The sequence below is a fragment of the Amblyomma maculatum genome, chromosome 1 (assembly GCF_055883805.1).
Source record: "Amblyomma maculatum isolate TAMU_Amacu chromosome 1, ASM5588380v1, whole genome shotgun sequence".
NCBI lineage: Eukaryota > Metazoa > Arthropoda > Arachnida > Ixodida > Ixodidae > Amblyomma > Amblyomma maculatum.
The window spans coordinates 274,050,300-274,122,388 of NC_139344.1; the positions used below are offsets into that span (position 1 = coordinate 274,050,300).

Consider the following 72,089-nt stretch of genomic DNA (forward strand, 5'->3'; position numbering starts at 1 on the left):
CACCATGCCATAGCAACCAAGGAAGGCATTGGAAAATTTTTTTCCTGGTATGGAGTGTTCATTTTGGTGGAAAATTGACTGCATAATTGTTAACACTGATAATAATATTCCCCTTCATGGATCACTGCCTTGTCGTGGCGGAGGGGCTTGCGAAACTCGATGAAGTCGTGAGCTCTGCTGTGTAGGGCCACCCAAGATAGACAGGTCACGGCAGAGAGTTCTGACAAAATGTGATTCACTGGAGAAGGTAATGGCAACCCACTCCAGTATTTCCTGCCAAGAAAACCCTATGGCCAGTCACAATACCATTAATGATATGGCGCCGGAAGATGAGCCCCCCAGGTTGGAAGGCGTCCCACATGTTACAGAACTGGGCATGGTCTTACTGATTGGTTTCCGATCGAGAAAGGAGTGAGGCAAGGCTGCATACTGCCACCCTGCCTATTTAACCTATATGCAGAGTGCATCATGAGGAAGGCCGGTCTGGACGAGTGTTCAGCTGGAGTGAAGATTGCTGGAAAACGTATCAACAACCTTAGATATGCGGATGATATCACTTTAATGGCAGAATGTGAAGTGGAACTCAAGAGACTTCTGATGCGCATACAAGAAGAGAGTGAGAAGTTTGGGCTTAAACTGAACATTAAAAAGACAAAGATCATGGCGTCTTGCCCTATCAAGTCCTGGAGCATCAATGGACAAGAAGTGGAAGCTGTGACAGATTTTCTCTTCTTGGGCTCCAAGATTACCTCGGAAGGAGACTGCGGCCATGAAATTAGGAGACGCCTGCTTCTGGGAGAGAGAGCCATGGCTAGCCTTGACCGCCTAGTAAAGAACAGAGACATTAGTCAGCCAACCAAGATCCGTATAACTCGTGCTATGGTCTTTCCAGTTGTGATGTATGGATGCGAGAGTTGGACTGTGAAAAAGGCTGACCGCCGAAGAATTTACGCATTTGAATTGTGGTGCTGGCGGAGACTCTCGAGAGTTCCTTGGACTGCCAGAAGATCAAACCAGTCGATATTGTCGACCAAAAGCCCTGACTGCTCATTGGAGGGTCAAATTCTAAAGTTAAAGCTCAGCTACTTTGGTCATCTGATGAGAAGAGAGGAGTCGCTGGAGAAAGATTTGATGTTGGGAAAGGTTGAGGGTCACCGGAGAAGGGGTAGGCAGCGAACGCGATGGTTAGATGGCATCCTCGAGGCACTGCAGATGAAGTTATGTGATGTTAGGAAGATAGTGAGAGACCGGAAAGCGTGGCGTGACATGGTCCATAGGGTCACGAAGAGTCGGACACGACTGAACGACTGAACTGAACTGAGATAATAATATCACAAACAGGAAGCAAAGACAACCATGCAGTCATGTGTTAGTTTGGGCTGTGTAAAATAAAATGCCCTGCCTGCACCATCTTGCGACACAACAAGCTAGCCATGTAGTCAGTGAGATCTGAATCACACCCTTGGTATGCGACATGTAGTGAGCACAGTTGTGCTATATGAGCGAAGGTCTGTCTTCCCCCATGGCCGTCACCTCTTTGAAAAAGCAACAGAATTATTTGACTCCCGACTCTGTCGAGTTGCAGTTAATTTTTTACACATTACTTGAAATTAACTACAATTCATACAGAGCACTTTTGCTTCCATAAAATGTTCCTTTAAAGGTCTATGGTCACATCAGTTTTGAATGCATGTTTCCTTGTTTAAAATGGTGCATCAGACACTAGCCTACAGGAATCACTCTGCTATATTCACTAACAGCACTAAATTTATAACAGATTTTCTTCCTGGTGATGTAAGAATATGCCTTCCTTCACCAATCGAATGATGGCATGAAAAAATAGCAGCATGTTTAAACATATGTTTGTTGTCACTCCACCACTTGAAGCAGGCTAGCTTAAGTATTGCAGTTTAACACCAACTGCATATCTCAGCCATTGTTCTATTGATAAAACCAAGCTTAAAAAAACCTCTAAGTCTAACAAAATCTATTTTAAATTATTTAGCAGTTGAAGACCAACACAATGCAGTGATCCATGTATTCTAATTTCAAATGCATCATTTGAAAAAAGAAAGCACTCAAATAAAGTAGATGCTTACAGTCTTTCGGGCCTCAACTTTATGACATGGCTTATTTTTATTATAAGGTCCACATATCTTCTTTTGCTACAGCTTTTGTCACCAACCAGATTTGAAGAGTTAAAATGTTAATTTTTTCAGCTATCAATTACACTGGATACTCCTACTGCATTCCAAATCTGAAGCAGGTCATGCACTTTGGTGAAGTGTTCTGCAGTTATCAACAACTAATCCACCTAATTTTGGGAACAAGAGATAAAGATATGTTCTTAAACAATTACTTCCGATAATAAAGAGAGAACCTTGAGCTTTCAGTTGGGACGGTTAGCTTCCTCAAGCATAATAGATGCGTTAGATAATCGTGTTGACAAAACGAGCAGAAATTCTACTCCTTTCGCATGGCAGTAAGCACAAAACATATTTACAGTGATATAAGGTAGTCGACTTTCGAACCTGGCATGTTTTGAAAACATTCAAAACAGCGTATTTTATCATCTTTTTGCACAGCAGGGCGCACAAAGTAAGAAAGTGACGCCTAACACTCTTTAAAGGAGCGTGCCGGCAGAGGTGGCTTTGAGGCGCCCTGTCCTCAAACAGGGACGTTAACATTCAGAAGTGCATGCAAAGCTGAATATGCTCGTAGCAAGGATGATAACCATTATTTCGGTTACAGGCCCTTCCTCCGATAAATAAATACTAATATTTTCATCACCGCAGATTCTTAACAGTACAAAATGACAAAAACAAGAAGAAATAACGGTTAGCTCCACACAACGTAGCCATGTCCATTTTTGCCGCACTTTTCAGGCAGGATTGCTTTTACTTCGCGTAGAATGGTGCCAGTTGTCCAATAAAGTTGCTCAAGGCGAGTGTTTTGAAAACATTCAAAATGGAGTTTTTCATTGCCTTTTTGCACAGCAGGCCGCACAGTTTGCGTTCTCTGCGTACCCATACAGGGACATGGCACCCAGAGGGGTAAATGCCCTTCCCTTTCAGTTATACAAAGTATGCGTCATCCAAGAGCACAACTTGCCAACTCGAATATTTTCAACACGCAGAGTAGTACAAAAGGAATCGCCCTGCAATAACACTGAGGTGAGTTAGCATTGTTATCACAAAACACTGCTAGCATAAATCTGCGTGCAGAGTCACAAGGAAGTCGCACAGGAGCATTAGCTTCAAAAGTTCGGCTAGTTGGTATGTATTAATGGCTAAAGGTAGACAAGAACAAAAAAAACGAAGAGTGCAGGGAAGATAGCACAATACAAGTGCTTGTGCCGTCTTTTCTGCCATCTTCATCTTTCCTGCACTCATCTACCATAAACGTAGAAGCATGCCTGACATCACAGCATGCTCAAGAGGGACAAGGAAATGATGACCCAACAAAATTGAGCATGGTGGTAAGTACATATTTAACAGCCTACTATTGAAAGTCTGTAAATTTGAAGGAGCTACGTATAGGTCACATATCTGACATGCAGCTTATGAGATAAACACACATTGTAGCAGGCTTTACATAACAGTGCGTCTCCTGATGACTATGTAGTTGCATTTTGAGCTTCTATGCTGATGCAGTAACTTGTCACAAAAAGCATTTCATAAGGTGCTGTTTGCAGTGTTCTGGCTCCACTTTGTGTACTTCCTGTTCACAGGTAGATGCAGGGTTAGCAATAAGGCAGATTGCTCACACTTAGCATCATTCCAAGGTACTCACCTGATAACACCTAATCAACATTCGTACAATTTAAGTAGACTTACTGTAATAACTCATGTGCCCAATGATTAAACCATAAGTTGCATAGCTATCTTTTGCACTTGAGTCTGCTTATGGTGTCAAGTGATTTCAAGACTAGCGAAGCTACTCTTGCATTGCCTTGTCCTGGAGACTATTATGTACTTTGAGCACTGCAAGTCCAGCCACTCTTAATATATGAAGGGGCTGTCAGATAAACGAGTAGTTGAAGGACAAGAGACCTCAAAGCAGTTGTAAGACTACAAGAATTGCAACAGTGGCCAGCCTGAAGTCACTGGACATCTCATCAAGCATTTAGCAGGCCTGCGTGATCTGCACCCCAAATACTTCACAGTTTGTGCTTGCATAGCATAAAGCTGGCCCCTATATAAATGCAAAGTTTGCAGGTCTGCCCACAGTCCTTGCTGTAGCAAAGCTTTAGGAGTGGAGCATCCGGATTAAACTGCAAGCTAAATGCTTTGCCCTAAGATGTGCACATACTTGGAATGCATTGCAGCTTTCCCATTTTTGCTTGTAGGATATCATCAATATAACTGAGCATTGGCTACTTTCACATATTGGCGATATTGTTTTGTCACATACACAATACATTGATTCAACACCTTGGAAACAGTGCAAATTGCAGATGGAGTGGGGAAGTGCACAAGTGCTGTACTGTCCTTTCCTGGTGTGTGTTAGCCCTTTGAATTGCTTTCTCAGGTAATGCCACGGTCTATACAGCTAATCAACTTTATGAGAGTTGGGGCACTATTCCACATATAATAAGCATGAAGAGAATTGCCTGATAACAATGCCCTAGGGTGAGGATTTCAACCATTTAGAGTTGTCTTTATGGTGACATCGCAAAGCACTAGGGTATTATCACTTCCAGAGAAAAACGGCTGCCATGGTTAGGGTTTGATCTCCCGGCAGCCAAGCATTATAGGAACTCAACCACCACTTTGATAGATGAGGGAACGTCAGGAATCCCTGTTGCAGTTACCTTGAAATCTCAAGCGGCTCTGGCCTTCTCAAAAGTATGCAGCCCGAGTAAAGATCCAGGGAAATCCTTTGCACATGTTTGAAATATCAGCAAAGACTATAAATCTCTTATGTTCGCAGTGCCATGTTTGCGATGCCAGCACAAATCCCACCACCAATTGTCTCTGTAAACAAATTTTTCAATCTCTTGCTAACCAAGCGGTGTTTGTTTTACGCAGCATATGGATAAAAAAATTATTTCTTCACTACACAGTATTTACTTTCCTTTTGGCCAGCATTTCAAGCATTGAGATGCAGCTAAATGGCCAGCACTAAGTGGATACTGCTGTGATAGGGCAATATGTTGCACACAAGAATCTAACCGCTTACTTTGAAAACGAGCTACATTTTGTAAAAATGCTACCTTGCACGTCGCTTTCCATTCAGCAGCACATAAGTCAATGCTAGTAGCAGGTACTGCGAGTGTTTGAAAAAAAAATTACGGGGGACACTTCAGCTCTGCATTTAAGGGTATGAAGCGATAGTGTAGGCTACCAGCCCACATATAAAGCCCCCTTTAGCCAGGCTGTATGAACATGCCTGCGTGTCCTAGGTAGTTATGAACGTGAACACGGCAGAGCATGACGCGCTGTACAATCAGTGCAGTCTAGCGTGTGCTGGCAGTGACTTCGCGTGCGAAATACCCGCAGCTAAGGCTGTTAGATGAGCGGATGCACTTCCTCCCACCTTCCGCTTGTTGCTTGCAAACACCCAGTAATAAGCAATAACAAAAACCAGGCACAAAATGACATGGCTGTCTGGTCGCTTTCCCATGCATGTGTAAAGTGATAATCTGATGGCGGTTTCCAACTGCTCAGGTAACATGTCTTCCTTTACGGCAAGAGTGCCTGGATCTTGGGCAAGTGCATTTGTAACCGAAGACAAGGGAAAAAAAATGCATACTGTTATTTTGAATCAATCGGCCATTGCATCGCTCGTCAGATATTCTTAACAATGGAGTACGCTGCCATTTATTCCCGGTTGACTTTCCAGAAGTGAAACAGAAATTTATACAATTACATTTTTAAAGTAACTAAAATTATGTGTTTCAATTTCTCAATTTTTCAATCTTGGGCAAGTGCATTTGTAACCGAAGGCAAGGAAAAAAAGAATGCATACTGTTATTTTGAATCAATCGGCCACTGCATCGCTTGTCAGGAGTAAGCTGCCATTTATTCCCGGTTGACTTTCTAGAAGTGAAACAGAAATTTATACAATTACATTTTTATACTAACTAAAATTATGTGTTTCAATTTCTCAAGAAATGCCACTGCTCCCTCTCTAAACATTTTGCAGTATAGCTGTTATCGCCACGTGTTGTAAAGAGCCAACGCAGCAGATTGCCGGGGTAGACGATTGCAGGGAGTGCATCCGCTCATCTAACAGCCTTATGCGCATTTCTCGCACGCGAACTTCCTGCCAGCGCTCGCTACGCTGTGCATTGCACGAGCGGCATTCTTTGCTGTGTTCCGCTCGTAAAATTTTTCTACTCTACAGGCAATGTGAATGCAAAGGTCCTGGAAGGCTGATTCTGATGTCACCCTCCCATATGAAAGGAGAAGCCCCAAGCTGGCAGCTCCTGCCAAATGTAATGCCAGGAAACCCTACGTGCAGTTAGTGATGGGCCATGTATAGGGAGCTTGCACGAAACGCTGAGAGCGCCATTTTCCTGTACAGTGAAGCAGTCGACCGTGGAGCGGGCCGCGCAAATAGTGCCAAAGCGATGGTCTACTGTGTGGTTGTGGGCTGTAATAGCCAAATGCAGACTTAAGTGCAAAAGGCGAAGTCCGAACAAGACAACTGCGAGTTTTTCAAAATACCAAAGGTACGCTTGCACGAATACGACAACAAGACCAGCGATCGGAACGTCGCAGATCACAGGTCTGCGGGGTTGTCGAAGTATCACCAAAATAGTTTAAATAGCTTATTTTGTTGCAGCGGTTGTGAAGACCAGCTGGTTTTTGCACTGAATGTATTTTTCTAGTGCCTTCTTAATCTTCAACCATTTATTTTTAATTTGTTGCCTCTACCGTATCACGATCGTCTGCTACCAACTTGAAGGCCGTGAAAGTGCGACGGGTGCGCGGTTCAGTTAACGATTTCGACGGTATCGATCAGAGTCATACTCCCCAATTTTTCTGTGCTTCATTAAGTATTATTTACGCATTTAAGCTAAGCTAAAGCGATGACCTATGTAGTTCCGTTGAGTGACTTTCTGGTCGTCGTCTAGACGCAGAGCTATCACAGTTTATGTTCTCGGATGCTGTCATTTGTCCCTTTACCTGGCGCGTCCTCATAGCAGAAAAAAAGATGAAGCGCTGTAGGCGCCCTATAGATGACCTCAGTGAGCGGCAGGATAAGAGAAGAGTTCCAGAAAGTATTCAAGAACATGTTTCAGGCATTTTTCCGACCGCCTTGAATTCCATTCAAAGGGGCGGAAATGCTAGCACACAAGCTGAGGACAGTCACCTCGACATCAGAGCACCAAATGTTTCGGATGAGTCAGGATCCATAGAGTCAGTAGAACCTAGCTGCAGCTCCAAGGCTGGAGAAATCAGAGATGACACACTCAGTACAAGTGAAGAACAGCCAAGCAAGGCTGGAGAAATCAGAGATGACACACTCGGTACAATTGAAGAACAGCCAAGCTTGGCCAGCGAACTGGCAGCATGGGCCTGTGATACAAAAGCTTAAAGTATTAAAGAGGCACGGTCACCCTGAACTGCCTGGTGATGCGAGAACCCTCCTGAAAACGCCAAGAACTTGCAATGTGAAAGAGATGGGATCTGGATTGTACCATTACTTTGGAATCAAAACAACCTTGCAACAAATTATGAGCAGTGGTAGCATACTGGAGACACAATTTCACTGCTGGTAAATATCGATGGGCTCCCCATATCAAAGTGTTCAACAAAACTGTTCTGGCCCATTTTAGCATCAGTTGCAGAGAATGACAAGCTACAGCCATTTGTTACAGCTTCGTTTGTAGGCAATGCAAAACCCGACAACGTGCAGGAGTACCTGGACGATTTCATTGCCGAGATGAGTACCCTGCAGACAGAAGGTATAACTGGAGGTGGACAAAAGTGCGCAGTGAAACTGCATGCATTTATTTGTGATGCACTAGCGAGGGCATTATTGAAGTACATCAAGGGCCACGGTGGGTATTACAGTTGCTAGAAATGTACTCAGGAGGGAACCTTTTCTGCAAGCACCAGGAAAGTTATCCTCCCAGAAGTCTGGTGCCTACTAAGAACAAACGAATCATTCTGAAACCAACAGCAAAAAGAACACCATCACCAACATTCTCCACTACCTGCTTTGCAAATTGGCATGGTGAGTGATCTCCCACTCGAGTACATGCACCTTGTCTGTTTAGGTGCAATGAGGAGGCTTTCCACTACTGGGTGCAGGAAGGGCCACGCAAGACAAAGCTGCCGGCATGTCTTCAGATTGCCATTTCAGAAATGCTAATGGAGTTTCAAAAGTATGCACCTCAAGAAATGGCCCACAAGTCCAGAAGCCTCTGCGAATTAGAAAGATGGAAAGCCACGGAGTTCAGAAACTTCCTCTTCTACTTTGGTCCTGCAGTACTGAAAAACAACATTGAGAAGTGCTACTATAATCACTTCACGAAGCTTAGTGTTGCACTGTCCATCCTGGCATGCCCCAGGCTTTGCCAATTAAAATTAAATGTAGCAGAGCACCTCCTCAGAGAATTTGTTATGAATTCTGAGAGCCTGTATGGTGAAGGAATATATGTATATAACATACATTCCCTAGTGCACCTTCCTGCTGATGTGGAGAAATTTGGACATATTGATTCTTTTTCTGCATTTCATTTCGAGAACTTCTTGGGTGAACTGAAGCAAGACCTGAAGTCTGCAAACCGGCCACTCCAACAAATTGTCAAACGCGTTTATCAGCGAAATCAGTTCCTCAGAGCATGTCGTTAGGCAAGCAAGTTTGCATAAGCCACACGATTCAGACCCTACACCACCAATGTTCACTGGCGAACAATTTCACAAGATTGTTCTCGCAGATATGGTTGTTGAAATTATTGCCGCTGATTTGTGCCTTCTCATGGAAGATGGCAATGAGGTTGTTGCAACAAATGTTCTGTCCCACGATGAAGACATTGCAATCTGTTTTACCAAGATACTTTGTTGGGCAAGTTGGTAAACATCCATTGCTAATTTAAACAGCGCGAACAAGACACAGGACAAGATAAAAGGAAGCCACAGTACAAGCGCTGACTCACAACTCAGCCTAAGCCTTTACTCCAAGGCCCAGATAAAAACAAATATGACGAAAACGAAACAATCACGTGAAACAACCCCTGGGTTCACCTGCTGCACAAAAAGTCACTCAAAAAAGACATCTCTTTGCTTGAAAGAGCAAGAGAAGTCTTGCTGACCCACTTATTGTCCCTTGAAATAAAATATAATTTAACTATCTCTCTCGTCTTTTCTTTGTGGCGATACAAAGATGACAAGAGAGATAGTTGAATCATATTTTAGACACAGCAGGTGAGACTTGCACCACATACATTGAGGCAGTACTGAAATTATGCAAGACCGTCGACAGTCGGATGGCCGAGGAAGACAAGGTAGGCCATCTGCTCAAGGGCATTGCGGAAGAGGTCTACCACTTTTTCATTGCCAAAGACAACTTGAGTTCGGTCAACGACGTTATTTGACACTGCCGGACATTCGAGGCCCTCAAGACACGCCACATTAAACGAAAGTTTGGGCGACTGGGAAATGTCACCACCGTGGCCAGCGTCGAAGAATCTCCATCCCCAAGTCTCCTGTGCGCCATTCGTGAAATCGTTAGGGATAAAATTTCACAACGTGAGCTGCTTGCCCAGCCACTCTCTGGCTTCGTGGATGAAGCATACGCTTTTCCAGCCCATGCACGTACGTGCCCACCAACGTCCAGCTATACACCAGCCAATGACACCGACTTCGCCTTCCGTGAAGACCTGGACACCCCGCAACCAAGGCCCAACCAGATTTACCGGCAATTCTCTTATCAGCACAGAGACCCTCGGTCCTACTCCAACCGTACACCGCGCCTACCGCGGAAAAGCTACGTCGACCCGGAACCTACATTTCAATATTCGTTGCGTCCTACCTCGCAAGAGTCCAGTGAAGCGCAGCTGTTTGATCGGCCTATTCCTGTGTGCTACCGGTGTGGTGTCGCGGGTCACATTTCCTGCTGCTTCAATCGGCACGCACAGTTCAAGAATCCTCCGACGGCATCGCACCGACGAGCCGTCCAGCCCTACATCGACAGCTATCGGCCAGAATATCCCTCCTCGAGGGGCCGTTTTCAAAATGAAGGGCTCCGCAGCCATTCTCCAGCGTCTGACCGTAGTATGACACCGCCTCCGTCATTTCGTGTGCGCCGTTCCCCGTCACCACGGCGCCGATCTCCACCACCAACGCAGGAAAACTAGCCAGCATGGCCAATGGAGGCGAGGTCACTGGACAATGTGCGCTGCTACTTATTATTTCTCTGTGTGCGTGTTAAAGAACAAGGTTAATGTGCTTGTTGATGGTTTACCTACAATGGCATTGGTAGACACTGGTGCTACTGTTTCAGTAATGAGTTTAGATTTTAAGAACCTTTCGAAAAACAAAGTTATGTTTATTTGGGACAAAACTGCTAATTTTTATGGAGTAAGTGGAGAGTTATTGTATCCGGTTGGGGTATGCAGCGTTAAAGTTTCTTTAGGGGGCACAGTATTTCCGGCGGAGTTCGCAGTACTGCCCCGATCTACACACAATGTAATCTTGGGAATTGACTTCCTGCGTATGTGCGGTGCTACAGTTGATTGTCGAACGGGAGAGCTAAGTGTTAGTGGTTCTCTTCCTCGTGAACTTTTGGAAGAGACGTCAAATAATGAAGACGTTTTGTGTGTATGTGATGTTTTCGTACCACCACATTCTGCAGTGTGCGTTCAGGTGTCCTGCTCCCGTCCTATTAATGACTCTTTTGAGGTTACTGTGGCGCCTCTTAATTTACAGAAAAATGTATTAGTGCCACATTGTTTGGTTTGCGTGAAAGAAGGCCGTACCGGACTGTGGACTATAAATTTCTCACCGGAACCAGTTGTTTTTCCAGCAGGCTCTAAACCAGCTTCATGTAGCGCAGCTCTCCCGAATTATGTGACTCTCGTTACTTCTTTCCTTGATAACCTCGCTACTAACTCACCTGCTGACGAGAAGCTTCCTCCGATGATCAGCGCACCGTTGAACACCTCACAACGACAGATGTTGAAGAACCTCTTATCCCAGCACATGTCCATCTTTCATTTCGAGCAATCCGACGGCTCTTAACGTTTTCCGCTGTCCCGCACATGCCACAGGATTAACACGGGATCTGCCCATCCGATCCGCCAAAAGCCGTACCGCGTGTCGCCGTCAGAGTGCAAGGTGATCATCGAGCAAGTTAAAGACATGTTGAATAGGGGCGTAATTCAGGAGTCCTTCAGTCCTTGGGCTGCTCCCGCGACATTGGTAAAAAAGAACGGAACATGGCGGTTCTGCATCTGCTATTGTCGTCTCAACTTTATCACTAAAAAGGATGTGTATCCTCTCCCGCGCATCGACGATGCCTTAGATTGCCTTTTCTCTGCATCTTATTTTTCTTCGGTTGATTTGCGTCGGGGTATTGGTAGATTCCGATGGATCCCACTGACAAAGAAAAAACTGCATTTGTTAGGCCGGACGGCCTATGTAATGCGCCGGCCACTTTTGAGAGATTTATGGATACAGTACTGCGTGGCCTCAAGTGGGAAATCTGCATGTGCTATTTAGACGACGTTGTTATTTTTGGCCAGACTTTTACTGAACATAACACGCGACTCGCTATTGTTTTAGATTGCCTGCAGAAGGCTGGCCTCGTCCTGAATTCTAAAAAGTGCCGTTTTGGTGAGCATCAAGCGCTGGTACTTGGACATCTCGTCGACCGCGATGGAGTTCGGCCAGATCCACAGAAGACTGCAGCAGTTTCAGCATTTAAAAGACCCCAGAATCAAAAGGAGCTCCGCAGTTTTCTGGGGCTTTGCTCCTACTTTCGACGATTCATCCCAAGATTTGGCGACGTCGCTTACCCTCTGACGTCCCTTCTACAAAATGACGTCCCTTTCGACTGGACCTCAGATCGTGACGCATCTTTCCACCAGCTAAAGTTTCTGCTTACGTCACATCCCATACTACGGCACTTCAACCCCTCCGCTCCGACGGAAGTTCACACTGATGCAAGTGGGATTGGTGTTGGTGCTGTGCTTGTGCAACGTTTGGCAACCGGCGAGCATGTAATTGCGTATGCAAGCCGCTCCCTCAGCAAAACTGAGTGTAACTACACTGTTACGGAGCAAGAGTGCCTCGCAGTAGTTTTCGCTGTTCAGCGGTTTCGGTGCTACCTACATGGATGCCATTTTACGGTTGTGACGGGCCATCATGCCGTGTTGGCTCGTCAACCTTCGTGATCCATCTAGTCGACTGGCATGCTGGGCCCTTCGTCTGCAGGAATACAACTTCACGGTCTCGTACAAGAGTGGCCGCAAACATGCCGACGCAGACTGCCTATCCCGGTCTCCCCCTTCCTACGACCGAATGTGACTCTGCTGACTTTGATCACTACATCTCCTCTGTTGTTCCCGAGTTTCCTGCCGCCTTGGCTCTGCGGACTGCGCAAGAGACCGACATAAGCCTCGAGCCACTGCTTGCGACGGCGCAGGATTCCACAGCTCCCAGCCCATTCTGTCTCCGTGATGGTCTTCTGTACAAAATGCTTATTCCAGCACAGGCACGAATTTTCTACTTGTGGTTCCCGAGAGTTACCGCTCGTGCATCCTACGTGCCATGCACGACGACCCCATTTCCAGTCACCTGGACTCTGCATGAACCCTCCACCATGCCCGCGACCGATTTTATTGGCCGAAGATGAGCCAGAAGACTGAGCGATATGTGGCGAGCTACACTAAGTGCCAACGGCACAAACGTCCTACGTCCACGCCACAGGGCCTGCTGCATCCTGTGACTCCACCACATGGTGTATTTGAGAAAGTTGGAATTGACCTTATGGGTCCCTTCCCGAAATCTTCCGATGGAAATCGCTGGATCATGGTTTGTGCCGACTATCTCACCCGCTACTGCGAAACGGCCGCTCTTCCTTCAGCCACCGCTCACCACGTGTCCATGTTCTTGCTCCGTTCCGTCATCCTGCGCCATGGACCTCTGCGAGTGATCATCAGTTATCGAGGTCGGCAGTTTACGGCAGATGTTGTGGAAGAGCTTCTCCATTTGTGCTAGTCCCATTTTCGACACTCCACACCATACCAACCTCAAACCAACGGTTTGATGGAGTGCACCAACTGCACACTCAACATGCTCTCTATGTACATTGCATCAGATCACAAGAACTGGGATACAATACTGCCGTTTATAATGTTTGCCTTTAACACTGCAACACATGAGACGACCGGCTACAGCCCGTTTTTTCTTCTTTATGCCCGTGATCCTCGGTATCTACTCCACCTGTGGGAAGCGAGAAGGGGACTGTTAAGAAGATGGAAGAAACAGAGGCACAATCGAAAGCTTAGGATGAAAACCGTGGAGATCACAAAGAAGGCGGCGGAGTACGCTGAACAACTGATGAGAGCCAACTGGGGCAAATTCTGCGACTCTCTGCAGGGGACGCTCAGCACTTCCAAGACATGGCGAATCCTAAAAGCCATCATGGACCCCACCAAGACCAAGCGAGAGGGGCAGAAGTCGCTGGAGCGGTTGCTACACACATTCCCAGGCACGAAGGAAGATGTGATCAAGGCCGTCCACGACAAATGCTACGGAGTAGAGCTAGAGGATCCATATCCATACGCAGAAGATTACAAAGGAGACCCAAATCCGAAAATGGACGAGCCGATCACGGAGGAAGAAGTCCGGATGGCAATAGCAAGTGCCACGAAACACAGCAGCTGGTGATGACAAGATCACTAATGGCATAATTCGGAACATGAGCAACAGCAATATCAAGGCACTGGCGCATTTCATGAACAAGCATTGGGAAGCAGGAATGGTGCCAGCACAGTGGAAACACTCGGTGGTCATCATGATCCAGAAACCCGGGAAAAAATTGGCAATAGAGAATTTGCGGCCCATTTCTTTAACTTCGTGCCTGGGAAAGATTTTCGAGAGGGTTGTCAATAATAGACTGCAAAATTACTTAGAGGATAGAGCTCAGATGCCGGACACCATGTTTGGCTTCAGAGAAAAGCTATCAGCCCAGGACGTTCTCCTGCAGATCAAAGAGGAGGTCTTGACGGGTATCCCACGCTCGACAGAACACGTAGTTTGGCAGTGGACATTAAAGGTGCATTTGATAATGTTAGTCGCAAGGCGATCTTAGATGGTCTGGCAGACACGAATTGTGGGACCAGAGTCTACGAGTACATTAGGAGCTTTCTGAGTAACCGGACGGCCGAAATCAAGATTGGTAATATAGAAACAGAGACCTTCCCCCGCCCAACAAAGGGACACCTCAAGGAGCAGTCATTTCGCCCACGCTGTTCAACGTGGCAATAATTGGCCTGGCCAGGTGCCTCGAGAAGGTGGAAGGCATACAGCACGCTATGTATGCTGATGACGTCACCATCTGGACAACCACAGGATCACTCGGGGAGAAGGAAGCAAAATTGCAAGAAGCCGCATCTGTCATCGAAGAATATCTAAAGCAGAGTGGCTTGGAGTGCTTATCAAGAAAATCAGAACTGATCAGATTCTGGCGAGGGAAGGGCAACCGCTCTGCTCCCACAGATCAAGGCCACAAGTTCGAGATCCGGCTGCAAGGGGAGACAGTACCCGAAAAGACAACCGTGAGGATCCTGAGGATGTGGCTCCAATCGAATCAAAGTTGTCAACACACACTTAATCTGATCAAGACCTCGACCCAGCAGGTCGCCCGAATGATAGCACGGGTGACCAGCAAAAAGATGGGGATGAAGGAGCCCGACACACTCAAACTTGCCCGGAGCCTCATTATTAGCAGAGTAGCGTATGCTCTACCCTACTTCAATATGACCAAAGGAGAGGAAGACAGAGTGGACGCCATCATCAAAATGGCGATCAAGACCGCACTCAAGCTCCTCAAGAACACACCGAACCACAAGCTAGCAGCTCTGGGTCTGCACAATACAATACAAGAATTAGCAGAAGCCAAATCAAGTCACAGCTAAACAGACTTCTACAAACGAGGATGGGAAGACGGGTGTTGGAAAGACTGGGATATAGCACACACCTACAGGCTTATAACAAGACAAGAGAGGTATCGCGGGAAGTCAGAAATTGGTACCGAGTTCGGCCCATACCAAGAAACATGGACCCCCGCCTGCACCCGGGAAGGAGGCAGGCAAGGGCAGAGTATTATGAAAAAACATTCGGCCAACAAGACACGTCAAGGTTCACCGACGCAGCCTTATATGAAACCAACGCAAAGAGGGCGATAGCCACGGTCACAGACTGCAAAGGCCGGGAGGTAGTTAGCGCCTCGATCCAAAACTGTACAGTCACGGAGGCAGAGGAAGTGGCTATCGCACTGGCCATTAGGCAAGGAAGAGAAACAGGAGACAGTCTGACGATACTGTTGGACTCTCAATCCGCGTGCAGAAATTTTCAACGGGGTAAATTATCTAAGGTAGCGCACCAAATCCTTACTTCCACAAGCGAGCCAACAAAACAATACACTCAAACACTAGTGTGGATTCCGGGGCATGCAGGGATCACGGGGAATTTGTACGCAGACAGGGTAGCCCGAGGACATGCAACCTACCGTGCGCCCAACAGTCTCTCGACAGAGGACCTGATTCCGCTTGACCCTGACTACACCACAATACTACAACACTACAGAGGCTTGCGGAAAGTATATCCGGAGCCGCATAAAAAGCTCAGCAACGAGGAGGCCATAGATCTGAGGCGACTACAGACGGGCACCTTCATTAATTTACACATATTACACATGATGCATCCCACGACATTCAGAGACGAGTGGCCGTGGTGCGGGAAGACCCCTACCCTGTACCACATAACATGGGAATGCAGCTCACATCAACTACAAAAAATTGAAAACCCAAATGAAAGACAGTGGGAGGCTTTGCTGGCCAGCTCTGACCCAGAGGCTCAGCTCTACCTGGTCACAAGAGCTCGCAAACTGGCGAAAGCCAGTGGTGCCCTGGACTGGGGGCGCCAACCACTCGTCAACCTCGGTTGAAGAGGCGAAGAAAAAGATCCCCGAGCAGTTAATAAAGTTCACTCACTCACTCACTCAGTATTACCTCGACACCATTCTTCCCTATTTCGTCCATGACGAACCTTGCATCGCCGAAACTCTTTGTCGGGCCGAAGAAGCTCGCCGTCTCGCCCGTTTGCGGATTCTGACTTCGCAAGAGCGTTCCAAAGCTTGGTACGACAGACAGCATCGCCATGTGTCTTACGCACCTGGAGACTTAGTGTGGCTTTGGCGACCTCTCCGGAAACCACGGAAAATGTTGGTGCATTACGCTGGCCCTTAAGTTTTTGTCGACCGCATCAGTGACCTGAATTACGAAATCGCACGCATGACTGCAACTGGTCGTCACTCAGCTACAACCGAACTCGCTCATGTCGCCCGGATGAAGCCGTGCCAATCCCGTGGGAATTATTAACTCCCTCGCCCAGGAGGGCTTCAGCTGTCCTGGGGGGAAATGTAGCAATCCTGAAGAAGAGGAAAACACATAGCAGAAGAAAGGGAAAAGGACGTTGAGAAAGACTAGGAAACTCTCGTGCCCATGCCGGACTCGCAGCCGTTCACCAGCTGAGTTCTCTACCTCCTCGACCTGTGCAGCGCTCTGACGTCAAACACCCGACGTAACAATATGCTCTGTGTGAACATTAATGTCAGACACAAGCAGAACAGACACAACTATTGTCTTCTTTAATGCTTCTCACATGCTGCATTATAGTTTCTAAATGACCAGCTAGGATAACTGCCACATATTGGAGCATCCTCCAAATATACTTCACATCCTCCTGCCTCTTCTGCCATCAAAAGGAAGTAGCCTCAAAGGAAATGGTAAGGAGATTTTCTTGTGTGCAGTGAAGAAAAATCAAAGCAGGTATTCATGCAAACGAGCTCCATGATGGTTTCCAATAGAAGCACCGGCAGCAGGATTTTGGCTGATGGTTCCATTAATACAAAGACAGCTTCCACAAGGGGCCCCATGTGTCTAGCATTCCTTGGACAATATGGACTCAAGACCCATTTTCAATCATATCACCAAAAAAAATTTGCACCGGGCCAGGCAAGTTGTTGCAGATACTGGTAGCTCTTTAGCAGCACTGGGGTTGGACCTCGCACCTCTCGCACACATGATGTATATGACATTGTGCCATGATAATTACTCAGAAGATGACACTCTCTACAGCACAAGTAAATATACTACTTTTCTGAAACCATTCCAAGAATCAATCTAAAAATGTTGATCCTGAAGAGCGCATAAAGAACACATGGACAACTGCAAAAAGATGGACACACGAGCGCTAAAAACACATTGCAAAACACATTGCCACAACCTCTTGGTGACCTTAGGCTATTCAGGAAAAAGCCACAGCCCCTTCTGCATGAAACGCTGCATGTGCTAATGTGGGGACTGCTTCCCGCAAGGAACTGCAGATTTTTTGCTCTCATATTGCAAAATTTGATGCTTATGGCATAGAAGCTCAGAATATTAGGCATCTTAGCCAAACATCATTTCCTCTCCGTGCAGTTAACCCCAGGCACATAAAAACCTTGTAAAATGCCACTGATGATACATGAAAAATAGTTCATTTTTGTAGCTGAAGTACTACACAAGGGGCATAATAACTTGCCATGATCTGCTGCAGTATCCTCGTTAAATGATGCAATGTGACAACCACTAGAGAACACGTTTTTGCAACTGGACTGCATTTATATGTTCAGGCATTGCTTATGTTAGATTCCATACTTTCTTTCGATTCAAATAACATGCAGCTTACACAATCGGTTATATTCCTGTACTTGTGATCTTTTTTTCATTTACTTACATAATATTCACGTTCTCACAGTGAGCCCGTGAGCAAGAAGAGCAATAAACATTGCATCAAAGAAGCATAAAAAATATAACAGTATACTTGAGAGGATAGCAAACACAACTCTTGATATACAAAAAGTTATGATCAAGCTATGAGCAATCCATTACTTCAAAGTAAATGCGCTTCCTTAATTGTGAGGTTCCACTCATCTGTACAGTGGAGGTCACTGACTTAATTAGGTTAAATCTAATGCCCTGTATAGCCTCACTGATTGAGTATGACACTCCAATCTTTCATTCTATACCGTTTTGGACCAAATTTTACTTTTCAGATGTTCTCAGTTGTACACTTCACAGACTAACAACATCGCTGCAATACCATCAGCTTGGGTGCTAAAAAACAAAGCCTTCTGGCCACCTTTCAAGAATTCGGCAAAAGTTAATGCTGCCATCAAGCACCGACGTCAGCATGAGACAGAGTGGCAGCAGTTTGCTTGCAGAGTCCTGTCAAGCACAGGTAAGATATAAAGGCCGCTAAAAGTCATTGATCAAAAATTACCTTTCTGCTATTTGAGAAGGTAACACTACCCAGAACTTTCCAGCTTTAGCTTCTTATTTCACGTGCAGCCTGGCAGTGACCAGTCAGTGACCTGGGAGAGAGAGCAGCCCAAGAGTGGCACCACAAAGGTGCACAGCTATAATTCCATTTGAGATTAGACAAAATGAGTACACAGTGCACTAGCACATATGACAAGGCATTTCAGCTTGTACCTGACATCATCAGGCTAGAGTAACAACAGCTGCATAATACTGCTTCAGAGCACTTATTGAAACTACAAAACATTCTGAATTTGCACAACAGCCTCAGGTGCTGCTAGATCCTTGGTGCATGCACCTGTATGTTTTCTTGTACGCTACTGTGTATTGTGTAGGCAAAGTGCTGTATTGCTGTAACATTTAGTATGGCTAATATTTAACACTTTCTCACTGGAACTATATACAAGAGCCACTACAATAAACAACTTTAATAAAGTATGCTTTTATGCCTACATTTTGTTTTTGCTTTGTTTTTGCATCTTATATGCATATGCACTAGTAATGTCAAACATGGCTATATACTGCTACTGGCTTTCTGTTTGCAGACAGCTATGAAGTCGCACGCAGGGGGGCTTTAAGAGCTGATGATCAATCGAACCTGACATCAGAACCGGAAACAGTAAAAAGGACTCGGCGACCACCAAAGCAACTCGAGGATTTCGCTTCAGACAGTGACAAGTCACAATAAGACAGCAGCCCAAAATCATCCAACGATGGCTGCACACAGTTCCTTACGCAGCCTCCTAAGCCGATTTCTCCCCTTTGCATAAAACGATGTGCAAAGCAGGCTACCAGCCGCTCTTTTATTACCCTTTCCACCAGTAGATACTCCCCTCCGATGTAGCTCGACTTCGCCCACTGAAGTTGATGGAGTATTCACTGTGCATTCTTATTGAAGAAATTGAAAAAGATCAATAAATCTTGAAGCAAAGCTAATGCCGAAATGACAAGACAAGTGTTGGACGTCTTCAGAGATAAGGTTGTGTATAAATCAGAAACAAAGCTGAAGAATACGTACTGCCAGGTTCTTGTTCATATGAAAAAAACATAGAACAGTTCCTATTTAATTCGTCGCCAAGGTGCTAGCATATGACATGAAGGTTAGGCGTCACACGTTCTAGGACACGTGCTGCTAGATGCATTCCTCACATCTATGGCGGTTTTTTGGCAGTATAGTTATAGTGAACTAGAGTAGAGTGTTCGCCTCCTTTTTTCTGCACTTTCTCACCTTGCATGCGTGGCAGCATAAACCCGGTTGTCATTATTATCACAACCCTACCACAACTAAACTTTACCGCAGCTAGCTCTCAAATGAAATCTTTTGGCTAGCCCCACCATGTCGTGGCTCGTATTGCATTAGATTGGATTATTTGCAGCACAAAGGCACAGTTATACTGCAACAATTGCTGCATGGTTCAGCTGAAACATTTATATTAGTTGCACTGTCGTTTATGGAGTACAGTACAGACTGTCTTCTTTTCTTTTTCCTGAGCTACGTCCACTACGTCCACAAAACTGGTTCCAGTTTCAGTTCTGGTTTTCGCGGGAATTTTGATTTGATTTCAGGGTGATAGTGAATTACAATTTGATCAAAGGTTGAAAGCAGAAAACAAACATACTTTCTGTTGCAGGTCTGCACATGAAACAAACTTTTCACAGCAGATACCTGAATGACAAAGTGCCGTTTTTAGTCTAATGTAATTAACGCGAGTTTTTTTTCATGGTTTTTTGCTTTCAATGCGATCCGCTGGGTCCAAACAGTGCTTCCAGTACAGGAGAGAAAGAGTTTTCGAGAACGACGACGACGAATTAACGTTTTTGATGAGACTAAAAGGGCCATCAATTTAGGAAACAACAACAACAAAGGCCATAATTTGTATTGAGGGTACTTTTTTAAGTGCTTATCTCACGTTATATTCGTGGTTTTATTTTTCCTCATCATGCAAAGCCACCCCTCGCATTATATTCGCGGTCGCGTTACATTCGAGTAAATACGGTACCTTAGATATGCATTACTGAAACATAAATGAAGTTCGTTAATAATTTTATAAATGCAGCTAGTATCCTTTACATTTCAAACACGGTTGCAATTAATAAAGGCATTACTTATACTGTACTTGCAGATCATATTTCTCAACTAGCTCAGCCCTCTGGAACTGCTTGTAAATGAGGGAGACCTAGTATGGTCTCTAAAGACGACTGTCATCCATGCGAGACAGGTAAGAAGATGCTTCTTTTCTATTTAAGTAACAAGATACAGTTTCAAAAGCAAGTAGGGACATTTTGTTTTTGTTTTTTCATATAAATTGTACGGTTCTGTTACTCTTACTGAATTTGTTTTCACTCAGAACAACTGGCAGCCTAGTTAGCAGTGAACAAAATCATACGTCATATTTCCATTTTACTAAAACGGTAGCTGTACAGCTATGTTTCTATATAACAGCATGTGCATGATTTCTTGCAATGCTGCAAGTATTCCTAAAGGTCAATTCTGGAAGTATTCCAAGGTCAGTGCTTTGTACTAATACTAAATTATTTATTTTTCTGTACTTAGTGCCTTCATGATAAGCACAGGAAACCATATAATTTTTGTTTTTATTGAGGTCACCAAAAGTAGATTATCATGCAGACAGAACAGTGAAATTATGGAATGTTAATTGCTTACATAAATTAATACTTGCCTAAAAATTGATGTACAGTAGCATTGCTTAGAATGAGAGCATGACAGCAGTAACAAAAAGAAACATTTGTCCTAGTTCATAATTGGTTTATACATATCGTCTCTGTCTATATATGTTACATCTAAATTTGCTTCAAATTTTTCTGAAACTTAGAGATCACAAACTTGCAGTAGTCAGCTTTTCTCTCTATCTATTTTAGCCGTCTCTCATGGCCCTAACCACTTTCTATTTTCTAGCTCTGGTCAAAATTCTCCAGGAGCTCGAGCTAATCAAGGTAGATCAAGCACGACAGGCAACTGTATTTGCAAAAATAGCTGCTAAGGCCATCAGTGAGCCACAGACCGCAGATATGGTTGCGCCGGATGACATGCCTGTTTACCCAGCGAAGACACAGGAAGAGCTTGATATCCTGGAAGCAAGCACAAAAGATACAGCAACCTTTGCTGCATTAGTAAGTCAAATATCCTCTTCATCTTACTCTTATTCAAAAATAATAGAAGGAATTTGACATGTTTGCATTCTTGGTTGCTTACTTACTTTCAGGTGAATGCTCTGGGCCAAATTGATGGAACAGATGTTGCCAGTACAACATTCAGAAAATTAGTTTCTGATGATGTTGCCGTTCAGTACAACTGGACAGGAAGGAAAGGAAAGAAAAGAGCAGAAAAGCTGGCCATCATTCGCATTGTATTCGGTAAGAGTATACCTAGACTTCATTGACATTTTTTTTCTGCATAAACAGCTAGCTGTATACGTGAGAGTGGTGGTCCTGGTCATTGAAAACTTTGCTTCCAGCTGCTGTCTGTGTAACCCGCAGTGCAACAAACAACGAGATGGCACGAGCACTTGCTGACTGGCTGCACTTTAGCAACTCGCGGCTCACTGCAGCCAAGGCAAGTAACAATATCACTTTTGCATGCATGCTAACATGGCAGTATTTAAGAAGCAAACAGTTTAGAATATTCATATATGTGTCATTGTTCTCGGCATTTTCAAGTTCCTGGTGCACAAGTTTTACTTGTCATTTCTTTTTGCAAAACAATTACCTGCATTTGCACTTTTTGTCATTAACAGATGTTACCTAAAACTCACACTTGCTCTTCAGAGAAAGATCACGTTTGCTGACAGCCCACCATGCTTAGATGTTACATGTTCAGCATTACAGGTCAATTGAATGGAATTACAGCAAATAAAAGTTTGGTATCCACTTCTCACTTGCTTGCACCTGCTTCGGTGTCTGCAGTGCGATTTGGCCACTGCCAAATACTGCACGCCTGCTTCTACCTGTATGTTTTGCTGTATGAGGAAATCTCTCTCAATGTTTTTGTCCTCAGTAAAATGATAGCTGTGCCTTTTACAATTCTGACATTTTTTTCACAGCAAGAGACATTTTCATTGCTGATAAGTTCACAGTGATAATTAGCATATTCAGATTCTGACTCACACCTGTTTTCAAATTGCACTTGAATGCTTTTGGTGAGCGTGCAGTTGTTTTTTTTGCACCTGGACTTTTAGATGAAAAGAATATATTGCTGTGCTTCTCCCTATCCTTAAGCATGCATCGATACAAATATACATATATACCCGCCGTCTACCTAACTTGTAAAGCGTTTTGTAACGTGCAGTTTTGATGGATGGCGGTTTCGCTCCGTGTTGTCCGGCCTTTTTTTCTTGGCTAAATGGCTCTGTCGAAAAGAATGCTCGTCATCTCAACTCATGCGTGCTGCTGCTATAAAGACATAAAGTATGCCTAAACTATCATGCTGCAAAGTGTTTTGCAATGATTGTAATTATGTGCAAATGAGAAAAATGGTCTTCAAGAATAGGGCATTGTCAATTTTTGTCATAAAGGAGAAATTAAATAATATAATTAAGAACTGGATTGAATAGCACAGCACCTCGCAACAAAAAAAAATATATATATAGAATAGAGAAAAAGTTCTACCGTCACTTGCATTCTCCCAAATTGCCAGAAATAGCAAATTTATTCTGCTTTAAGCAATCATCAACACTGCCAACAAGCAGAAAACAACTTTATAAGCATTGAAAAGGCTTTGGATATTGCATATTTTAAAATGTAACTAAATTCAGCAAATACTAAATCGAACTTTTGGCGCCTAGTCCTTTAGGGGAAGCCATTAGCACTTCTATAGAATGACAACATGCATTCAGTTATATATTTACTTTTATATCTTACTCTGCATAGTGCAATACATTTTACTTGGGATTCTTTTTAGGAGAATTTCATAAATATTGAAGATTCATGTAGTTTCTTAAATTCGAGGCAAAGTTTTCTATTTGTTTATAATTTGGAATTTTGGCTGATTTCAAAATATTATAGAGAAAGAACAAACAATTCTAGAGCTTCGAATTTTTGCAGAAATAGAGAACTAGCCCTGAAAAATAAGAAAAAGTTTCAGCTGCAACACTTTATTAAGTCATGCCAGATTGTAGGGCTCAATATTGATAATTTTCAAAATCAGCCCTCAGATTTATATACTTATTTTTATAATGTGAAACAATATAATGCAGCACATTTTTATGCCATAATATTTGTGCGGATAATAATGATTCTTAATTGAGAGGGATGTTCATAAAAATTGATGAGGTTTTTTTTTTTAATTGGAATCAAAGTTGCACTTTTTTTGCTGTTTTTGAATCTTGGGCAAATTTGATCCATTGTGGAGAACACACCTAGCAGTCTAGAGCTTCCAATTTTCCTTGAAGTGAAGAAGATTATCTGAACAAAAAAATGGAAAAACATGCCCGTATTCAATGTTAAAAATGGATTGATTTGTAGCGTGTTGCTTCTGGAGCAATGTTTGCGATTTCTTACTGCTTTACTTTACATATAAATCAACTTTGCTTTTGCTTTTTGCTAAATCAATTGCAACAACAAAAGATGTTTTTAATAACTCCCATAAGTAAGTTTCATAGATTTTGTGGGCAAGAAAGAATAGATAACAAAATTTCAGTATGCCAGCAACAGATCTCCAAACTTGGAACCTTTTGAAATGGCACAAACGGCGTTTTCCACCTGTAGTGATATACAAGTTTTTTCTGAAAAACATACGCCATATCCTGCAAAACTAAACCCCATTTCTTTGTGTTGAGACATTTGCCCGCCACATATAAAAATTTAATTGAAAACAAAACATGGTCATGGGACCTCGATTACCGTTCTTATATCTGAATACACCCATATACAGTCGAATCCGGATATATCGAACTTGAAGGGGATCGCGAAATAGTTCGATATATCGATAATTCGATATACAGAAATCGGCTTGGGATAGCACTTACGATGCGAAAAAACGATACCGCATTTGACGCGTAATCAACTCACTCGCATAATGAACCCACCCTCCACTTTTGCACTCGAGAATTTAAAAAAAAAAAAAAAAAAGCGTTAAGGCCAGCTCGCTCACATGCAAGCGTATAAGCGATCTCAGCGAGGAGCCGCAGCGACAGAGCAAAAAATTTCCAACTTGTTGGAACTGCGTCCCTCTGTCGTTCGAGCCACCGCGGCAGCTCAACAAGGTTTCTGTGTCGCCGCGGCAGAAATCGCAAGCGTTTTCGCTTGCATGTCGCACTCCGTTTCGGTCGTCTCATCCACAGCTCATTTCTTGGCAGCGTGCCAAGATGCTGCGCAGCGATAACGTCGTCGCGGCGTGTTTGTCTTTTTATAGCTCCTGCGGCTGCGGGGAGCGAACTTGGCAGACTGCCCGTGATGGCTTGATTGCACAAGCCTGGTTCGATTTATCACGTCGCGCTTGGGGGGCGGGCGTAGCCCACTGCCATAAAATATTGGAAAGCGTGATACAGTAGCTGCAAATGCTGTTTGAAGCGAAAAATGCTAAAAGCCGGTGTCATGATCGCAGTTGACCGCGTGCTTTCGTTAATTCATACATGCGAGAATAAACGACTCCCGCAAAAAAGAAAAAAAGCCGCTTCGTAACGCCATATCTTACGCTACGCCGCGCGTACAGCACATCGATAAAAATAGACGACTCTCGGGGGGGAGGGGGGGGGGGAAGAAAAAAAAAAGAGATCTGCTGCTTGTTAACTTCCGCGGGCGCTATAGCCACGTCAGCCGCTGCGCGCAGAGGGTTCGCAACACACGCTGGGGAAAGCGTCCGACGTTCTGTCTGAAAACGGGCTGAGCCAACGCTGAGCTGGCTTGGCGCATGCGTAGCGCGTGCTACTGCGAACGAAGGCCGGGAAAGAGAAAGGAGAGAGATAGCTCGGCAAAAGAATGGGCACACCCTTGCGCTTCGCTCTGTCGCGTTTTTCCCCACTCGTTCCCACCGGTTCTCTCTGGTTCATTCACGCACATGGCACATTGACGCATTCAGCCGAACTGTCCCCTCTCATTACTTCCACGCGCGGCTTGAAAACGTCACGCGGCAAACGGCCGAGGGTGATGCGATCGTCTTTGGGAAAGGCACACTTTCCAGTGCGTGGTGCGGAGTTCGACATATAGAACGACCGGTGAAATTGAGTTCGATATATGATGCGGCTTTCCTATACTTTTACATGGGATTTTCAAGGGGATATTCCGTGAGTTCGATATAACCGAAATTCGATTAGTCCGGGTTCGACTGTATATATATATATATATATGCAGCGCACTTAAGATTATGTAATAATAATAAGGTGCAGAGATTTTTTGACCCAAATACATACTCTTCCTTGGCCATGACAAATGCATCACAAGCTAATTTTGCTGCTCCAATGCTTTATGCTGGGCTAAGGTGAACTTCAATCTTTCAAACACTGAGAGAACAAAATATTAGCCTGAACCTGCTCAAACCACAAAAAGCCATACTGCTTAGCAGTGTAACTTAGAGCCATGGTTGAATTGATGCACAAGTATGAGAATCAAGATTGCCTCGTTGCTGACATCATTGTTCTGCAGATGAAAATGGTGTGATCCAGAGGTGCACGTCCAGTACCAGAGGGTTTTCTGCCTGCTGACATTCTTCAAAACTGATATATTCTTCCAGTCAGTAAGGCTTGTGTATATATTTTGTATACTATGTCCTTGTTTGTATAACTTACAGAAAATCTATTATATTATTATAGCTTGCAGTGTATCAGTTCACATGTCTATTACTTGTAAGCATTTTTGCACACTTTATTGTTCAGTACATACTGCTCAGTACAGCAGCATGTTGCACCTAGTTTTTCATTTGCAAATGATTCATCAATAAAGGTTTTCACAGTATTCCCTGCAGACTCGGCTGAATATACTTTGTGGAATTCGGGCTTGCTGCGGCTGCCCTTTGCGCGGCCGCCGCCCGCTTCCCAGTTGTTCTCCTCGTTCCCTTTCTCCCGCCTGAGGCTGCGGAGAGAGGCTCGGACGACTTGTCACTGTCGTTCGGGCCACAGCTCCGCCCTGGCGTCCCAGTGGCTGTTCCCATTGGCGCCTTTTGGCGGGAACATGGCACCGCTTCGACGGCCGCGCTCGCGCGACCGTCCGAGCGGGGCCCAAGGAGAGACCCCTCCGAGACATCGCAAGGTGCGTACGCTACTGTTCTTGTCTGCCGGCCTTTGTCCGCGCAGACCAGTGTGTACTCGAGTTCGTCTGCTCCGGGTCGTACCTGAGAGCGAAGCTCGAGCCTGTTGATCGTGATCCAATGATCCGCGACAGGCGTACCTCGCGGTGGTTGCCCACTCTCTTTCAAAGGAACCCTCTGGTCACTGCGAGAGAGAGAGATCACAGCACGCCCTTGCGTGCTTGCGGCGCGCACTCCGTGTCACTGCGTGCGTGCAGGGGAGCCTTGCTCCTCGCGCGCTCCCGGGACACGGTGACTGAGACTATGTGTGTGTATGTGCGTTTGTAATATGTGTATGTGCGTGTGTGTATGTGTGTGTGCCGCTGGAGGATGGCGTTTCAATAAACGTCTCCTTTGTGAACTTGGAGGTTTGTGTCCTTGCAGCGCAGTGCTCTCCTTCCGGTGGAGGTTGAGTGCGCGCTGCGGTGTTTCAGTGTGCGTGTGGTGACGGCTGATCGGGGCTTCGGCTCGCGCGACGCTCGAACCCGCGGTGGTTGGTGGCCTATGTCCACGTAGAAACCACAACTTGAAATAATTGCATGCAGTTTGGTGTGCCTACTAATGTTCTGGTATTGTGAGCAGGGTCTGCTAATGCCTTGATATATGCTGCAAATAGGTATTTAGTATGGAATCCCTCCAATTTTGGTAAGGTACTAGGGATAGTATGCTTACGGTGACCCTGAATGGTTTCCAACTTTTCCCAGTTAAGCGTTTCACTAGCTTTTTCTTAAGTGTTTAGAGAAAATTACATAGAAGTTTCGGATAAGTATAGTGTGACTGTTGTTTGACTGTTTTTTAAATGTTTCACTAACATTTTAAGTGCTTAGACAAAACTTCATTGAGGTTTCGGGTAAGTAGTGCGACTGTTGTTCGAGTGTTTTTTAAGCGTTCATTCATTACATTAGCATAACATATTCCTCACGTTACATATACGCAGTAAAACTGTATTTGAGTTGTTAGGCAGACATTATAGGAATGTTGATTAGTAACGTTATAGAAACGCTACAAAAAAATTTAACGTTATGATAACGTTTCTGTGCTACCGTCAAGCTAAGCTGCCTTCGAAACCAGTTTGCGCATGCGAATATTCTGAAGCTTAAGCTTCGCTTGTGTGGAGAAATGGTTTGGTTTATTCCTGGAGAGTAGTTGAGCACTTTTGGAGCCGATTACTACTGAAATTACCCGGCTAAGAGCTGTATTGGCTTCCTTCACCGCGCAGGTACGGTGGGCGACTGTAGTGACTGATTAAGTTAAATGAAAACGAGAGAGCGCAATGTATCAGAAAAACTGTTCAACTTTCGGGCCTATTGCTAGTGCATGAAAGGAGGACAATGATATCAAGGAGTGGAAGTGTGTTTTTCATACGACGACTCTTTTCGCTGCTCCAAGCACCTTCAAAATTATTGCCAGCAACAGTAGGGAATCAGAAATTATATTTCTAGCCCACTGTACCTGCAATTTAAGTGAGCTAATTTCATTGTATAGTTCTTTTTAACATTCGCCTAGAGCGCAGCTTTTCAATTATTTTATCCTGGTCGATAAAAAAAAAAATGTGTCACATCTGTTTCATCGTATAGACGCGTCAAGGTCATTCAGAGGTTAATATATACATGAAGGCTTTTAAGAATGCTCTCATTTTGTTCTCTTCGCTCTATAGGAGAGGTGCACGAGTGCAAATGCAACGTTCTCCACGATCGCTTGCACCTAAATTTAAGCGATCTGTTGATCTTTTTTTTTAATACATTGAAACCTTCTTATTCAAATGCGCGTCATCTTATACTACTTATTTTGCACCCCTCATAGCCGAGTCCACTTCGGAATATTAAACTCCACGTACCATATATATACCATACTTAAATATCCTGCTCGATCAGAGCTAGGTTGTACGTGGATATTTAATTCGTTCGTAATATTCCTGTTCTTAATATTAAAGAAAATTTAATAATCAGAGTAATAAGGTGCGTTATTTCTCAGATTAATAAATTTTCTTTTGAAACACAGTGCTGCGTGACTTAGCCGGGATCCTAACGATGCTCACTCGCTTTATAGGACCAGTTATGAAGAACCACTCATTGAAACTCACAAAAGTGAAAACAAAGAAAATTGCTACTTCACAAGACCGAATCTGTTTCTACAATATCGCGCTGGAGTGGCCGCGCTCAGGGTAACTGCAGTTACCTTCGCAGCATCTTTTGTGTCCTTTTCTTTAACGCCGCCGGGGTGGCGCAGTGGTTACGGCGCTCGACTACTGTTCCCAAGGACGCGGGATCGAATCCCGGCCTCGGCGGCCACTTTTCGATGGAGGCGAAAAGCAAGGCGCCCGTGTGCTGTGCGATGTCAGTGCACGTTAAAAGAACCCCAGGTGGTCGACATTTCCGGAGTTCTCCACTACGGCGTCTCTCATAGCCTGAGTTGCTTTGGGACGTTAAACCCCACAAACCAAACCTTTTCTGTACGAACAATATATATGGACAGTACTGCAGGTGAATGGGATGTCACAGAGCTGCTTTCGATTAAGATCATACGCACAGGGAATATATCACGTCAAAACTTATTGTGACTTGATAGTATATGCAACAAAACGTGCACAAGCTGCAGGCATTTGCTATTGCGCTCTTCATCACGTAGCCGAAAAGCAAACACGAAAATTAAGAGTTGCAAACTAACTGACCAAGTTCCAATGCAGAAGAGCCACGCACGTTAGCCGCGAATGCAATCCGTTGCCGAAGGGTCTACTTGTCGCGCTCAACGCCACTGCCCTTCGCTCTCATCTTTATCCGACTGCAAGAAACATGTGAAAACAGGTGCCATTTTCTTTTTTGTGCCTCGTGGCGCAACTAACCGCACCAAAACTTGCAGGAATACCAGGGATTATGCTTGAAAACACAGCAAGCGCTGCGCATCCAAAGACGGCTCGGTCTTTAGCCTACACCCCGAAAGTCGCTGCTGTCGCCAGCGCAGCCGCATCTCCATTGACGTCACGGGCGGACGCTAGTCTTGCAGAGCATGGTTTCTTCCACCGTGGTGTAGAGCTGGAACGTGGCGTCGCTCATAAATAAATTTGCTTTCCTCTTTATGATGGGCTTCTTGTGCCCCCTTCCGCCCTCATTTAGCGGCCCCGGACATTATGCTTCTTCTCCATCATCAGGTAGTCATGAGACGTACACTAGACACGAAAGTCATCGTCGGCCTCGATGTTGCCAAGGCATTCGACAACGTCCTCCATGAAGCGATTCTTCAACAACTTCAAGCTCTCGGTGTTGGACATCGCATGTATGCGTACATCCGAAACTTTCTCACCGACCGCACAGTGCAACTTAAAGCCGGCACTGGAGATCCTTCCATCATCTCTCCGGGAAACCGTGGCACGCCGTAAGGCGCCGTACTTTCGCCGATGCTTTTTAACGTCGCACTGATAGGCCTGCCGAAGCTACTGGCCGATATCCCCCACCTGCATCACAGCATTTATGCTGACGACCTCACACTTTGGATCACGCGCGGCTGTGACGGCCAGATTGAAGAGACTTTACAGACCGCGATCGAACGGATTGGAGATTATCTAAGTACAGTTGGCCTCACTTGCTCGGCGACAAAGTCCGAGTATATCATCATCCCTTCCCCGGGACGACGCCCTTCAAATATACTTCCTGACATCAGCCTCCGGGTGCAAGGAAACCCGATTCCTCGAACAGACAACATCAGGATCTTGGGCTTGCATCTACAGGCCAACGGCAGCAACAACATCACGATCCAACGCATCGACCAGTCGGTTGTACAGATCGGACGCCTCCTTAAGCGAATCTCCAACAAGCATCATGGCATGCGAGAGTCCAACCTCTTGCGCCTCGTTCAAGCTTTCATCTTCTCCCGCATCACCTACTCTGGACCATACGTCTCACTCGTGCCGAAAGCGAACGGCTGCGTCACTTCGAAAAGCATACAAGACGGCCCTAGGTCTTCCCATGTCCACAGCTACCCATAAGCTCATGGCTCTCGGAATCTCCAATACCGTGAGCGAACTGATCGAGGCAACCCTCACCGCCCAGTATGAGCGGCTCTCACTCACACACGCTGGCCGAGCGGTACTGCAGCAAGTTGGGATCTCCCCGCCGAGATCGGCCCCAAGTTACGCTGAACTTACACCGGAATATCGCCTAAACCTCCGCATTCCTCCCATTCCCAAACGGATGCACCCGGAACACCACGCCGAGAGACGGGCTGATCGTTATTAATGTAAACAGCGCGAACACGAAGACACGGGACAAGATACAAGAAAGCCACAGTACAAGCGCTGACTATATTCGCGCTGTTTATATTAATAATGAATAAGTACCAACTCGCCCAACAAAGTATCTTGACGAGCTGATCGGGCTCGTAAATTCAGTGGACGTCCGGACGTCACGTATACGGACGCCTCATCCATCGAGGCCAGTGATGGTGCCTCTCGCCCCTCACCGCAGCTGGTACACAGCCTGCAGCATTCGCAATGCAGAAACAGTCACCGCAGCTGAGGAGGTTGCCATTGCGCTAGCCGACTCTAATACCAAAGTCGTCATCAGTGACTCTTAACAGGCTATTCGCAATTACGATGCTGGCCGTATCTCTTGCCAGGCGTTACACATTCTACATTTTACAGCACCCTCTTCCACATCTCGCTTACTTCTTTGGGCTCCAGCCCACGAGTCGCTCAGCGGAAACGCCCAGGCACACACTCTCGCTCGAGATCTCAGCTGCCGAGAGCATGATCAGCCACCCTGCTTCCGCTGACACTAATATATCACGCGCTTCTTTACTCACTACTTACACGGACATACTCCAGCACTACCGACTCCAAAGGTGCACATATCCTCCCGCACACCGCGATCTAACAAGACGCGAGACCGTCCAATGGCGCAAATTACAAACTGGCAGCTTCCCACACCCCCTCTTATACAGCAGGATCTTTCCGGATCAGATAGCCCCCATGTGTAAACACTGCTCAACTCCGGCCACACTCATACACATGGTGTGGACTTGTACACATTACAACACAGACAACTCAAACACCCCAGAGACGTGGGAGTCTCTCCTGTGTACTTCCGAGCCAGCAGACCAACGCTGGCTTATCCAGCGCGCGGTGGAGGCCGCGGCATCCCAAAGGATCCCCGCCGATCTCCTCTAAGTCAGCACAACCGGTCCTTTGACTGGTCCCCTGTTTTTGGGCGCAATAAAAGAGTTCACCACCACCATCTAATTTTTAAGTTCGTGTTTTATCATTTGTAATGATGCCTAGGACATTACTGTACAAAGATTACCACCATTTGACTAACGACTGCTGAATAATTTATGTTCCATTTTTTTTTTCTCACCTGTTCGATTTCGGTCGCCGAGCGATGGCCGAGCGATGGCTGTGACGTCCCAGTGAAGTCTAGGTCACGCGAGGGATGAAAATACAGCGATATAATCATTGCTGTGTCATTTGAATTCACTACAATGATAAAGTAAGCCAGCTTCAAGAACAGGAATCCCTAAAAGTGAAGAACGAGCGATTATATCGCTGTTTTTTCATGCCGCACATCAAGACATGATTGTGACGTCACAGCCATCCCTCGGCTGTCGAAACCGAAACTGATGAGAAAAGAAAATTTAATTATATATTATTTAGCGGTCTTAGGCAAAAACCGCGTGCGGACCGATATACAGGAATGGTCTATGCATGATTAAAAAGAAGAAAAATGCCACCAAACTTTGGTGTCTATAGTCCTTTAACGAACAAATTGTCCTACTAATTTGTACTACCTCTAATAGATCCCGACCGACAACAGTTCATGCAGCGCAGAGAAGTCAGATGAAATGCAGCCTGGGTCCAGTGTGTGACGACTGAGGGAGCTTGTCTGTGTATCACTCCGGCTTACATTACACCTCCATACCTGTATCGTTAGTTGTCCTATTTCAGCAGCTGTTCTGGCAACCTGGGAACAACGCAGCGCCTCAAAGACATGCAAGCGAGAAACGCTGTATAAACATTTGGGTTGTGCCTGCACTCTCGTTATGAGCGGTTGGCTCTAATACACGGTGTGAGAAATGCGGCAAAAAAAGACGGGAGAAGACATGGCGATTCTCTTGGTGACACCCGGATGCCGATCGCAATGTCCTTTATTTACGGAACCGTACACTTCGACTCCTACCTGCTTTTCGAGCAAATGTCGTCTCATTGGATTGCAAGTCAAACAATATACGAGCTGTCCATGAAGAGGTAGAGTGATACACCAATGAATTAGACTGTGTACAATGAATGAATGGATGCAGATCTGAGGAACAAGCTAACTGGTCGATCAATTCCAGCCATGACGGGGCAGTCCATGTGACCCTTAGGGAAGGCATCGGCACAACAGAGCACAGGAATCTTTCCACCAACCTCGGCCCCAAGTGACATATCGTACCCGAAGGATGACCTTATGGGCGATTTCTTATATATTTTTTTTTTATAGTTCAGTTCACATAAAAGTCGGTCAGTGCAACAGCATTGCAGCGATTAGTTCATATATAGTTGGGTTTCCATTGCCAAATATCCAATTAAGGTTGCTTTGTTCTAATTATCACTTACCTGCAACCGCGCAGTTTTAGTAATATTATGATGGCTTACTGGGGAACAGACTGAATAGGCCCTGTGTAAAAGCCTGTGGAAAGTCCACCGTAAACTAAATTCGTGTGAAGGCTCAAAGCTCTTATTTAAAAGAAAAATGCGTAAGTAGAGAATAGTCGTGCATCATTAAGTGAAAGATGTGGAACGTGACGGGGCTTTAACTGGCGTCAGCAGTTGCTGTTTATATCTGAAACTCCAGATCATTGCTGGTAATTTAGCGCCCTGGTGCGCAAGTGACTGCAGACGTACAGCCAACAAAAAGTTGTGACATTCTGAAAAGTTTCGTACAATTTCATATTCTAGAAATAATTTGCTACTGTCCTACTTTTGAATATGTTTTGGTGCAATAATGTCGTTTTGTTTGACAATACGAAAGGGTTCACTCGAATACAAAAGATATTTCTCAACAAAGTAATAACAAACGCAGCCTAAAACCACACATACTGGACGTGTGGTTTTTATTTATTTATTTTATTTGAACATACTGCAGCCCTATTGGGCTATTGCAGGAGTGGGTTTGGAGGGCATAGTGTCGGGAACAAAGAACAGAACATTGCAGAATAATAGAGGCAGCATTAACAATGCAAACCATTAGGAAACAAAGAAATGCAATACGATGCAAAAAAAGAGCTAATGAAAGAGAACGAGTAGCATCAGGCACGAATTCCAGGATTCGATTACTCGAGAAAAGGAGCTTTTTTTAAACGTGTCAGTACGGGCAAAATAGGGCGCGATATGGTGTCGGCAGACACAAAACACTCAAACACAACATATGCACCCACTGTCAGAAACAGTGTACAGCATCATATATGGCAGTACGCATCTTTTTCAAGAGAAAGAAACAAAATTGCGCATATTCCACACGACGACATGCCCATCCTAGCCCATCAGATTCTATCAGGCACCGCAATACAACATTGTCACTTATGGCAGTGAGAGCGGCCTGCTTCGAGTAGTGTGAGAGAGGTCGACTTACAGCGCGCAGATCTGCAGCATGGCAAGCAACGAGAAACAGCTTGAAGAACCGTGAAGAAGCGAGAAGCTTCACTCCCATATCCCTCCTAACTCCCTAATTACCCAAACAGCGGCCGAGAGCCATCCATCCAATCAAATAAAGGCTTCATTCATTCATTCATTCATTCTTCCTGTAGTTGTCTGGGGCATAATTGTCCCATTATAGTTCGTTTTTACTTTTGTCCTTTCATGGGCGCTTCCATGCTCCATTTGTTTTCTGCTTGTTATAAATTATTCCTAACTTCTTGATACTTTTGAGTGATGTTCTGCGGGCACTTGTATCAAGGCATATTTTCATAAGCAACGAGAGGACGTGGAGTCTCCCTGACTGGTCAAATAGCTATTATTCGCGTCCACAACCTGGATGAAAAACCATCAAGGTTCAGTGCTTTCCAAAGTAATGCATTCCGAGTATTTGCGAGCTTTGAGAGTATAAAGACCCAAATAAGTTTTTATATATATATATATATATATATATATATCTTCACCTGGGAATTTCAGATCGACTAAGTACGTTTTCGAAAAAAGCGTTGCTCGCGTCAAGCCGACAAACTCACTACGGCTCTCTGTTGCCGACATTTACGAATATTTTGCCCTGGCATCAAAGTCAAAAAGGGTCCCCATGAACTGAAACGTGAAGTGCCATGTGTGAGGAACATGTTCCGAAAAAGCTCGAGATTCCAGGATGATATATAGGTTAACCAGCATCTGGCGCGAATTGGTTGGCATATTAAAAGCAGTGACTTTGTTAGAAGAATCGAATTTCTTGCCTGTGTAAATGGTAGAATTCACCGTATACTTTGCCCAAAACGCATTTATTTGAGCATTTTCATCAACTTCCTGCGTTTAACCATATATAGAGGCGGTAATGTTCCGGCGCACAACTGGTTCTCCTTTCGTGAAGTTGGCCCCCTTCACCAAATTTAAGGAGTATAATGATCGAACAGATTTATCAGAAAATTATTAGCAAATTATGGTTCCATCGGGACGTAAGACTCTGTGCTTTGGATAAGATTTTAAACAGAACGGTGACCCGAAGCACTCATCTATGCTTGTGAGACACTGGCGGAAAAGGAGAGTTGACCTTACTGAGTAACCAAGCCAGTCTGCTGAAATGTTCCGAATTAAATACATTTTCATAGGCTTCGACCGGGGTCTGAGAGAGAAGAAAAGGCGAACAGAGCCGAGAAAAAGTTTGTCCCGCTCACGCAGCGCAAAAAGCAGTTCCTGACTAAATTGGCTGTGGAATTAAACTGTGACCTAATAAGTTGGTACAGTCGACTGTACACTGTGCAAAATCTTTGTCGCTGCCTTCGCATTTGGCTCATGCTAAAGCTTTAGTGGGGTAATAAAAAAAAAAATGAAGTCGAAAAACTGAAATATTTTAGTTTCCTCACTGTAGGTGTAACGTAGAAACGCGCTCTGCTTTTCTTTATTCGTGCGCTATAAAAGAGAATCTCTGTTCATCGTGATGTCATCGTGCGAAAGAGAAAATGTGCCTTCTCGTTAGTAAGCTCCCACAGTATCATATTGTAGTTTTCTGAGGGACGCAGGAGAAGTTTATGGATAAAAAAAAGAACAGCTCTGCAGACAAAAATCTGACCACGACCATATATAGTCGTTTGTTCGAACCATGTCATACGAGATGACTTCATCAACTTACCTTTTAATCGTCGTGTTGTGATCGCAGGTTCGTTTTGTAGCCGCGCTGGCACTGACGACTGAAGTCGTGGTGGAGCTTTCAGTCGTATCTACAGCTGTTTTTAAGTTGTTTTAATTGATGTTTGCCCTCGATGAGCAAATCATGAGGCTAATATACTTCAATTAACATTACTTCAGCATGACCATGTGTTAAAGCGACGGTGCGCACTGACCTTGGCTGTCGCGAAGAAGGGCAAGGAGACGATGAGCTAATTAGAAGGGCAGCCGTGGATACTGCATGAACCGGTGAAATTTCCAGGGTTTATCTGTCTTGTTCTCCCAACTCGCGAAGAGCGATCTCCTCCCGCATCACCCCTCTTCCCTCACTGCTTGCTTCCCTTTAAATCCAGTCCTGTTTGGAACAAAAAAAAAAAAAAAAAGTTCCAAGCTACCCATGCTATGTTCCAATGCTGCCCGCTCTTCTCGAACCCTTTGGTTCACAGAACAGACAACTTACTATTACTGAACACAGATGGCGAATAAGTACGCTATACGTATAGGCAGACTGGTTTATGTGAATTAGCACGAGCGCAAAACGACTCCTGCTTACTTTCCCATGAATAAAAGCTGTTCGCAGTGTTATACACAGCACTGGCTTTTTCAATGAAAATCTACATGAGGGCCGTTTTTCTATAAATTTCCGTGCGATTCAATGTCAACGCGACTCAGCCTTCGCTAACGACGTCAAAAGGTGGTCTCGGAATGCTAAGCGTGGAAGCGCGAGTGTACGGATCTGCAGATTTGCAGCAACTACAACCAATTGACCACTTCTTATGCTTTTCTAATGAAGTAACTGGAGCGTTTATTTTATAAAGTGGCTGAGAATAGCCTAAAGTGAATTTTGTTCATGTGCTGATCGTGTATACATATATACGACGAAAACCTCGAAGCGACTTGCCTGCAACAGTGGATAAATGCTGCACACAGAAAATGTTCAGATGAGCCAGCTGAGCATTCAACACCGCAGGGTTGGTCTGACTTATTTCCATTTATTTTCATTTTCCCCGATGAATGAAACGCTTCGAGCGCTGTGCAACTCAGCGAAACGAATTCTCGGCTTCAACGGACCATTGTTATGCGTTCTGGCATATATCATATATACGTTAGGACGCTGAGAATAAGCCAAGAGTGGAAAGCGACGAGTGTGAGAAGGAATATGTTTTGTTGCACATGTTTTACAAAATTGTACCCGTCTCCTGTATGCAGGAGGGGCGTCCCGCAGAGGTGATTGATTTCTTTGGCTCGCTTCCCCTGGGTGGCCGCGGCACACTGCTAGCGCGCGGCGCTTGTGGAGCACGTTGTCACTGGTTTACCATCCTGCCGTTGGCTGGCAGGCCCTGCGACACTCGCCAGCGCGCCAGCCGGTTCTCGAACCACACCTGCGAACACCGAAGAATTTCGTTGGGTCATTGGCCTCAGCGGAAAACTGAAGAGGACAATAGTAGGGATCTTGGATCCACATCCTTGGGAGGACGATAGGAGAGAAATATGAGAGACATGTTGCACTCTATTTGGGTTACTGGAGTCAGCAATAAAGCAAAGAGCGGAGTACCTGAAGGCGGCTGTTAACGAAGGTCTCTCCATACTGATACGATACGATAAGGCAACATGAGCGAAATAATAATTTTGCTCTGATATCTGGCAATCAAGGTCACGGCATTGGTGTGTCACAAAACCGATTGGTTTATTATCGTACTGGACTTCCTGTAGCAGGTCCGCCGCGCAGGGTGAAAAACCGGGGTTGCATGGTTCTTAAACGCACTGGTAATTTCGAGTGTAGTTTGGCAGATGTCTTCATGGCTTTTGGTCGGTTGGTTTTCGGAGTTTAACGTCTCAAAGCGACTCAAGCTATGAGAGACGCCGTAGTGGAGGACTCGAAAAATTTGGATCACCTGGGGTTCTTCAGCGTGCACTGACATCGCACGGGCGCCTCCTTTTCGCTTCCATCGAGAAGCACAGCAGTCGAGTGCCCTAACCATTGCACCGCCGCGGCGGCTCTTCGGGGCTTTTGTAAAAGACGTGGCCTCAACAGTGGTAGCAGGCGGGGTCGTTTTCAAAGGCGGATATGAGAAGGCGCACGTCGCCTGGGCTTTGAAAATCGGAGGGACCGAGCCCGCCTTGAATGCCAGCGCGTCTGTGTGGAGGCGAAGGGGTGAAGTCTGTACACATGCTTGTGGGATCATGGAGGTAGAGAGACCAAAGACGACTGCAGTGCCGGACCCTTTTTCAGTAAGCGTTTAGTATAACTACACTCGTTGAGGCTAAAACCATAGCTACTATGGTATACTTCAACCGGAATTCATAGAGGCCGATTCACATGACGGATCCGCGGCTGTGAATCCTGTGTTCCCCTGAACAGAAACCTCATTTGGCCCCTCTTTGAATCGAATTTGGCCGTTCGATCTTCAAGGTTTATTTCCAAGAGTGTTTCTGTTTTCCCCATTATCTAACAAGTGCTGTTTTCGCGTTGCAGCAGTTATCGAACATTCTGATGGCCTTCCGTTGAAACAGCCGGTAAGGACTCAATGGGGCATTCTGGCGCCGACCTGCTCCTTTCTTCTATTGCGCATGAAGCATACAAGGCCCAGAAGAGTCCACGGCCGGACCCGAGCGGCGGCTGGTAATGTAAACTGGCGCACGATAATTCGCTGTCTTTCTCTGGACCGACGACTGCCAAACGCGTTAAAATCGACCGCACCGGCTGCACAACGAGCGACGCGCAGTCGCTGTCGTCAGACGGCTTGCAAAGTCTCGCAAAGAGACTGACTCCAGATGGGTATTCGGAAGGGCTCGCATGCACACTGTCTTTAGCTCACGCGTTCCATGCACGCGCATGGACAGCGGACGCGAGAGGAATACAGATGAGGCTCGGGCGGTCATTTGTCTCCAAGCCGTAATCATTAATCTGCTCCTATGAGTTTTGGTCAGGACAGAAAGCTCCACGGAGTCTGGGGACGCCTGACGCTATGCATTTTGGCAACAGAAATAATTAGGAGGACGCTTAGCTTCTCCTTAGTAGGCGCGATAACGCTTTTTTTTTTTTTTTTTTTTTCACAAAGAGACTGGCACAGAGCTTGGAAAACTATTAAACGTCTTTGGAAGGCGCAGTATTTGTCTCGTTGGACACCTACATTTATAATGAGCGGCATACAAATCGAGGTAGACATGTCGCCGGCTCGAATCCTTATCGCATACTATAGCCTCCAAACTATACTAGCAGATAGTATGACACCACACCCTGAACGCTGCACAAAGAATGGTTGCATCTCATCTTTCACACGGCATTTCGATCTTTTCCACACGTTTTACTCAACCCAGGGCTACGGCGACGTCTTTTCGACCGAATGAGCTGTACGTGTACGCTATCGCCTAATAATAGTTGGCATACTGACAAATTGGTGTCGTAAATTTGCAGAGCGCGTCTTTTCTCAACCGCGGATGTTCGCTGCTCATCCTTCCGGCGAGAGCAAATGCTCCGAAGTGTTTTGCTCCTCCGCGACGCTTCGATATTCAGTGGCTGCTTCTCGAACCGGCGAAGTGCGTGAAATAGCGGCAGAGCGAGCAGGGGCACAGTAAGAAAAACAAAAGGGAACGGGCGCTTTCCCATTCCAGCGTACATGGTGGCCGAGCTGGACTCTTGTCGCCGAGCTTGAAGAGGCCCTATACAACGGGTGTTTCAGCGAGCGTTCTCAAAAACTTTTGAATGTAGACAGTTTTTTTTTCCATTTCGAACTAACTATATTTAAGAAATTGTTCGCTGAAATGTGGCGTTTCATGGTATCCGTCGCTCGACGATCCCATTCTGTTGCATGATAACGGTGTTCGTTGAATCACTGAAAATGGTTTTCCCTTCGCAGAAAAATGCTCGTCTCAGCGGAGGCGTGTCGGCGGTAACAGCTTCGCGTCACGAAGGCGAATAGCAGAGAACGTAAATGCGTCAGCAAGTCCTACAGTTGTGCTGATTAGCTCAAGACGACTAGCGCTGCAGATGAAGGATATGACGCGAGGGGTGCCGTGCTGTTTATTTATCACCTGTTTCCCCTCGTGCAATGCGACGGGTACAAGAATGGTGCCTATCGTTCATGAAATTGTATCCATATTTTTACTAGTACAGAGTGAAATTTCCACTGAGAAAGATAACCTCCAAGAGTGACTGTTTCACAGGCATCCTAACGAGATAGGTTTGCACTTATGAAACCGAGTGTCCAGTCCGACCATGGACTCCAATCAGCCGTTTTGCCCTACTGCAGTAGAAAGATTTGGACCAGAGCGTGCCTCTTTTAATACTCACGACTGTGCTCTGCTCTGAGCGGCTTCTCTCCGACACGCGTACTCACAGCCCTCAGCACCGCCAGAGCGGAGAACGGCGATTCGCGCATCCGGTGTTGGACGCCAACGAGGACACGGGCGAGCGGCAGCGTCAACTGTACGAGCACGTTCGCTATTCCGGGAACGCGGCGGGCCTTACCCTGCCCAGAGAGGAATGACGGTCGCTATCTAAGAACTGTGAGTTGAGCTAGTTGGTACATCATTTTTCTTTAAATACACAGCGCAACAAACACAGGACAAGCGAGTAGACGGGATCAGCGCTGTTCCCGTCTACTCGCTTGTCCTATGTTTGTTGCGCTGTGTATTAAAAAAAAAAAAAAAAAAAAAAAACTATCTAAGAATTTTCAGTGTAGCTGCAAGCGGGAGCGCTGCGCGACTAGCGCACTGATTTCAGAAGCTAGTCCTCGCCATGTTTTGTATATTACGGAAGTGGCTCAGCGAGTGCTGCATTTGATTATAAAGATTACGATAAACTGTATTTTAGTCGCACAGCATGCAACGGCTACAGCGGACAACCGCTGATATGACGACCAAAGTGGCGAAGAAATTTAACAACTACTGGCTCCACACTCTTTCAAGATGACAGTTCTCAGTAAATGGAAAAATGGTCAAGCATGTATAGCGCTTTTGATTTCGAGTCGTAATAATTTTTGGCAGGTAGTGCCCTCTGATGCAGGTATCTAATAGACATCATGCTATGATGCCAGCGAACCACAAGTGCAAATGGCTCGCGTGCGCTTTTTTTTTTTTTCTTCTCTGAAGAAAGCACACGCGCATCGTTGATCGCCTCGTGCACGCAGGCTACAGTCGGTGCATTGGATAAGCGGCATGCAGAGGAAAATGATGCAAAGCAGACAGTGCGTGTCCCAAAATAGTATGACTGCAACAAATTTATGCAACTTGGCTTCCAAGAGTGGCTGGAAGCAAGCGATGGCCGTTTGTCGCGAATTTAACCTGTACGCGTGATGGACAGTGCGCGGCTTGGACCGAAGAGATACCCTGAACGCGACTACATGATAGCCATCATTACATGACGTCTGCTTCTTTTTACGATGCTGGCTTGGTGCGTGCACACAGACGGGACAAAACATCAATGGGCAGAAAAACAGCACGCAAAGAAAGCGACCAATTTCCCTAGCGGAGGCGCTCACCGTGACGGCGTCCAGTGGCAGTCCCACCTCGGCGGCCAGGATGAGCAGGTCGCTGAAGTTTGGATTTCGGTTGTGCTCAAAGGCGGCCTCCAACTCTCGCTCCTGGAAACCCAGCACCATTGGCAGCCGATAGGACGGCTGCAGGTGCGCCTGGATTGCGGTACTCGCCATTCTGCGCACGGCGAGCGGAGAGCAGTCCTTTTCAAGGGTAGCGCTGTCCACGCGTGGGCCGCCCACCGTCGCCTTGACCGTGGGCGAGCCCCGACCCAGAAACATGACGCGAAACACTCGAGAGCGGCGCGACCCTCCACAACAAATGCGAGGCTGCGCGGCGACGACGACGCATTCGTTGCGCGGCGGACGCGCCTTCCCCCATTCGTCATCTGGCTGTGACGGCGACGCACGGAAGCGCCGAGTGCCGGCGACGCGGCCTCGCCTCATGTCGTGGATGCCTGTCACTCTTGAGGGCGCCCCTACCCGAATCACTAAAGAGGGCATATATAAATATATATAATACCATTAATGCGACTATGTATATACATTAATGGTATTATATATATTTATATATGTATATATTTTGTAAACAATTGCAGTGGCCGCTCGCGCGCAGGCATTTGTGGACAGTTCTCGGACACTTGCGCGCGAGCGATGCGAACTCGTTGACCGTCTGTACCTTGTAAATTATGTAGTACAAAGCTCCCCCTGTCCTTTCTTCCTATCACTCCCCTCTCTACTTCCCCTCGCTATCCTCTCCCTATCCCCTTTTCCTTCCCGCCGGCCGCAGCTCAAGTGCTTCAGTTTTTTAGATAGCAGTTGCCGCGGCCGGCAATACTCTTTTCCTTCTTTTTGATTATTTATATATAAAAAAAAAAATCAACCACTACCACCACTAAAAGGGGGAGGTGCTAGAACCTTGGTGTATAGTCCCCCTCCTGAACACCCACCCTCCCCCCTCCGCAACCCAATCCACCGAAAGTGCCGTCTCGATATAACGAAAGCTCCTTTAGTAAGTGGCCAGCCACTGTACCTTTGGTTACTTTGTGAGTGTGTACACACACACACACACACACACACACACACACACACACACACACACACACACACACACACACACACACACACACACACACACACACACACACACACACACACACACACACACACACACACACACACACACACACACACACACGCGCGCGCGCGCACGCACAGATTTTGTTGCTCCTTACATCTCGTTTGCAATGTAGCCGATAACGAGAACCATTACCAAAATTAGGTGGACGCTTAATATTCACAAACGTATACATGTTCTTTAGCTTTCGTCTCCCGACTCTTTTCATCGAAAGTGCTTGCGTACGCCGATGATTTGGCGTTTTGCTTCGCTGAAAAACCTGCACTGACAAAATTATAACCACTATGGAGCAGTTTGTCTCTGGCGCTCAAATGAATAGGTCTAAAACTTTGGGTCCGTGGTTCGGTTCATGGGGAGCAATGCCAACTTATTATGCTGGAATTTAATGGTCTCGTGTTCCCCCTAAATACCCTGGAGTTCTCCTTCATGCATTCAAGTCTAGTGGGGGCTACTGGAGAGAGCGAGTCCCAGCACTCCAAAGCTGTGCCGACTTTTTTTCCGCACCGCCTATCAATTTTTGGTCGGCCTCTAACATGTTCCTGGCAACAAAAAAATTATGTTTTTCTGGTACTCCATTGCGCGAGGCATTACATCCAAAGCTTTCACTGAACATTTGCGACGTTCATATGGTGCTTCAGTTCTGAGCCAATGCGGCGCGATAAGCTATTCAGGCCTGCTTCCGCTGGCGGACTAGATTTGACACATCTCTATGTCATACAGTTAGTCGCTCGTTTCTTCTTTTTCCATAATAGCTCAAATCCAATGATCAGAGCATCCCTGCAAACTAACTTTGTGAACCTTCTTCCTAACTTAGTGGTCTATTCCAATTTTACCAATCGGCCCTTATTATTTGGTAAGCATTTTACAATTCAGTGCGTTTTCTGGCAGTTCGCTTTTCTTGCAAGTACTTATTCTCGGTTTCATGGAAACTAGTACAAAGAATTGATATCTATGTTGTTCCCGCCGTCATTATATCGTTCTCTCTATTCAACTGTATAGGGCATAATGTGTTAAAAAGAGTACGCAAAATGCCGATCTCGCCTTCTACTAAAACGTTTTTCTCTAAACTTGATGCCGAAGTTCTACCTGTTAAAGAGTGACTTCACAAAAAATATTTTTGTTTCTTAAGTTAATTGTTGGCTCTGTGATACACCTGAAACCATCGAATACCGGTTTATTGCCTGCAAAGATGCGATATTATTTTGGGACGTTTTACAAAGAACACTGAAGAAAGACTTTATTTTGAATTCCCACAGTGTGCGTTACCTAATGGCCACCCAACATGACCATGAACCCTTTGACATGATTTTCTTTCTTGGGGTATACACAGCCTGTGGAAAAATTAGTGAAGACACTTTGGAAACTAAAGTGTGCTTGGCGAAAGCCTTGTGGCCACATCACTGCATATGTCCATGACGTTTCTTATGCATGGCCACCCCAGTGTAATGGCCACGATGATCACCGAACACCCTTTGAACTACCAAAGCTTGTTGAAGTAAACGATCGACTGTTCGGCAATATCACCAGTCGCCGCTGCCGCTTGCGCTCGGCTTTTCTGGCTTCGGTGGCCGGGGATGTGGACAGGCGCTGTTTCCGTTTCCGCGGTGCCTTCGTGCTTTCGCGCCCGGTGATTTAAACAGCCGCTGTTGTCGCTTGCATTCGGCCTCGCGTGTTTTCGCATCCGGTGACATGTTCAACCGGCGTACACGCATCCGCTCATTCTTCTTCTCACGTTTCGTGTTGGGGGAATCAGGCGTCCGTCGCCGCTTCTCCGCACCGCTTGCCGCACAGTCACTAGGCCGCTACAGCGCCAAGCGTCTCACTCACTCGACTGCACCCACAGGTATATCGAAGGAGCGTCGCCGCACCTGCTACTGCCGCCGATGCACGCGCGCGCCTCGCCTACCGACACGTGACGTCACGGCTGCTATGCACAGCTGCAGCGCAGGTGGTTGCTAGGGAGAGAGGAGGAGTGCGCCAATGTGCAAAGAGGCGACTTTGCAATGTGCGGGGAGAGGCCACAGCTGGCTGGCACCGTGCAAGAAGAGAGAGAAAAACACTTCATTTAAGAGCGCAAATTAAGCACTCAACATATCCTTCGCCTGGTTTACTGGTTTACCAAGGCAAGCTGGTCTTTCATCTGTGCCGATTACAGCCAGGCACTCCAGGAGGGAGGTGAAGGGAAGGGGATGTAGTGACTGGACTGGGCGGCTGGACAGTAGAGGCAGTGTTCTAGATTGGCATACAGCGCAGGACAGTTGGAACAGGAAGGGTCTGAACGAAGACGGAAATGAAATTGTCGGGAAGGTGTAATAAGAGTGTTCGTTTGAATCCTACGAAGTATATGTGCTTGAGCAACGTTGAGATGCCGATGGGGGCGGGGCACGTGCCTAAATGACGTTTTTAGTTGGCGGTAGTGTTCCTTAATTGTGAGTTTATAGGCCAACGCATCGTCCCACGTCGGAGGGCTTGACCAAGGGATCACAGGCGCCCGGATGTGGATATCGCGGGCTAGCTGATGAGCCAACTCATTTCCTGTGATCCCTGCATGGCCGGGGACCCACCGTATCGTGACTGACGATGGAGCCAACGAGCGTAAGGCGTGGTGTAATGCTGTTTCTAGGTCCGAAGGAATTAGCCGACGCTGCAGCAACCGAATAGCCGCCATTGAGTCAGTGTAAATGGTGTACGAAGAAGTGCGAGGAAGTTCAGAGAAGGACATGATGGCATGAATGATAGGTACAATCTCTAGAGTAGCGATGGGGGGAGGAGCACCGTGCAAGGCACGGACGGACGGACGTCGCGAGTGCCCACCCTGGTACAAGCGTTTAGGGGTAGCTCGGCTGGAAACGCTGATTGGCCCAAAATTTGTGACGTCATATATGACGTCACAAGCAACGTCATGGGTCACGTGATATTTTATGATGTCATGTCCGGATGTAGGGCGCACGTGTTTTCCCTAGACTGTCCCTGGATTCCCCATGCTTTTCAGAGGCGCGACCCGGCGGCATGGCCGGCGGTGTCGGCGGCGCGCCGCAAGTACGGTGGCTCCGCAAGCAAACGGCAGCTGCCCAGCCGATGGCCGTCGGCGGAGAGGCACGAGGCCTAGCTTGCATGCAGTGCGGACATCCGGGAGGGGGGGGACGTGCCGGGGATGATGTATGAATGATGACGGGCAGATAGGTTATGTGAGACCTTGAGGTGCGGTGCCTTCTGGTGCCAAACCTCCTCCCATCTGACAACGGCACCGTGGAAACGGCAGCGACGTCAAATAACATGAGGTTTCTGAACCAGCTTGTCACACCACACGAATTGCCGGGGGAAATCACAGTTTAATTGCTTTTCCTTTATCTAGATCTGTGTGAGACCTTTCGGCGACAAAACCAATCGAGGTTCGCCAATTCGCAGTGTGACCTGTTCGTAGGCCGGCCGGGCGAATTTTCCAGTTACAACTGCACACCACGTTTGCGGTGATTCCGCTCTTCTGCCCATTTCGTATATTTGCAAAACGTTTCCTTGCAAAATAGCTTTCTAGGTGCGACGTCTTTCAGGCGCGCAGGCTGTCGGCAATGGTCGTCCGTCCCGTTGCCACGCGTCCCGATATAATTCGGTTTTTTTTCTAAACAAAATAGTTCATTATGAATTGTTTTAACCAGAAATGCGCTCAACGTGACCGCTCTTATTGGCTAAAAAGGGCCTAATTTCCTCACTCCAAACTAATGCGCCGGCGAATGCATATGATGCCGGCCGGCAACACCGCGGCGCCGGCGCTATTATAAGCACATCCTAGCTGCAATAGCTAGCTAGTCGATGACTGTAGGGGGCAAAAAAAAAAAAAAGCTTTGAGGTCAAAGGGAATAGAAATACGTACGAGGTCATTCGACTCTACAATTTTTTTAGGTCAGAATTGTGATGCTGGGAGTGATATGTTGATTAGGGGAAAAAAAAAAAACTAAATAAGCTGTAGTATTAAAGGATAACCTCCCACTGTTTTGGTTACCCTGTTGCCAAAAGCAATTAGGTGCCTAATGAATATCCTATTCTCATTTGGGCTATGATTATTATAAAACTATGTAAGTCATTTCACATTGATCAGGGCTTGTTTTAGATTAAGTTTAATAAAGCAAATCCCCATCTTGCACTTGGAGCATAATGCCTTCATACCTCAAATAAAGTTGATGGAGCATATCAAAGTCGCAATTAATACAACCGGATTTCAGAACATTCAGCCTCAGGATTTCAGGCTAACAAAAATAAATGTTGTACATTGCTACTAAGGAGGTCATGTTATATATGGGTAACTATAGGAGCATTATAAGATGTGTACTTTTTAAGTAGTGCAGAACTGTGCGTAGCCTTTAGAAAACATGAAAATATTGCAGCGTATATCACATGAAGAGTAATGGCGTCGTATGATTTGTAAGTGTCAGCATATGTTTGCTGTTAAATTGAGATCCATGTGATGGATGCATCTTTTAATGACTTAGTGCTTGTTCTAATGCAACGCATGGACCATTTCAGCTTGTCATGCCTTCGCATGTCTAATATGTAATAAACAGCGTCTTACGTCTTCTGCATTTCTTTCACAGCAACAAGTTTTGCATCCGTCATATGTGTCAATTGTGATTTTTAACTGGACCTGTAGCCTGAAACAGACTGCTGACTGCCATCACAAATTTGTTTGTTGTATATTCAAACACTGCATTTATTTTTGTTCATAAAAAGATTGAAATGCTTTAATAACTTTCATTGCCTTGAGTAAATGTTTGTCATTCGTTACATTGATTGCTTGCAGTCCAGAAATTCTTTACATTCTTATTTGGCTATACCTTACACTTACGAACACATATAAAGTTATACATGTGCTACACTATTTTTCCTTCCATTTAGTATCTCTTTCACACAACCTCAGAGTTTAAAGACAATTATTTATCAAACAGCACTTGTGAATATATCTAAATGGACACTTTTTTAATTGCACAATGATGGCATAATGCAATGAAGAATAAGCTAATGTGGTCCACCACTTCAGTTTGCAAAAGACTTATGAAAGAAAAAGGTAGCATGCACTATAGCCAATTTTTAACAAAATTTTCTGGGCATATGCCACCTTTTATGCAACTAATATGTCAACAGCAAAAAAAAAAAAAAAAAAAGAAAAAAATCTTTCTTATACATTACTAAGGTGCAGAGATGAGTAAAACGAGTATTTGCTGAATTTCGAGCTGTCCAGACATTGTGGGATTGCTTTTCAGGATATAAAAAGGCATTTTCTTAGCATAAAGGAGGGGTTAGAAACCTTGCTGACCCTATAGGGGTGTGAGGACTGCACTGGGTGCAGTGCTCAGGAAAGTGTGGCTGGGAATGGGGGGGGGGGGGGGGGGAGAGAGAGAGAGAGAGAGAGAGAGAGAGAGAGAGAGAGAGAGAGAGAGAGAGAGAGAGAGAGAGAGAGAGAGAGAGAGAGAGAGAGAGAGAGAGAGAGAGAGAGGGTGGTAATGCAAAGAGAAATGAGTAGGCACGGATGTTTTTTTAGGAAGTGCAGTTAGAGAAATATATGCAAGGCAATTCACATGCTGCAACACTGTGGGCCTTAAGTTCTTTTCCTCAAGAGAATGCTTTCTCTCTTTTGTTGCTGTAAGAGAAGGTTATTGTTAAAATGAGAGATACAAGTCAGTTCATCATGAAATCAAACCTGACGACCCCCACTATCACTCCGCTGCTGAAGACCACTTTGAGAGTAAATGTATTCTGTTAGCAAGGCATCACTGCTCATTGGTACCTTTTTTATTTACATGGAGGCTACAGTAGTCTGTGCCATTGCTTTTCTATGTTGCTTGCACCTGTAGCATGCAGTACCTGAAGTAGTAAATGCTGCACAATTTCATTTGCAGACAAAGCACCTATACATTTACAAAGTGGTGGCAAAGATGGATGATTTAAAGCTCTTTCTCAAAGATGATGTGTGGCCACAGTGTGTAATGCTATTGAGCAGAAATTCATAAAATCAAATGAGCTCAGAATATCAGTAGACAGGCCCCAGAAGTTCAAAAAGAGTATGCTAGGGGAATGTGTCTGAGGTTCATGGTTTTCATTGCAGGAAGAAAATAAAAGGGGTCATGCTTGACTGCACTGGTAGATTTTATGCCAAACTCTGCATTAAATCAAAAGCGATTTTAGAAGCCTGGTCCTCTTGAAGTGAAGAGATTTCTTTATTCTACTGAGGGACCTCTCAAGCCTTAAAGTATGTATTCCGAAGCTTACATCCTTCTACGACAAGCTGTCAGATAGAACACATTTCATCGAAATGCCTTGGCTGAGGAGACACCTCAAGTTAAAGTGGCAAGCATTGGACTCGAAGAGGCCAACAGTTGGGCAGCATTGGAGTTCCCCAGATTGAGATTTTCTAGAGCCTCTCCCCAGCCTGCAACTATTCCTAATATATGAGTGTCTGTTGTATCCTGTGAGAGGAGGAGGTTGTGTCCTGTGAGGAAGAGGACCTATGATGGGTCAGTGCACGCTTTCAGATCTTGCATTATCATCTCTCGTAGGTGAGCTGGCAAAAAACATTGATTTTGACAAACCGAGTAGCAGCTTTGAAGCCTTAAAGACTGGAAAATGAAAATGTTGGCATGTCGGGTTTTTTTTTTTTTTTTTTTTTTTTTTTGCTTTATGCTCTTTAGATCAATACCAGCTTTCAAAACAAGATTTATAATATCTGAAATTAGTTGCTCGAAGCAAGATGACTTCAGTGTTTCCCACTTTTTGTACACAAGCGATTTCTATAATTGATCGAGGGGTATGCTTACTTCATTTGTGTGGCAGGCTTAATTATGCACTTGTCCCTCTGCAAAATTTGTCTTTTACAGCGTAGTTGTTGAAGGCCTCAATTATGACTGCTCGTTTGTTTTTGTAACTTCAGTTCTCTTCTGTGTGTTCGAGTTGTCCTTTCACTATTAGCATGCTTACTTCTCAAATGGTATTTCTACGCCCATATTTGCATGTGAACGCTCAGTCTAACATTCTAGCTGGTTCGTATTTACTTTATTCTTTGTCACTGTGGCCGATGTAATTGCAGTTGTCTTGTGCATGTTCAAAGCTTTCAACAGTCCTTATGAAGAGTTTTTGGAAGCATAAAAAATATGAACTGGAATACAGCACATTGGCCAGTTCTCAAGGCTTTTGCTGGCACTGCGCTATGCCTGATGTAAACGAAATTGTTCACAATGGCACCGTGTTATAATCCTGGTCGCATCTGCCACTTTGCCACTTTTTAGTTACTGTACATGTTACCAAGTATTTCTGCATGCTCAAAGTTTGCAATTCTTGTGGTTTTTATATGCACTTTTATTTGAGTGGTCCCAATCTAGAAATTCATGTCAAAAACCTCTACTTAGTTCTTCACAAATGCACCTTTCTTAAGAAAAGAAAAAATATGACATGCCCCTCGTAATATAGCTTATTATCAGTTGCGGGGTATGCTTGTTACGTTGAAGTCTTAAGAAATGGAGGAAAAAAAATGCCAGTAATAAACACACTATTATCAGCATACATGATGAGCTGAACACTGTTGTCAATATGAATTATGTCTTTTATGTACAAATGCAGCAAAAGTGTACCTAATACTCTTCATTGAGGTACTAAACAAAATATTTAAAGGATGATTTGTTTTTGTTACTGTTCATCTGATTCCTTGAATGGGACTTGATTCAATTATTTCCAATACCTTTGCGAGTGCTGGTAATTCAAGAAAATATCTCTACGAACGTGTGCTCTATGCTCTAGCAGATTTCACAGAGTTCCCTGATAGAATATTGAACTTTTATATTAGCATTGCATGGCATGGTAATTGGATGTGAATCATGTTTGATGTTCACAAATGCATGCCATTTCCATAATTTCGAGTCCCTTAATTGTACGAAATGTTGGCACAGAGCTGAACTGTTGCCATTGAATTGGACTCCAAATTGTTGACTGTGGGCCAATATCCAAGTTGGAAATGGTCATTTCTGATTTTGATTTGGCCTCAACTGTTTTGTTAAACTTGGAACAAAGCCATACTGCCGAGGTGCAACCCATCGCTACGTGGTTCGGCTAGAGCAGCTCTTTAGACACAGTGACAGACACAGAGACCAATGAAAATTTTTATTTAAGAAACAGCCAACAAAAGGGAACTGAAAACATGGCAACCCCTCACCCCATACATGGTTACTATACAAAGGCACACTGCACTTGAACCTTGTCTAGGACGAATAGCGCGTAGGATGCTTTCGTACAAAAAAAAAAAAAAAAAAAAAAAAAGAACACGGCGTTGTACACAGCATCGAATCCAGGTGCGTACACTTCTGCCTTTTTCCGTGCTCTCGAGTTAAGTGATCCTTGGATGGCGACTATTGGCGACTTCGAAATGTGATGCATTTATAAAAAAAAATACACAGCGGCACAAAGCCGCGGTGTATATTGTAGGCTATCGCGAGGCCTATAGTTTGTCGTCACTGCAGCACTGGAAAGAACGACGCTGGCCACGTGCTAGCTGCAGCAGCTGTGGAATGCACGAGGTAAGTGAGAATTAAGCAGTACAGTACTTTATGAAGCAATATTCAAGACGATTATGCAGTTGTTATATAAAATGTCGATACTTCCATTAACATCGCTGAACAAAGCCGCACCACACTGAGAATACTCTAGCTGTTAACCCTGTTGTATGGGCTTAGCGTTCGTCGCGGCAGCAGAGTGACGCTTGCCACGTGTTCTGCAGCTGCTGCACGAAGACTCGGAAAAATGCGTGAGGGAAGCAGGTAATAAGCACTGTAGCACTTTATTAAATCAAATTTGACACGATTATGCATGCGTGTATTTACGTATAGCCTGGTAAAGAGGCCTAGCGCGCAAGTTATTTTGGTCGCCGCGACGATTGATACGAAGCCACGTGCAACGTAGGGAGGGAAGAGGAGTACGGGATGTGCAGGTCTGCGGTCTGCCAGGAAACATTGGGGCGGCCCTGAAAAGGGCCGTTTGGATGCGCAGCGACGTGACGGCGTGGCGAACACAACGCTCTGCACTCGTCCGTGGCCCTTTGCCGTGCACCGTCAACAGTGGTGCACTACGTCGTACACAGTGCCTGGTATTATGCTGCCCTGGATGCTGTAGCGATGCTTCCACTGTAGACATTTACGAGGGTTGCCGCGATGATCTTGGAGAGCTGATCGATGCCGCGATCCCTGACATGGGCTGCTGCGTACAAAGAAAATCCTCGGCCTCTTCGCAGCATACAGGAAACGGTGCTGTAAAAGAGTAGAAAAAAGTTGCATTATGAACATAGCGATTTGATGAATGCGCAACATATTACAAAACTTTCGACAAAGAAATCTGCGTTCTTGTACCTCAATCAGGGTTGAGAATGCGCACGGCAGACGTGCGCCTCAGCATAGCAGTCAGGCAGCGGTTAGTTGCCGACGGCGGATGTTTTCGTGGAGGTCTCCATAGCCGTGGCCGATTTTTTTTTTTTTTTTTGAACACGAGGAGCGTCCATGCCACGAGCTGCTGCTGCACGAGGTCCTGGAAGCACGTGGGGAGAGATAAGCGATACAGCACTTATAAAAATAAGCAAAATGCGAGATAATTTTGCGCAATTTATACTTACCTTGACGGTGCTTGCGATCTCCCGCAGGTCGTCGCCATTATCAACGTCATTCCGCCCAACGTACAGCACGGATCGGCGTGCCGAAAGCCCATTCACGTAAACGCGCAAGCCCGCCATCGTCGAGCACCTCGGTGACCGAACGCGCCGCAGCCATGCAGCAGCGAGATCCACGAACCGAATGCCGGAATCGCGCGCGTTGCCAGAACGGAGGGGCACCTAGCGATTCCCTAGAGCGTCTAGGGACGAAGAAAACAAGCAAACCCAGTTTTTGGTCACGTCATGTCCGGTTAAGCATCGAGCCGACGCAAAAAACGTCACGCCAGGCCGCGACGTGTCCACCAATCGGCGTTTCCAGCCGAGCTACCCCTAAACGCTTCTACCCTGGTCACGTACTACATTCATGAGACACGAAGACACACTGCTTCCCATGTTTCCCCCCGGCACGACCACCGAAGCGGTGGCTTTGTTGTAGAGCATCCGCCTGGCATTCAGTATATACCAGGTTCGATACCTGGCGGCACCGGGCACCCACCGGTTTTTCAATGGGTACAAGCTTTCCCCGGCCTGGTGTTTCGGCTCTTTGGGGTGAAATGCTTATGAAAGGGGTCACAGGTCCCAAATAGTTGCGCTGATGGGACAGTGATCCGTTCCGCCATCGGACAACAATAAGTCTGCCTCGCGCGGCGAAAGCCCATTGTGTAGCCTGTTTTCCCCAAGCATTTCACCCCAAACAGCCGAGCATCAGACCGGGGGAAAGGTTGTAAACCCGGCGGTACCGGGCATCGATCTGGTACGTCCCAAATGCGAGGGGGATGGTGAAGACACACCGCTTCAGATGGGCGCGCATACACATACGTGACAGCGTCCAATGACATCGTCGTGCTCTCCGTACGATCAACTCAAGCTGGCACTCGCAGAATCACTTGGATAAGTGCTTGAACGCAACTGACGCGTCAAAACTTGTCATGTTGAAAGCACGGCGAAACGTTTACTCCGCAGACGTTTCTTCTTACATCATTCGTCGCCGGGTTAACGGGAACTCATAACGTACGCGGACCTTGCGTTTCAACTCCATTAAAATGCTGCCGCCACAACCGGGATCAAAACCTCGGGCTCAGCTTACGAGCGTAATCAGGATCGAAAAGGCAAGCTGTGAAGCGAGAATGAATCCGGCTGACTGCGCGAGAGCGCTCGAACTGCCACGTCTCGACCGCCCCGGTAACGCCATATGTCGTCTGTTGGGAGTCATCCACATACTGTGCGAGGCGGGAATGCGTCGTGGACAGTGCATTGCAGATGGCCGCTGAAGGAAAACGCCGAGCATCAAGAACAAGGGCCGCGTCCAACAACATCGCCGTGCAACCTATCTGCGGACAATCAGCTTGAGCTGGCATTCGCATCATCACCAGATGAGTGGTTGAATGCACCTTACATGAATGTGGTTTGCAGCAAACACGACAAACTGCCGCAGATCATAAGATAAAAATACACTAGCGCCAGCACACAGGCGTATGAGCGAACTGTCAGCACCCGCCGATGCTGCCGCTGAAATTTTCGTTACAAGTGCAATATCACCGTCTTGTGTTTTTTGGCGCGGAAACACTCATGCTGAAGGCAGACCCGAGCAACGATCATGAGTCTTGTGTGCCTTACTCCGTCGCAGGCCAGGTGTCCAGGCGCGGGTAATTCAAACATAGCTTTTCCACGGTATCACAGGTCTAGCCCGGTTAAACCTCAGATAATTTTAATACAAAAACACTTCCTCACAGGAACCCAACCTAGAATAATTCTGGCTTGCATATACCAAGCTTGGGCGAAGAAAAAAGAAAGAATACATTGGAACACCAAGCTTGGATGAAAAAAAAAAAAAAAAAAGAAAAGAAAACATTGGAACGGAGCGGATTTAAACTCAGGAATTTCTTTTGGGAAGCAAGTACAAAGCGTCGTTGCTATCGCCACTTTTCTTTTTCTTTTTTTTTTTTCAGCATGGTATTTATTGCATGCCTTTAAATGCAGGAAAGAGCTATATACATTATTCACAAAGTAATCAGCCTGTAAGCCGAAAAATCCAATTGAAACACACATCTACAACACTTCTTACTTAACACAAATTCCCTGAAACGGTGGCAAGGAAAGACAACACATAAATGATGGGAGCCAGTCCGGTTGATAGTCACTATCTTAGTAAGTGTCCCTCAGCTAGTGCACCATCTGACCGAAGTGAGTACAGGGGGAAACGAGAGGCTCGGCATTCCTTAAAGCAGGAATTTCGCAACGGACGTACAGTCTTTGTCAAAAGTGTAGAGCCCAAATGGTCTGGTTCTTAGCCACTTCGTGCTGCTTGTAATGGATCTCCAGTGTTTCATATTATCTTGATGGTAAGAAGATTTTTTGCCCTACCCCCTCAAATGGAAAGGACCTCCACTAATGCTTAATCAGCGCCCCTACACGGCTCGGAAGCAGACCCCCCGGGCTCTAAACTTTTGACAAAGGCTGTACATTCCACACAGCCATTTTGCCAAGAGGAGCATGATACTCGGGCGCGTATAGCCCTGTGACTTTTGCCACAGAGGATGCCTCAAACCGCAACTCTGTCAAACCCTGTACGGTGGCGACTATTATTGAGTACGGGGGTGAAACACAAATGTATGCTGCGTGAAAGTGCGCCTGGTGGTCGAAAATAATCTGGAGTCCTCACTCTTCTTCAAGACGAGCCCGGTTGACATAGGAGCGGTTGAATTGCGAGCCTGGTCGATCAGTAAGCTCATTCCTAATTAATGGATCTCTCCTTCCCTACTCCGCGTGCATAATCGAAACATAGCCTTACATGGCGCATAAGTGATCTTTTGCACGAATGTAGAAGAAAGCGCGTCTTTGGAGCATTATAATATCTGGAAAACTTTAATAACAGTCGATGCTTCCAAAATGTGCTGCTTTCTTTCAACGGTGCACTATTGGCATATTAGAATGATTGGTAACACTATTACTGAAGAGATGCATGCATCAGATAGTTGCGTATGAAAGTCATAATTGCTTATATGTGCCAAAAAACATGACCAACAACCAAGTGAAAGATAGTATTTCCCGGCTGCGTCCCTGAATCCCTCCCTCAGGTTGAAGGTGAGGCAGCTTTTCCTTCTTTTTAATAGTGGCGGCCATTTTCTAAGAACGATGTAAGAGATGTGAGCTCATGAGCTCACATCTTATTACATTATATTATAATGCTTCTTCTACATTAGTGCAAAAGATCACTTATGCGTCATTTGTTTGGTTTGGTAAAACTTTATTTCCCACAGTAGGGGTCCTGGAAGAGCTATATATGCGCCATGGCATGCTGTCATAATCAAATGCAGACATTTGACTCACGGCTTGGCTTATAATGCATTCACGTTATTTTTAGGCAGCGCGTGCCTTGCGGGAATTGCTCCCGTCCTTTGTAAAGGAGTTATCCATCACTTGCTGTTTGCTAGCTGTTTATGCACGTTAGTTCATTTAGAGGTCTCCATGGTGGTGATGAGTCCGGATTCGAGCGCCACAGCAGGACAGAGATACAGAATCATTTTTTTTTTTTCGTAGCAGTATATACGCTTTCGCTAATGTTGATGCTAACGAAACTCTTACTTTCTGAAGGAACTACAAGTGCATCTGCTTGCAAGAAAATCTTTAAGTGAAACTATATTTCAGAAAGTGAAACTGTTGCAAGGCTTTGAGCGGAGCTGTGCATGTTATTCCCAAACGAGCTATCGTTCTCGCAACAAGTTCGTCGCTTCAAAGTGAAACGCTATCATCCTGTGTGCAGTTTTTATGAACCATAGTGAATGCGTCAGATTAAGTTTTACAAGGAATTCTCTGCACGCGAAGCGAACAGGTAACGGAAGAGAAGGGCTTCAGGGAGAGAAGCGTGAGATATAGCAATCAAGGTCCTCGGTTTTTAACCATTTCCACCGGACGAATCGCCGAGTTGGAGCCTTGATTTCGTTCTGAAATACATTTTTCTCCTCTCAGCCCCTAGCGCGAATTTATTGTTTAGTGGCCAGTTTCGTCGCCCGCAGCCAAGAAAGACGAAAGCAATTTCCCACTCTCTTCTTCACATTAGATAAAGGGATAAAAAACAAAAGTAAACTAAAGAAAGGTGATGGCACTACTAAGATATGAACGAGAAGAACCGCGCGGCGCTTTTCTCAACGATCTCCTGTTCTTTTTCATACGCCTTCCAGACAGCACGTGTCCACCGCGAAGCGCTGGCCAAGGCCTGCCTCATTAGGCGCCGGCTAACCGACCGCACAAGGCGGACAAGAAACGCCGCAAAGAAATGGGGACGAACGTGGCTGAGCGCTCAACGGAAAAGAATCTCCTGAAGGCGTCGTAAGAAATCTTTTTATTTTATCCGGACGAGAGAAAAATGTGCGCTGGGCAGCTGCAAAAAAAAAAAATAATAATAATAAAAAAAAATAAAGATGCGTTTATGCAAATACGCTGAGGCTATTGTAGAAGCACGGTTTAGAGGTTGTTCTGAAATTGATGACGGAATAAGATTTCCTGGTAGTGTGCTGCAGTCCGCCGGAGCTGAGACAAAAACGAAAATAAAAGATGTGCGTTTAATATCTTTTTCTCTGTGGATCTGTAAGCTGGGATGCCGGAGTAACGGTTCATTTTCGGTGAAAGAAAAGAACGGCACAGTAAAGACATACATTGTCTTGCGGCGCTCTGTTTACCCTTTCCTGGAAGAGTTTTGTAGTTTTGTTCGTATCGGAGCAGGCGAAACTTTCGTCTGCACTGATGTATTCGGTGACTTCAAAAGTAATTGAAAAGTGACCTTGTCGAAAAAATTTTAATTTCTTTGAATATAAAGCGTAATTGACCGTATGTATTGCACACGATGGCAATTTGTCTACTTATTTCTATACAAGGATGGATAAAATGAGGGTGATGAAACTACATCCGGTTTCGTAAATATTGCCTTGCATCTACTTTTGACGGCACTTGTACAGCTAATGCGAGGTTGAGCGTACGCTTGCGCCCCCTCTGTGGCTGATGGTTTTAGCAATAACAAAACATCACGCGAATATGTCGCCCGTGCACGTTGCATAGCTTCAATCACCATACTCGCCGTCCGGCGGAAAACGCGCACATATTCGGTTGGCGGCCGCGTTCATGGGCTAGATGGCCGTGCGCGAAAGCCGCAGTGTTTACAAACATACGCAGCTCCGTTCTGTCCGCGTGCCCCGCCAAGGCCGAGTAGCGCAGCAGGGGATGCCCCCGCTGTGGGGAAGGGCGCTCGACGTGGGCTCTATTCGTAAAGCGTGTCGCAACGAGCGTCCAACCAGGGAAAGGGGCCGAGTGACGCAGCTCGCTCGATCGGCGCCCTATAAGGGCTGGCCTCCTCCCTGGGATGATCGCTCCAGCAGGCACTCGGCCCTCGAGGACGCGCGCCCGCAATCCGACCGCGTGCGAATGGGCCTCAGTGTGACGACGGGGGCACGAGAGCCGTCCCCAATGTCCGCACTTACCGGCGCATAAATAAGCGCATGCGAGCGAGGTGCTAGAGGGTCACATTTTGGCAGTGTCTCCCGATTCTTGTGGGCATTGACGCGGCGCATGACGGCGAACGATCTCTCGTGTGTCCGGCGGGTCGATCACACAGCATTTCGCGGCTGAAATGTCGAAACTTTTCTTCATCTTGGTTATTCCGCCAAGGGTATCGGTGGCATAAGTGGGCGCGTTTTTGCGCTGTGGTCAGAAGAAGCGCTTTACAAGAATTGTTCTCGAATAGATTCGCTACGGAAGCCCCAAGAGACATAAAGAACCACCCGCTTTCCGGGACGTATCATATTTAATTTTGAGGTAATTGTGGAATGTGGGCAGATACTGTCATCATGGAAGCAGTGGCGTAGCCGGAAATATGGAAGAGGGAGGGGGTGGGGGTGGGGGGGGGGGCGTTGCAGTGCGGCTTCCTTTCTATGGAATTTGTAGAGGGATCAAATGCATGAATAATAACTGCACTGCCGGTTCGGGTGCCATTGTGTATTATAGGTCAGTTCTGGGGCCGAATTTCGCTCCAAGCACTTCACAAAAACGTTCGCAAAAGTGTCACAACCCGATCGGCTAGCAGCGCTCCCATTGGTCGATTCTGACTGGCGCAACTGTCGACGAATAGAAGCACAGCTGATTGGCGGGTTTGCGACAGTTTTTGTGATGTGATTGGAGCGTAATTCGGCCCAAGTTTATTTTCCTTAATGACCCCTAGAGAGAAAGATTGCAGAGTGGGTCAGAGGAATACCTCGAGTTCATGACATTATAGTGGAAATCATGAAGAACAAATGGACATGGGCAGTACATGTAATGCGAAAAGAGGACAACCGATGGTCGCTTAGGGTAACAAACTGGATTCCAAGGGAAGGAAAGCGTAGCAGGGGACGGCAGAAAGTTAGGTGGGAAGATGAGGTTAAGAAGTTCGCAGGGGTCAAGTGGATGCAGCTAGCACAGAACCGGGTTAAGTGGAGAAATATGGGAGAGGCCTTCGCCCTGCAGTGGGTATAGTCAGGCTGGTGATGATTATAATTTAGAGGTATTACATAAGGAGTGGGGTTACAGACATTAAAATACGTGGTTTATTCTACAATCAGTTATCTCTTTACAAACCTTGATGGACAGGTGATGGTTGCGACTTGGTGGGGAATCGGCTTCCACTCAAACGCTGCTCAGGAAAAAAAAAAAAAAAAGAGCCTGAGAAGGCAGTGCGTGTGGGAGCGTTGGCGGAAAAGTTGAAGATGATGACCGGTGCTTTGAGAAATGCGCGTGCAGTGTTCGATGTAAGATGGCTGGTGAAATGAGCTATGGAAAAACTTGGGAGAAAGGCTAGCAATGGGCCGCCGATGGGAGAGAAGTGACTGCTTTCCAGGATGACACATTCACATCGTATGAATATACGGAGTGAATCAGCGTGATTTTGAAGCCGTTCGAGGTTAGTCTTCAGATATTCTTGGTGCGGATCCCAGACGGGTGAGACATATTCGAGTTTAGATGCCTTAAAAGAATTTTTCAATGCCTCGCATTGTCAGGGCAAGTAATGTACGTATTATTTCACAAAATAATAAATTCACATGTCTCAAAAATTGTAGCAGAAATAATTCATAATAATGCTTCCATGTCTTTTATCTATTTAATAAGTCAATAAAATATCACGCGAACTCTAGAACTATAGCAGTTCGAAACCAGCAAGGCAGTACATGCCACTGATATGAGAAGTGTAAAAGCCATGAAATGAACATGTTGAAAACAAATATTTTAATGAATCTTTTTCATTCAAGAGCCTTGTTTACATTTCTGGGCAACGCTGTCCTTCGTTCCAAAGTATTGCATAGGAGCCGGTCGTATATTGTAAGTAATTGCACCCAAAATATGATCGCAAAGGAGAGCACATATAAAAAGCAAGAGTTCTGCAAAGTACACGGACTCCTTGGCGACTGCGCCGCCGCCTGCAGATTGTGGACATCGCTAATAGGCCACCTAAATTGTGCGAAGCAACGTGTACTGAATGCATTACACAGGAGTGGTGATGCATCGTAAATGACTAATTACTCCCTAGCATCCACCTGAGGCGTACACAACAAAGAAAGGCTGTATAGACTCCGCAGAAGCTTCGCAGTTGGAGAAAAATTGGCCGTGATGGAACCCGGGTGTACCCTTACCCGGGACTGTCGTTTTACCAGCTAAGCCTCTACCAGGACGTCTAGAAGATGATGGGGCTAGAGCAAAATCAACATGGACTCAAGGTAGGTATCGTGCACAGGGAGTCCGGCAGAGCTCCTATGCTCCCACGGAGTCACCGCGCGGTCACCTTCTCAAGGAATGTGCACAGCAATAGCATTCAAATTTGGTAGCTTTGTTTAAATCTCCCAGAGGCAGAACGGCTGTCCAGTTTCTTACACTCCACCCCAAGGTTATCTCTAACTCCGATTTACATGCGTGTCCTGCCGCGCATACATTTAATTAAATATGTTTAAAATAATTGTATGTTTATGAGGGCCCACATAGAGAGGACTGCAACACGAAGAAGGGACAAATTTCATAGTAGAAGAACAGTTGGACTTATGCGGCTGCAAAAAAAAAAAAAAAAAAAAAAAAAAGAATGTGTAACTCAAAAATATGTTTGGATACAACGCTGGAAAACCAAACTTTCGCTCAGGTCTAAACAGCATTCTCTGTAAAGATACGTTTAGCCGCTCTCGAAGCTATAGATGGGTCACTTCGCATGGTGCCAGCAGTATTTCGTTGAGTTTCTCCGACTCAAGTCAAAACAGTGTCAGAACTGCAGCCGTTCGTTCAGCGGAAAACGGATAGACGTACGCGGTCACAATTGCAGCCCAAGCCTGGCGTCTCACTGCGGTGAGGTTCTTGAAAGAGTAATCAAGCTCACTCGGCTGTGGACCTCATTTGGATGGGCGACAGCAGGGGAGGCTTTGATCACTCGGCTAAGATAGGATCGTGTCCTTCAAGATGTCTTTTCGCAGACGAGAGGCTTCGGATTCGCTTATCAGGCGAGGCCACATGGGTGGCTTTTAAAAGGCTTCGCATCGTTTACCCACGTCTGTAAAAGAAGAGATGCGAGGAAATTTTGTGAATTGAACTGGAAGGGGATTCCTGCTTTTGCGCGCGTACGTTTTCAGCATTCCGTGGCATATCTTACGCGTAACGTGCGACGCTAATGAACGATCTCCGGCATTCGGCCTTCTGCGGCGACTGCGTCTCAATTTGCGCATGTATGCACGACCTTGGAGAAGCTTCTTTTGCAACCGTCTGGACGCATTAACCGACGTTTGCATCACATGCTTGGGGCGAATTACGTGAATCACCGTGCCTGTCACACTCGATGATGTTAAAAAAAAAAAAAAAAAAAACAATGAAGGGCGGCTCGCACGTGGGCTGCTTAGACGAAGCGGCGCGGCGTTCTTTTATATACTTTCACCAAATTTCTCTCTCCTCTCTCTCTTTGCTACACTTGATCATACAGCCACCGCTTTATTGCCGAGTCATTCCATTTAGGTTACTTAGCGCTCTTTCCTGCTCACTCATTCAAGCACTCAAGGTTACACGTCAAGCACAACAGATAGAGTGCCGAAAGCTGTTGCGTGATCGAAGTACCCACCCTTTACAAAAACATACACTGAGTTTCATTTGACTTTCAGTGATGAATCATGTACCATCTACTACGCATATAACAGGTGATAGCCCTTATATACACCAATTTTTATTATTGTTATTATTATTATTATTATTATTATTATTATTATTATTATTATTATTATTATTATTATTATTATTATTATTATTATTATTATTATTATTATTATTATTATTATTATTATTATTATTATTATTATTCATTTGACTGCTTATTCAGTTCTTATAGAGTTCATAACATTTCAACAGACTCAACCTTTTTGAGGTTTATGATGCCAAAACTTTCTCTAATGATATTGACGAACAAGAAATAAACCATGGTTACAGGTCGACTGAGTCTCATTTCGATATGAGTGCGAATAATAAAAAAAGAAGTCCTAGACAAGTAGAAGCGTGCATCAAGAATCGATTTCAGACATTTATTTATACCGTTTCCTTGCTAGCGCGCTAATGACTCACTTCAACTAATATAAATTTGCAGTCAAGCCTCTTGGTTTGTGCCATCCACAGATTGTATCAATAGCGCTGAAATTCGTTTCGAAATCTGTGGCCATTAATAACTAAAAACTAATAATTGATGGCTTTCATAAGTATATAAGCATCACCACAATGGTAAATATTTGGATGTGTTGTATTTGGACAATTCTGGAGTGTCGTTTCCACGAAGCTGTTACTTTCAACTTCTTGAGTGCTGGCTTAGCTCTCTTGTCAAACCACCGCTCTGTATTCCCCTCCTGAAACCACCAGCGCAAATATTCGCATCCCGCCGCTCCCGAAAAACACTCAACCGGAGCACAATCACGACCGGCGCTTTGCTAGAGCTAAGGCCCTTCACAACCATTACCCCCCGCCCCTTTCCGATGTGCATCTCTGCCATCTTTGTGGATTGAATATCCTAAGCAGCCCGCATCTGCGATTGCAGTGCCCGGACAATGTTCATAATTCAGTTACCTGCACCACCATTCGGAACTCGAACCAGACCATCGAAGATAGCGCCCTTGCGATACCCAATACTCCGCAAATTATATTTTCTCTGATTCAACCACCTGCAATTGCGCAAAACGAAAATCCAATCCCCAGCCGCTAGAACTTTGTGCTTTTCGCTTCGCAATCGCCGCATGTCATCCTCATTATAGGTTCTATAGCGCGCGGCGGGTACCTGGACAACACAGCCTCTGCAACATGCATGATTCGAGACCGTTTATCATATATTCACCGTGCTGTGCGTGACATTCGATGTTTGGTTTTCCGCATGCCCACCTTTCCAGAAGACTGTTCGGCGTCATATTATAAGTAGCGAGTGGTCATGTTCAAAAGCCACTCGCTCTGCTGCGGCGCTCCCCTTCTTCCCTGGCAGTGAGCGCCACCGTTGGCAAAAGACACGCGACATCCGTCTACTGCCGATTGCGTGTTGATGGCGTACAAGACCAATGGCAGACGCAAGCTTAGTTGCTGGTGGTGAGCCAGTCTATAGCCGTCTACTATTCGGCCCAGTTTTACTTCCTCAGCCAAACAATGAACAAAGCACTGGAGCGGATGTCTTGGCGGAACGATAAAAAAAAAAGAAAAAAAAAAAGAAGAACCTATTAACCAGCCTTATGAGTGAGGAATTACAGAGCAACCTCAGTTCACTGGTGCACACCTCAGCACGCATGGTATACGTGCAGAACCCTCGCGTCAGGAAATTGAATCGTCCTCTTTGCGTCCTATTGTCAGCGAAATATCTGCCCATTACAATTGAAAATTCAAGACGCTTCGCGGAAAATAGGTGATTCCTTTTCTTAGTCGAGGAGGTGTTTTCATTACATGACAATTCTGAGCCTCTTTTAACGCCTGCTTGTCAAGACACGGCTTATTTTTATTGCAAGTTTGAAAAGCAGCTTCTGAAAGCAAGCGGCTGAAACACGTGTACTGAAGGGGCACTAAAGGGGGGAAATGTTCAAGTAGGCAAGGAGGATAGATTGTTCCTCGACAACATCGAGAAAGTGGCTGTTTTGCTGGGAAACCCCTAACATATCCAGATAGCCCGTTAAAAATGAGCACATTTGCGCCAGTTAAGTGACGTACAATGGAAAATCCCGACCAATCAGAGGCCCCAGATTCAAAAATCGGGAACGCGGCCAGAAACCGGAGTCAGCCCACCGGCAGTGTCAACCACTGCGGCATCAAGATGCAGGTGCAAAAATTAATTTGTGCTATATCGAAGCGTTACTTTATCATTCAAAGTAAGCGTTATTATAAGCTGAAATTTAAATGTTACTAAAATGAATTATATATGTTGTCTCATAAGCATTGCACAAATTTCCAGTGAAAAACGTCGTTTTAATATAGTCTTGTTTACGTTGTAATGCTTGAATCGTGACTCTAAAATTGATTACAAATATATTTAGAGCACTGGATCCTAGAGCTTTTTTTTACTCTTACAGTAAAGCTGGCTTTTTAACTAGCAGTACTTCGAACTCTTGGATTAGGTCAGCCATGCATCGCATGTAGCCTCGTTATTCAGTTAGAAAGCTTTGACTATCAACTATTCATCACTGTCACTCATGGGATGCCTCTATAAGCTTGGCTCCATCCGCTCAGAGATGAATGCAAGAGTTTTATGTTGTTAGTCCTCGCAAAACGTTGATAAGCATCTCCACAACAGACTGGAAAGCACACTCGTACAGAGCTGCTTTACCGTTTTCAGAAACTTTGCGTTTAAGTTATTCGGCATTAATAGGATATGTTGGTGAGGCCAAAACAGGGACGTAAGTGGACGCAAAATGTGAAGCCATGTGGCTTAGCGCGGTGTAGTAGGTGACTTTCCCTTAAAGCGCGGGTCAGGTGTCCCCGGAGAATGTGTGACAGACACAGCCCCTTTCCTGTTCTGCAAACTAATTACTAATGTGAAAGCATTAGTAGGCTGTGTAAAACTAAATGTCAATGTTAATTAATAACAATGGTAATAATGATAATGACGATAACGATAGTGGTAAATAAAAAGTAAACAAGTTAAAAATAACAATTAAAGTAAGTAAAATAACATGAAATAAAAAAGAACCTAAAGAAATGGAAAAGCAAAATTATTAAGTAAAAATAAGCACATTACAATGTAAAAAAATTAAAATTTAAATTATACAAAAACGTCGCGGCAGCGCTAATACGCAGTTTTGGAGTGACCTCTATTTTTTGGTGCTCAGTTACTGTTAAGGAATCGTCACCCCGAAGTACATTTGAAAAGTGATAGAAACATTGGAAAGGAATATTAACAGGACATTAACATGAAACCAAATCAAGAAAATTACATTTTGAAATATTTCGGTGCTACCTGTTGCATGCCGGCGCCTCATGTGCTGCGTGCATAATGACCCGCGATTCATTTTCTTAAAGCTTCGCTTCCTTTAATGAGAGGTGATGCTTCATGCGTGGTGTATTTCTTAGACATTTTTCAGCATATCTCAAAGAATATTCGCCTTTCATCTGCGCAAAAAATACGGAAGACTGGAAGATACGCGCTCACATTGCGCTCCACATTTTGAAAGCGTGCATGCGTGCGCCTGTCTGCATGAGCAAGCACAGGAGGAAAAAAATGAGGGACACTCCGGCTTCAAGGGCATCACGTGACAGCTAGCGGTGAAAATCGCTCGCGTTCGGCCGAGTATGATTCCGTTCTCTCAACGCTGGGGTGCCTCGACGGCCAGCGCCGCTAAGGCATGGAAGGTCCTCTCAGCTGCGTCACTTGGTGACAAATAGAAGAAATATCGTTAAAATAATGTAGAGTACGCAATGGATTAACGCGGCGTTATTGAAAGGCGAAACCGCCTAATGTGACAATATCTTAAAACTCGCTCTGTCTCTTTGGAGATCATGCCCCTCGCAAAATTGTTTATAGCAGATTTGGAGTCGCTAATTATGGTAACCGCTTTGGTGCTGACCATCGCCATGGCGATAGCCGCCTCCTCCGCTGTCCCTGAGTAGTTTGTTTTTATTGAACCTGCCGTTAATGTTTTACCCGTGTCGTTCACGCCCACGATAGCAAAAGAGTTGCCTCCTTTGTATTCCGCCGCGTCTATATAAATAGTGTATTCAGAGCCTTCTAACTTGGCCTCAAGGGCTTTTGCTCTTGCTTTTCTCCTGCCTTCATGAAATGCAGGGTGCATGTTTTTTGGTAGCGGTTTAATAGTAAGTGCGTTCCTTACTTCAGTCAGCAGATTTACTTGTGCATTTCATTCCGGGATTCTATCTTGTAGTCCTAATTTACCCAGGATTTTTCATCCTGTGGATGTGGTGGCGAGCCTCTTTAGCTGTGTTATTATATGTGCCTCGCATAGTTCCATGGTGTTATTGTAGACCCCCAGTTTAAGAAGTCTATAGGGGTGCAGTGGGGTAGCCCCAGTGCTGCTTTATATGCCTGCCTTATGATCGTTTCAATTTTGTTCTTTTCTGCCACCCCTAGCTTGAGGTAGGGGATGGTGTACACTAATTCATTCATTCATTTATTAATACTGTCAGCCACCATAAGGGGCTGTAACAGGAGTGGAAAATACAAAACAAAAAATGAGCAATATAGAAGACGATGAAAATCAATAGTCAATCAAAAATTGTCTCTGAATACACACACAAACAAAACAAAAATGAATTACACAGGAATCAGAACAACAGCCATCCTACACAACAGCAATAGAACCTCATCACCCTGTGGTAGAGCCATGGACGAAATTTTCTAAATGGCGTACAAATTCATATAATGATGATGATCGAACAGCAGAATCTGGAAGAGAGTTCCAGTCCTTACAAGTTCGCGGGAAATAACTAAACTTGAAGCAATTATTTTTTATAGCCGGCAATGGAATGAACCTACTATGACGATGCCTTGATGTCCCATTAGTTCATCTGCTTATCACAAAAGCCTGAACGATTCGGCACAAATTTTTCTCTTTGACCCCGCGTCTTTTGTTGGCTATTCGCCCTATCAACCTGGTTGTCATGTTAATTGGTGACTTAAGTCGATTTATTATTTCTGTGTTCTTTCCATTGTCTTGGATTATTAGTCCCAAGACCGTGATTTTGTCCACTTTGGTTATCGGTGTTGCATTTAATTCCACCAAAGTGTCTTCAGCGTTGATATTGCGTATTTTTGTTCCTCGGATTACCAGAAGTTCCGATTTGCTTGGTGAGCATTTCAGCGCCTGCTCATTCCGCATATTCTTCAACAATGTCGATTGCCTGTTGAAGATTTTCTTCTATTTCCTCATCGTTGCCTGTGCATGTCCATAACGTGACATCATCAGCATATAGCGTATGTTTCACCCCTTTCACAGTTTTCAGTAATGGTGGGAGGTTCTTTAACGCTAGGTTGAAGAAGAAAAGGGAAAGAACTGAGCCCTGTGGGGTGCCCTTGTCTCCTAGCTTAATTGTTTCAGACCTGATGTCTCCAAGGCTTATTTCTGCTGTTCTTTCGGTTAGAAAATCCCTAACGTAATCTTAAATCCACTTGTCAGGGGCAATTTCCTCCAGATTATTTAATATGACTTCGTGTTTGACATTATCAAAGGCTTTCTGTAGATCAAGGCCGAGTACAGTTTTTGTGCTCCCTTTATTGGGCTTGATTCGCGCTTGTAAAGCAAGCTGTTGTGTCTGTATATGTATTTCATATGCCTTCTCCCACATAATCACCCATCGTGATCTACTCCCCTTCCCCAGTGCAGAGTAGCAGGCCAGATTTTAATCATTCCGGTCAACCTCTCTGCTTTTCCTTTCAATGAATCTATCTTTTCAAATCTGCGATCTCCTTCTGCCACGTACTGTGAATTTGTCGTTAAAGGGGCAAATTGCATTAACATTTTCACATAATTCCACTTTGCTAATGAGCTTAATTAGTTACATTTGTGGATCATAGAACTTCCTGCATGAAGGGACAGCCCGTGACCAGTATATTTACCTTTTTGTTATTGCCACACTGGCCGTCGGCATTGACCAGTTATTGATAGACTTCGTTCGAATCCAGACTGGCGCTGTCGGCATGGTTTCCCTAACGGTTAATTTAAAGAATATAGCTGCTGAAACTACGAGGGGGTGTCCGCCTTCGAAGAATTACCACGTTCAGTACATGAGGAAGAATAACCTTTATTCACTGTAAAAGAAAAAAACAAAAAAAAAACCGGAGAGCTTCCTGATGCCGACCCTGCGTGTTCACCGAGGCGAGCGTCCATGCGTTTTCTCAGTCGTGGGCGCGGTAAACACTCTCAAGGCCAAGGCACGATGCGCGCACACGGAATGCAAGCGAGAGGGGCCATACTTACCATTTCGCCAAGAGCTTGACTGACTGAAAAGAGATTCTCAGTCGCGACTCGCTCGAGATGCACGAAACATGCGCAAAATGTATGCTCGTTTCGTGTTGTCACCATAACCTGTCATCTGCAATGTCAGCTCGAACACTTTTCATTGCGCTGTCCTAAAGAAAAATCTGCGCTCTTCCTTCTCGCTCCATTCTTTGTCTCATGGGATTCGAATGAACAATACAATGGGGGGGGGGGGGGGGGGGGTGCACGGAGGAAACATTTGACGAGTAACAAACAATAATCTAGTTCACTCGAGTTATTTTTATAGCAGCTGGTATCCCCAGCCGTTTCTTGAACTGCGTTTTGCGGTGTGGGTGAAATGACCGGCACCGTTCGTCAGGCGGGTCACGTGTGAAGTTTCTTTTAGTAGTTTCCTATGTGTCGGTAAGCACATAACAGGACTTTCTGAGAAGCCTAGCAAATAAAAAACGCCAGCACTTCTGTAGACAGCTGCTGTTATTTTCTTTGAAGTATCGATGAATTTGAAGCTCCATTTGGCGAACTCTCGTGGGCTGTAATATGAACTCTACTTCACCTTCAGCAGCTTGCACATGCCCTGGTGCGGTCTTCGGCGACTTTTGGCTTTTCCTTACGATCAACCCGAGGTAAATCGAGCGTGCCGTAATCGCGCTCAGAACGAAGCTGGGTCATGTTTCGCAAAGCAAGAGTACCGTAGGCTTGAACAGATCATGCGTGGAAGGACTAACTGAATAAACATTTAGGCTTCCTGTAAAACCGCAGGCTTCGTAGCGAGCAATAGTCGCATCACCGAACGCCCTCCGCTGAGGACGACGAGCCTAGGCGCCGATTTGCACTTCGTTTCAGCTGACGCGTCTTCCAGAAGGCGCACTCTCTCCCTTGAGCGCACTCGAAATCAAATTGTCTCGTCCCGCAGAGCGGGCCACGATCGGCTCGTGCGGAATTGCTGCCTTTTTCGTGGGCATGAGAGAGAAACAATTCAAAAGCCAACTGTGCATGAACACTGTGAATCTGCAAGAATCCGAGAGACATATACCGCTTCATAAAAAAGAAAAGAAAACACGAATTAAAAACCAAGAAGATGGGCGTTAAAGCTGAACGAGACGGGGCCGAAGAAAATTAGAGATCGGAATGTGTTGAATTGAAAGAGAATACCACCTCGAGAGAGGGAAACGTCAAAAAATGGAGCCGGCATTAGTGTAAAGGCAGCAGCGGATATAGCAGCAGCATGAGCGCACATTCTCCGAGTGCCGGCTCGGGTTTTCGCAATAAATTATCCCACAGCGGCAGAGAGACGAAGCGAAACGGACGGCAAAACCAGACTATCTGCGAATCCCCAGCGCGGCGTGCTCGAAAGACGAAAGGATCGCTCCGCTCCCCACTACACTTCACCGGGGCTCGTCCAATTTCCGTGTCGCAATACACGGTGACAAGCCGCCGGGAGAAAAAATAAAGAGACGCGTGGACTCTGCGTGTAGGTAACAAACTCTCTTTTATTCGACGAAGAACCTTGGCGGGGGCCGGCGAGGCGATACCACGTCGATCTCTATATATGTACACAGGGCTCCGATGACGGAGTCTGGCCTTCGGTGACGAGCCTGCACCCCTTTTCACCCGAAAACACAATCTTTTCTCTTTTCGAGACTTTACTACACGTCGTCTTGAGAACTCCCTACAGGCAGCGGAATTAAACGCAAGCAATCGCCAGCCGGCCGCGTGTGGGGTCTCTCCGAGCAGGAGAGCGGCGCACTGGCTGGGTCACGCGAGCGCATGCTGGCACCGAGGCACGATCCCGCGAAACCGAGCACACCCTTAGCAATGCGGTCCGGCACCAGCGAGGCATTCCTTTGGCACATGACTAGGGACACACACACAAAGAATAGAGACGAGGGTGTTGAACTTTTCAGGAGAGGCACCCCGATCTCGCGCACCCTATATGAGCGACTTTGTATTGGGGACAAGCGGCGCGGAAGACTCCTCACGACGAGTGCCGCTGCGGTCGACCTTCACCTTTGGGCTCTAACGTGCGGTTTGTGGGGGAAAAGAAGCGCGCCACCCGCGTTATTTGTACCCTTGTCCTTGCGAAGCCACGCTTCGCCACACTGAACCGGCTCGGTAAGCGTCACCCTGCACCTGTAAATACCAATAAGCAAGGCGCATGGCGTCTATGCCAGAAGCCAAATTTTCGCTCCGCCGGAGACGCCACTATCATCTTTCATTTCCACTCAGTTACCGTTGTTCTCCATCCTCCCACTTTTCGGTATACCCTGGAAACCGCTCATCTGAAACTCACTCCTTCCTGGCTTGCATACGCGATCTGCAAACAGCGTCACACTGAGAAGCGACATTTGAGTCGTATCGCCATCTCCTGGCGGCTGTTAAGCTACAGTTAGCGGAACCGTCCAAGTGCGCTTTCGGAGTATCGCAATCACCTCGCGAAGTACGGTAACCTATGACATCTGCAGCGTCTTGGTAGTTGCGAAAGCCAGCTACGCTTTCACGTTTCTGGGAGTTGTTTCCTTCCTCTGGGATCTTTCCCAGCGCTTTGTGAACGCACGGATCAATTCGACTACGCTGGGACAGCGCAAGCTAGAGCAAGCGGATAGCGTTCACTGACGCATCGGATTAGAAGTGGAGCAAAACTCCCGAATTCTTCTCAGGACAGTATCTTTTTTTTTTTAATTTCGGCGTTTAGTTCGCGCAGTATTGGCTGGCCTAGCGAGTGCGTGTTAACGACACTATACGTGCACTTGGCTTGCCATCGTCAAGAACGCGACGACGGTACTACGAAGCGCATCTCCAGTGATTCCAACCCCAATTGGCCGACCGTTCTTCGCGCGGGAGCTGTTGAACGAGCGATAGAGACTCGCTGTTTCGCACCTAGAAACGGAAGGAAACAACAAGCATGCGAATAACAGTTGGTGGCGCGTCGCCATCACGTGCTGCGCATTCAATGAGCATAACCGAAATAGCGGTTGGCATTTTCTGTATACTTCCGTTCAACGCCTCTAGAATTTCGTTTCTCGGCGCTACCGCGAACTGTACATGTATTGCAAGGCGACCACTCTGTCTGGCCCTCAGCGCCGGACGCCCAAGCGATCTGGAACCATCTCTGGCAGGCTAGCACCAGCCGCTCACAGCAGAGCCCCTAAGGCCACTCGATTCAAGCACGCAAGACAACCTGTTGCCAATGGCTCGGGACAACTATGGCACGATTTCCCCCCGCGGAGAAAGCGACTCAAGTCAGCAGGGGTCGAGAAGTTGGCAACTTTCACGCACCACGCGACAACAACAAACGCAACACTCTGGTCCGCTCTAAGCTTTCGCCCGCTGGGGAAGCCGCGCAACCTACGCGCAGCCTTTGCGGCTTCGCTTCAAGCCTGTCAACTGCAGAGGCCGAGTACGGCACTCTTCTGCCTTCTGGGCGCGGTGTCTGCGATCTTCCAAACGCTCACGTACGTCCCTATCGCCCCATCCCGGAAGCACTGCGCCTGTGAGCGGCTTCTAAAAAAAAAAAAAAAAAATAACCGAATGAATTTGGCGACCGGGGCGTCCGGCGCGAGAGTTCAGTCCTCCTCAGAGAGTGGAACCGGCGGCGCGTGGAAGTGGCGCGGCAGGAATGTCGGCGAGCCCTGAGTGTCCGCGCGCGCTCGGCTGGCCGGCGGCCGCTTGAGCGACGGGCGGCCGGCCGGCCGGGGCTCGACGGGGCGGCGCGGCCCTTCTTCATCGCGTGGTGGCCGCCGCCGGTGGGCCCCGGTGCACGTCGTCCGGGTAGGCCTTTTGGTCGCGCGTCTCCTGGGGCATCTCATGGGTGGGCTCGGCGTACGAGCGGCCCACCATTTCAGGCTCCGTCATGGTCTCGTCCTCCTGCGACGCCAAAAGCACACACGTCTCGGGACAGCATTCGAAAGAGGAGGGCCCGCGACAAGTTGCTTCGCAACTTAGGCAAGGCTCTCAGGTGCCAAAGCCTTTATTGGTGGCACTGTAACTGACACGGCAGCCTTTGTCGCCACGACAGAAGCTAGTATGAATGGGTCCGATAGAAGTAATTCTGGCGTTAACTCGAAGTGGCGTAAGCGTCAGGCATTGAGGGAACCCGAGCACAAATTTGTATGTAATTCCTACTGCTACTAAGTAGTTGACGTCGTCGTACTCAATTCTAAATTCTCTGCCACGTTCTAAACAAGCCATCAGTCTAAAGGCTTATCGATGCGACCCCCGCCAGGGAC

At 45.9% G+C, this 72,089-nt stretch overlaps 3 protein-coding genes, 1 long non-coding RNA gene and 1 pseudogene across 5 annotated transcripts in view; 1 reads left to right on the plus strand and 4 right to left on the minus strand.

Annotated features, from left to right (window-relative positions):
* LOC146206578 (uncharacterized) overlaps positions 1–19,909 on the minus strand; it is a 48,420-nt gene extending 28,511 nt beyond the window's left edge. The window contains exons 1-2 of one of the 2 annotated variants that reach the window (XM_084591310.1): positions 19,773–19,909; positions 18,507–18,597 (exon numbers count right to left, since the gene is read on the minus strand). The gene's annotated coding sequence lies outside the window, so the exon portion shown is untranslated. Of the gene's footprint in view, positions 1–18,506; positions 18,598–19,562; positions 19,699–19,772 lie in introns of those variants that run through there. The other variant, XM_084591311.1, reaches the window with a different exon arrangement.
* Positions 7,412–8,807, plus strand: LOC146206579 (uncharacterized; annotated as a pseudogene).
* A 17,183-nt stretch (positions 19,910–37,092) lies between the features above and the next one.
* On the minus strand, positions 37,093–41,976 carry LOC146206580 (retinal homeobox protein Rx1-like). Its single transcript, XM_084587042.1, has 2 exons — positions 41,604–41,976; positions 37,093–37,502 (listed from the first exon to the last, which is right to left on the minus strand). The coding sequence occupies exons 1-2, from the start codon at positions 41,877–41,879 to the stop codon at positions 37,425–37,427; spliced, it is 354 nt and encodes a 117-aa protein (XP_084443168.1). The 5' UTR covers positions 41,880–41,976; the 3' UTR covers positions 37,093–37,424.
* A 9,565-nt stretch (positions 41,977–51,541) lies between these two features.
* On the minus strand, positions 51,542–52,591 carry LOC146206581 (uncharacterized). The gene is made up of 3 exons (XR_014703270.1): positions 52,376–52,591; positions 52,116–52,290; positions 51,542–52,016 (listed from the first exon to the last, which is right to left on the minus strand). It is a non-coding gene; the product is annotated as an uncharacterized LOC146206581 (long non-coding RNA).
* Positions 52,592–71,430: 18,839 nt separating this feature from the next.
* The window catches only part of LOC146206582 (uncharacterized), an 18,214-nt gene continuing 17,555 nt past the window's right edge, over positions 71,431–72,089 (minus strand). The window contains exon 3 of the mRNA XM_084587044.1: positions 71,431–71,727. Coding sequence (XP_084443170.1) covers positions 71,584–71,727 — 144 coding nt within the window. The 3' untranslated portion in view covers positions 71,431–71,583. The remainder of the gene's footprint in view (positions 71,728–72,089) is intronic.

What these genes read in the sequence shown, in the direction of transcription:
- LOC146206580 (XM_084587042.1), bottom strand. Translation starts at nt 41,879, where the DNA reads ATGTTTCTGGGTCGGGGCTCGCCCACGGTCAAGGCGACGGTGGGCGGC. An exon ending in TGCCACTGGACGCCGTCACG is followed by an intron (nt 37,503 to 41,603) that starts GTGAGCGCCTCC and finishes CGGTGTTCGCAG; the next exon opens with GTGTGGTTCGAGAACCGGCT.